Source organism: Hesperophylax consimilis, chromosome 6, assembly GCF_061612785.1.
Source record: "Hesperophylax consimilis isolate HC1 chromosome 6, BYU_Hcon_1.0, whole genome shotgun sequence".
In the NCBI taxonomy this organism is placed as follows: Eukaryota; Metazoa; Arthropoda; class Insecta; order Trichoptera; family Limnephilidae; genus Hesperophylax; species Hesperophylax consimilis.
In genome coordinates, this window is record NC_142841.1 from 10736475 (window position 1) to 10808563 (window position 72089).

Genomic DNA, 72089 nt, shown 5'->3' on the forward strand with positions numbered 1-72089 from the left:
TGAACCCGAGCAGTCCGGGCACCCCTGCGTAGGGAACGACATGGGGTGACCAATGGCAGAGGTGTTGGTTATCCAATAAATAGTTCCAGGGCAGCTGTACCCGAAGCCCGCCTCACAAATTATGACAAAACAAAAATGTTTAAATAATCATGATAAATACTGTCAATGTCAGAAAATGAACAGAAGATGGTGATAATGAATATAATAGGTACTCGATTTAGTCTACAAAGTTGCAAATGAAATATCATCAATCTCACGACAAATCGGTGATGATTGATTCAATTGATTAGCTTATTTTTTTTATTACACATGTTTCATAGACAGCGCATGACTTCACAGTATTCAAGTAATTTCTCACCAAAATCCCTTAGACTTTCACCCTTCCATTGAAACATATTTTCAAAAAAATATGTTGAAGGCTTCAAGTGGAATAAATACATAAAGATAATATTAAAGTCCAATGTTTTCGTTTGCGTAAGCATGGTTATGATAGAAAAATCTGTATTTTTAGCCAGCAGATTTGTCACCGTCTAAGTAAAGTAATTTCTGTTCGCAAGATTTTTGTGTGATGTGGCAATTTGTTAAGTGTGTGGTATTATCTGATATGTATCTGAATTATTATTATTATTGGTATATCTGATCAACTTAAGTCAAAACCTTAACTTTTTTGGGATAAGTCTGAATGATTTTTGCCAGTCGCTAAACAAGTGACGGAATATTATAAGTGTCCTGTGGTCCTGACCCACGGCGTATTCTTGACTTTATTCGACTTGTCACTTTATTTTCTTATATTATATCTACCATATGTCTTTGCTTTCATGTACCTTTGTCTACTCCTGTATTTTTCATTTTACTTTATTCGTGTTATTATTTTGTAATTTGGACGATGTCCGTTAATAAATAAATAAATAAATTACTAAATTTGGATTCGGGTATTTTATCATCTAGGGTTTTGTCATCGTATACGTTTTTGAAGAAGTCTGAAAAAAGGTTTACAATTTCCTGTGTGTTGTTTGCACTAACTCCATTAATTTGCATTATTGGTGGGTAATCTTTTCCATTTCAGCGATTGTAAAAATATTATAATATTTTTTTGTTGTATAAATAATTGAACGTTCTTTTAGAACCACTGGTTTAACTTCACTGACGCAAGTTTCGGATAGGTAGTTTGTATAGGTACTTTGCTTGTCAGACACGTGTATTTAAAGATTCTGTTTTCGATCTGCGGTAAGAACTGCGGTTTTAACACTTTATTTTACTAAAGTTACCACTTTTGTTAATATTGTGTGTCGTTTTATTATTCAGATTTACTGTAAGACCGTTTATTTTTATTATTTAGACTGGAGAAGAACTATCAACCTTTGCACATTCAGTAGTGTTTTTCAGAAGAAATTATAAATATATTACATGGTGTTTTTATCTTCAGTTGAGTGGTGTCAGTTTCAACTAATTAATCTAATGAAAAAATTGTAAAAGAGAATAAATTATCATCCCTAAGTTATAATACACTAAATATTGTCGCATGGTGATCACAAAACTGGTCGTGTTGTTGAACTATTAAAAGTACCTACCTACCTACGGAACCTTCTAGAATACACTAGAACTTTAAATGAAATAAACATCATTCACAAGGTGAGGGCCTCCTTTTCCCTAACACCTAATTTTCCTTGTGATAAACAAACACGATCACTTGGTCATTTCTACCTTGTTAAAATTATAGTTCATTCAAGTACCAAACGTCGGTTCACAAGAATAGTTAACAAATTTAATAAGTGTTACCTTGTGATTGTAGTATTGACCGGTTAGTAGACGAATTGAGGAATGTGTCGGATTACTACTCAAGAATCGTGGGTTCAATTCTTCGGCTAGTTAAGACCACCATTATGACAAAGTAGTAGTTTTTTAAAAAATACTATGGAATTATTTATAATCCTGAAATAATGGTTTTTCTTTTTTAAGAAAATAACAAAATATTATTTAATATTCTAACAATCACGATGAATAACACTGTGTGTTTGTAGATTACCGTAGTTGTTACATCAGTCGCCAAGATAACAGAAAACCCAGACATATAATATGTTCCAAATATATCTCACGGTTTTTTTTTTATTCTGGCGGGGTCAATTCTACGAAATAATAAATACATTTTTTGGATTGTATTGATACAAGCTTACCTACAATGTTTTAATATCACAATTTTAATCTTTTGATGCGAATGATTTCATTCGTTTTTTCATTTCATTTTTTATTTCTAAAATCTCTATTCTTAACAATGTATTTTTCCTTTTTTATTTATTTTTCTTTTCCTTTTCAATATGTTGTATTTGATTAAAAAGTGTAATATCCTTGTAAAATGTATTTTATGTGTCTGTACTTCCCGTAATGAGTTTTATCTCAACTCATTGGGAATAATGTGTTACTTACCATGTTTTTTGTAATACATTATAAATAAATAAATAAATAAAAAAAATAAAAATAAAAATTGTCACATTCTTAATTCTGAGACAGCGCATGATAATTTGCAGGTAGCACATTGACGTATTCGTACTTTCTACTTGAAAATTTCCAAGCTAAAATTTACCTACGTACATATTGCCACGTACATACTTTCGCGTAGAAGGCACTTATGGAGACAATCAAATATACGTTGCAGTGAGTATGATTGCACTGAAATATTGTGTGCCTTATTTGCGGAACACTTTTTTCAATTATTTTTACAAATCACATTATCATGTTCAGAATACATTGCCGATATATTTTTTAATAATAACTTTTCCCACTAGCTTACTACTTAACCATTCCCGAGAGTTAGATTGAATTAATAACTTTACTTACTAGCTTGCTACTTAACCATTCCCGAGATTTAGATTGAAATAATAACTTTACTTACTAGCTTGCTACTTAACCATTCCCGAGATTTAGATTGAAATAATAACTTTACTTACTAGCTTGCTACTTAACCATTCCCGAGATTTAGATTGAAATAATAACTTTACTTACTAGCTTGCTACTTAACCATTCCCGAGATTTAGATTGAAATAATAACTTTACTTACTAGCTTGCTACTTAACCATTCCCGAGAGTTAGATTGAATTAATAACTTTACTTACTAGCTTGCTACTTAACCATTCCCGAGAGTTAGATTGAAATAATAACTTTTCCTACTAGCTTGCTACTTAACCATTCCCGAGAGTTAGATTGAAATAATAACTTTTCCTACTAGCTTACTACTTAACCATTCCCAGAATTTAGATTGAAAAGAAAAGTGATATTTAATGAAATGATTCAGATAAGCTATAAATAAATATTATAAATACAGATAGGTTATAAATCAAATTCGTATACCTACTTAAGAATATGTATGAGAGGATATATGAAAGTTAGTAAAGCTAAAGCGTTCGCCAAGACAAATTGGCGGTCCATCCTCTTTGCTTACCTCTGTGGAGAATTGGCGCTATGGTTAGTTTCTTAGTTAGGATAAGTATGGCATCTTAACACATTTTTACACACAGTATGATGGAAATATCATGTTTGAAATTACGTTGCTAGATAAACATAGATAAGGCTCTCAACTAGTGAGCCGGATATCGTGGGTCAAAATCCCGGCGTGCGCATTTTTTTTGATTAATTTGTGTTCTTCAACTTATTACTCATTTAAAATAATAATATATTTGCGACATGTTCCAGAGTGGATGATAATCTTATATCGCCTTGATGTGAGACCACCATTCAGAATTGAAACGTCGCTTAAAATGGCTTTGGCCATGTTTGATGATCAGATCTGAAAAGTCAAAATTCCCACTTTTCTCGTACTCAATTTCTTCCCCTCACATTTTACCTTCAGCCTCATAATATACCCCAATTGAGGATGCCATAGTCTTACAGGGGCCAGTTGGGATTTTCGTGTGGTTTCACATAAAAAATGGATTCTCCGACCAGCTAAAATAGTTAAAATTTCATGAGTCTAGAGCTTTACAAACGAACACATTTGTACATCTCCGTACACTTTGTAAGGGTGGAAATAAATGAGGGAAGATAAGGCAAAATGGTACTAAAGGGAGGTGTAACCCGGCCTTTCAGATTTGATCATAAGAGATAAATAGAGCTAGTGGCGCAGCGACAAACTCCTGCAAGAGCCCATTGGATGCACGTTTTCCTTAATATTTGTGACTCTTTGTTCGCGTGCATTCAATCGAGTCTTAATCTAGGCAAGAAGAGAAAGGATCTATGATATTTTAAGACAATATCCCACCAGGGAAGCCCGTCTTCAGCATTACAATTTTGCTGGCTTAGGATATTGGCATCATCCACTATCTCATTAAATTTATTATTCTAATTCATCTTATTAATTAACATCCATATTATAAATGGTGATGATCAATGGTGAAATTGCGCAACCCTCTACACACAACGGAATAACAATTTAGTCTAGCTGGGTAATTATTGTTATATTAGCGCAATAATTATGATGAAGAGATCATGTGTTTCAATGACTTGGGGAAAATGAATATCTTTGCACGGCCCCTTTAAGATCTAGGTCCCGAGCTGCTGCGGAGATTTCCCATATCCTTGCCCACTGGCATATATTTTAACCCTTCATGTATTAAAATAATTTTACCAACAAGTCCAACCAACATGATGAAATTTCACGGAATTTAGGAATGCTCTCGAGGTATCTAAAATATGCTATATATTTTTTTTGTTACTTGTTTTTGGGGTGTTATGCCGTGTTGCGCTAACTCATTCTTTAGCCAACGTTTCGGACAGTATTGCAGTGTCCATCATCAGAGCAGATGTGTTATTTAGATCTGCCCTGATGATGGACACTGCAATACTGTCCGAAACGTTGGCTAAAGAAGGAGTTGGCGCAACACGGCATAACACCCCAAAAACAAGGAACAAAAATACTTTTGGCCGTGAAAATCTTAAGTCATATGCTATATATAGCTTATTTTTGAAGTTGTCGTTAAAATAATACCATGTTAGAAACTGGATAACTTTTTTTTTGTAATTTTTGTATATAAAATAAAAATTGAGAGTAAAAAAATTTTTTTATTTAATATCATAACGCCTATAATTTTGTAAGAATACAATATTTTCAGAACCCATTCCTTTTGTGTGGGTTATTAGTAAGAAAACTGTCACTTCACTTTTTATGCCGTTTTTACAGCAAAACAATAAAAAGTATATTTTTACTTTCAACTATCAATGAAAAAATTCGTAATCATGCACTTTGACATTTTTTATTTATTTTATCCATGCAATTCGGAATAAATATTTGAGACAAACTGAAAAGAATAATTATTTATCTTTCCAATGACGAACAAATCACATATCTACGCATTGTAGAAAAAAATATTAAAATACTTTTATAATGTACTGACGCCCCGGTCAGATCTGTCCTTCAGAGACTCTAATGGAATATGATGTTATAGCTCGAAATGTCCTCACGAGGCTTGATGGGCAAAGAAAATTTCTAATTGTAAGTACCTATATATTGACCACTTGAGTAGTTTACTGAAAATTTTGTAAAAATGACTGTTCTGTTCGAGAATATATGCGATAAAAATTTATACATGGGTAGGTATGTATTATTGATACTTATCAAAGGTCACCTGGAGACATTCTCTTAGTGTAATAATAATAATCGATTTCTGTAATAACTACTTCAGACTTCTTGCATATTGACTCAATCACATCTGTCATATATATCAGCAAATATTTTAATCACTACGAAAGAATAATTACTTGCGTGTGTATTGATAAGTACCCAATCACAGGCGAATAATTAGACAGATTATAACAATGACCTATCTAACCAATTAAACATATTTTTGGATTAAGCTATTCATACCTCACAGTACAGTTTTTTATTTTGCAAAGAAAGGTAGTGTAGCTTGACTCTTACTAAAACTCTCGTGCTAATTTTAAAATTTTTTAAGTAAGACGTTTACATTGCTTGAACTTATGATATCGTACTTCGACCTTATCTTATGACCCGTGTCAACGTTTTATAATTATAATTAGTTTGTTATTTTTTATTCGATTGTTTCTCTCCAAATAAAAAAAATAATCATTTCGGATAAGTGGTGTTTTCAAAATAATTATTTATGATTATACTTGTCTTAGGTAGCCAATGTTAGTAGTCGGCGGCAAACTAACAACATATTACTAATTAATTTCTGTAATGTAAGTTTGGTGTAATCTTTTTATGTACATTGGATAGAGGGAATTTTGTGGAAAAACAATATTATCTTAGGAACCAATCAAGTGCAAATTAAATCAAATAAAAAACCTTTGAAAAGGGCGATTCGACAAATTGTTAAATCGGCGCAATCTCGGATTTAAATCTAAATCACTGTCAAATTTAACAGCTTTTGTTATAGTCTAACAATTCATTTGTTTTGTTCCATTTGACATTTTGCAATTCAGCGCTATTCAGTCAGGATATTGTGAGTGAAATGTGAAACAGGAAATTTCAGAACAATTCCCGGCATGATCAATTTCATTCCGAATGCAATATTGTATGTTGCCTCCCTTTGAGGTGAAACAACGTCATGCCAATTATTGTTCTGTTTGCGATACATACCTATATAAATCCACATTATTATATATTTGAGGTGATTTCTCACGAAAACGGCACTATATAAATTAGCCAAATATTATTATTAACGTCATATAATGGATAAAATAAAGTTGAAGAAATTAAGACACCTGTACAATTTGCCTCTCGTTTCGTCGTTTTCTACCCTTATTTAAAATACCAAGTTTAAAAAAATATCATTCTTATATTCCAGAATTACGTAAATGCGAGCACTAAGTTTATTTATAGAAATAATACGTTAGAATTTTCAAGGCCGGTAGGGAAAACTCCTATGAATGAAGATTTATAATCATCCCGATATAGCAGAATAGAATGCAAAAGAAATAATGAATTGAAAAAACATGTAGGTATACTTGACTGAAAAAAATACCTCCTAATAAAGATTTTTTTTTGGAACACACAAAATTATTCTTTCCTCGTACTTCCTAATGATGCTAGATTCGGCATAGTAAATAACTGGAAGAGATTGATTTTCAATAGAACAATTTTCTCGCATGAAATTGCCATTTGGCGTGTTCTTTTTTTAAGGGAAAACATTGTGGAAAATACATTAATGGGAATGGGAACACGTCATGTAATCAACAATATCCAGTAAATTGTTTTTTTGTGATCAGAATTTCAAAGAAAAGAAAGGAATAAAAGAAGCTTTCTTGTTTAATTTTAAAAAATCAGGTTAAAAATGACGATGTTCCAAAATATTCAACTTAAGAAAGTATTTTTTATTAAAATACGATCATGTATATAAAAAAAGTATAAAAAACTAGTTCATTACATACGATAGGCAATCGTTTATTAAATTCTATCTACACTCGATTAGTAAACACATAAAATTCTTCAAAAGTCATTTTTAAGTGAAGCTTAGCAACTGTTTTCACAGTCGTTGTTTTTGAGTAAATTGAAGAATGAGATTTGATAAATAAGTATTTAATTGATTTATTGTTTTTTACAGGTTCGGTCACTACTGTTGAAGAATGGGGAAGAATTCTTCAGCAGGAGGTGGGCAAAAAAAGCAGCCTGAACCCGCCCACAAGCAAAATGGTCATATTGCAGGAAGTGATGTTAAAAAGATGAAATTATTTGATCCCATGACGGAGGGAGTGAAATGGTCCGAGAGACACTCAGTTAAAATTGAGAGATTCTGGAACACTCTGCCAGATTATATTAGTAAATTTATTGCTACATTAGCGATATTCACTTTCGGAGCAACTCTCAAAGGTCAGTTTTTTTTATTATAGTTATCTATTATTATTATTATTGCAATGCATAAATATATTACCCGATTTTCTAACTTTTTGACGCAAATGTCATGTATACCTATCCTGCTGTTAAGTGGAATTCATTCTTAGCATCTTCGTGGTGAAACGTTGCTTGAATTCGCTTTGCCGCGTTTTTTTTAGCCGCGTTTGTTGACCAGAGTTTCTTAGTCAGGTATTTCTCGACTTTTCACTTCCACACATCCTTCTCCTCCTCACTGCTTTCAGCTTCAAAACATAAGTATAGACGCATATTTATATATATTTTTATATTCCTCCGCAGCTCATCTCAATGGGGAATTCCATTGTCGAAATGAGCAGCTTTACAATTATATTCAATCAAATAACTAACTCACATAACACATACACAGATGGATCACATGAAATATGGGGCTCCTAAGGGAATTCATGACAGAAGCCATGGCATAAGCAATGCAAAATTATTAACGATATTACAAGAAAATTGTCAAACTCAACTATTATAAACAATATCGGGATAGAATTCTTTTACAAAAAAACTGACAATTTATGTAATGTGCCGAATATTATTTATTTAATTTTTGAAGTGAAAGTTCGATTAGTCATCGAACTACGGTAGTGGATAGTCGTGCTCTGTGTTTGACGAATTGCCTACCTGCTGTCGCGGACTTCGTACAGATAAGAAATTATTGTTACATTTTTGTTTTCTATTATTTGTTTGTTATATTTAGGTTTTGATAAATTAGTGTGTACAGTCAATCAAATAGACTGTATTATTTTTTTTTTGTTAATTAATTAATTATAAATATGGAGGAAGATGAAAATCGCCCTCCTGACCCCGAGTCCATATTTAATATTGGAGATGAGTATGAATCGGATGTTTCTATAATACTCCCTTCCAGAAAACGAAGACCATCGCTCTGTCTTAATGTACCACCCAAAATTAAACCTTCGCAATCCGATGAAACCTCAAACCCTAAGGAAAGTCGTAAGGATACCATATTATCAGAATCTAAAAATACTGATCTAAGTTATTCCCCATCTTCCTCGGCTCCATTCATTGTCAATGTCCAAAGTACTGAACAAGGAAAAATCATTCATCCTCTGGATTTCGGGAAATTCATTTTTAGTTCAAAAAACAGTAACCTTGGCATAGTTAACGGATCTATTAAGCCGGAAGGCCGCTATAAGTTATCCCTAGAATTTAAATCCGCAAACTTTGCAAATGAATTTGTCCAAAAAATAGATACGCTTTCACACCACAAATTTAAATCTTATATTCCAACTTACAACCTTACTAGAATGGGCCGAGTGAGAGGTATACCAACCGATCTCTCAGAATCTGAAATTGTTGATGCACTTAATGATTCTCAAGTGACCCCCAAGGTTTTAAAAGCACGTAGATTAAATTACAAAGATACATCTAATGGAACCACTACATGGAAACCCTCACAATCGGTTGTTATTACTTTTGAAGGCCAAACTTTGCCATCTCGGGTATTTATTTATTACAACGCACTCCCTGTGGAAGTATATAAATTCCCGACGATCCAGTGTTTTAACTGCTGCCGTTTCGGACACTCAAAACCTATATGTCGTTCCCCTCCACGTTGTTTTCATTGCGGAGAAGACCACCCCTTTGATCTTTGCCAAAAATCATCGAATGATCCACGTTGCATTGCAAGGGAAATCATACAGCGGTTAGTGTGGCCTGTCCAGAATTGACCAGACAAAGGAATATTAAACAATCAATGGCTTCAGATAACATTTCATATTTCCAGGCATCAAAATTATTCCCACCTGCAATAAAATCGTTTGCAGAGGTAACATCTACCTCAATTCCTAGCAATCTATCTTACTCTAAATCTCCTCCATCATCTTCTCACAGGGAAACAATTTTTATACCACAAAAACCAAAACCAAAATTTATTGCTTCTATTGATAAAAATCAACATAATGATATTTTGTTTAACCCAAATGGGAATTATAAATCTCAGACACTCAATGGGAGTGCTTTAAATAGTTCCCAATCTTCCACTAATTTAGGGAAAGTGGTGAATGAAAATTCTGCTTTCATTCAGACTTTAATTACCCTCTTAATTTCTATTCTTTCAAACAACAATAATATACCGTCCAACGCTGCCGATTGCATTAAATCATTATTATCCTGTCTTCCTAATGTCTCAGAAACTGAACAGAATTCTTCAGTGGAATATCAGAAGTCTAATCTGTAATAAATTTGAACTTGTAAAATTACTCGATGAACATGAAATTTCAGTTGCCGCTATTTCTGAAACGTGGTTTAAACCCTCGTATCTATTTAAGATTTCTGGATATAATTGTCTTAGACATGATAGACTGGATGGTAAAGGTGGCGCTGCCTTAATCATCCATGACTCTATCCCTTTCAAACCAATCATGTTTCATACTCTCTCCAACAATTTTCAGATAGTAGCAGCTGTTGTATGTGATATTACAATACTATCAATATATGTCCCTCCCTCCACTATTTTTGATGAAAACGAATGGTCATCATTTATGTCTCAGATCCGTCCCCCGTATATGTTACTGGGCGACTTTAACGCTCATTCTACCTCTTGGGGTAGTGAATTAACGAATCGTTCTGGCCGTAATCTTTTAGATTTTATTGATTCCCATAATTTATGTATTTTAAACGACGGATCTCCAACCCGATTCACCCCCCCTCAACAAAGGAAAAGTGTTGTTGATTTATCTCTCTGTTCATCTTCGGTGATACGTAAATGTTCTTGGAACATACTTAAAGACCCCCTTTCCAGTGATCATTTCCCTATTATAATCCTCTTTCACTATCTAACCACCTCGCATTCCTTTACAATTAACAATAATTTTAAATTTAAAACGAAAGATGCGAACTGGAGATTTTTTTCTTCTGTATTAGACTCTCTTGTTCACTCTGTAAAATCTTCTCTTGGGAACATCAGAACACAATGTGAATTATTTCCTAGTATAGTTATAAAAGCAGCAGAAAAATCCATTCCAAAGCGTAAAGTTAACATTAAAACTAAACATTCGACTCCGTGGTGGGACGAAGAATGCACTCGTGCTGTTAACTCTAGAAAAGAAGCAGTTTCCATTTACCGCAAATGCATGTCTTTTGAAAATTTCTTATCAGTGAAACGCGTCCAATCAGAAACTAAACGTATTTTGAAAAATAAAAAGCGGTCTGGATGGCGAAAATTTTGTGAAAACTTGTCTCCTGAAACTCCCCAGTCATCTGTTTGGACTAATTTAAAAAAATTCGGTTCGTCATATGCTCCGGAGCGTACCAAACATATTCCGGAGGAAATTATTATGGGTTTTGCTGATAAGATTGCCCCTCCTTCAGTTGCCAGATGTGAAGAAATGCCCTCTTTTATTTCATATCCATCTCACTCTAACTGGCTAGACTCTCCTTTCTTAGTTAGTGAACTAAAACGAGTAATCAAATCTCTTTCTGACTCTTCTCCGGGTCCTGATGGAATATTATATAGCTTCTTTAAAGTATTCTCCGACATGTCGGTTGAATATTTCTTATCCTTAATTAATAACATGTTTGAAACAGGATTTATTCCGGATGTCTGGAAAGTTCAAAAAATCCTCCCGGTTTTAAAACCAGGGAAAAATCCGTCCGAAGTTTCATCCTATCGTCCTATTGCTCTTTCGTCGTGTTTAATTAAAGTAGTGGAACATTTGATAAAGAACAGATTAGAATGGTTTGTTGAAAATCACAGTATTATCCCTCCTAATCAATACGGCTTTCGTAAAAAGAAATCTACTATGGATAATTTAAGTTTGTTAACAACAGATATCCGTATTTCTCAATCCCTTAACTCTTGTACATTGGCCACATTTCTAGATCTTTCTTCAGCTTACGACGATGTATTAATTGATGTTTTGAAGGAAAAATTAATTAAAATAAAAATCCCCATAAAATTAGTTCAATTTATTATCAACTTGCTAACAGACAGAACCATTATTATCCACTCTTCCTCAAACATATTGAAGCGCAAACTTTGGAAAGGGCTACCCCAGGGGTCTGTAATCAGTCCATTATTATTTAATATTTATATGAGTGATTTAGACATTGTAATCCCTTCGTCTATTAAGCGACTTTATTTTGCGGACGATTTTCTCATATATTTATTTCACAAAAATTTATCGCATGCTGCGAAGGAATTAAATTTGGCTTTACATAATATTAAAGTTTGGATGTTGACAAATGGAATGAATTTAGCTACCTCTAAAACCAAGGTAGTGGCTTTTACTCGCAAAAGAAAACTGCCTAACTTTACAGTCTCTTTTGATAATTTCCCCCTTCAAATCGTTAAGCAAATAAAATTTCTTGGCCTGCTTTTGGACCATAAGCTTTCCTGGCTCCCGCATATTCAGAACGTTTCTGCTAAGTGTGAAAAGGGGCTTAATATGATGCGAGCTGTTTCCAGAGTATGGTGGGGATCCCATCCTACTACTCTTAAACTAATGTATAATTCCCTCGTTCGAAGTCACTTGGATTATGGCACATTTCTTTTCGACCCACTTCCTAAATATCTGGATAAAAAACTTGAAAGAATCCAATCAAAAGGGCTTAGAATGATTATTGGGGCAATGAAATCTTCTCCAATTAATGCTCTTCAGATAGAATGTGTAGATCCTCCCTTGTTTTTGAGAAGACAATACCTCGCGGATAGATATATCTTCAAAGCGTTATCTTTATCGCGTCACCCATTGGAACAGAGTCTCGATCGTTTGTTAAGTAATTTAAATAGCAGAAGGAGGGTAATAGATAGAGATCGATTCCCTCTCTTATTAAAAAGTTTTCTATCATTTAAATATCTGTCTTCTTACCTTCAAAATCTACAAGATGATCCAATCCTTCCTATTTACAGTACCCCGTTTAATGCTATTAATTTTATCCCAAACGTAATAATTTCTGACTTCCGGACGAACATTTTATCATCAGCTAATAACTTTCAAAATGTTGAAGAACATTTTAAAAACTTTATATTTTCAAAGTTTCCTGGATTTTCCCTCATATACACAGATGGTTCCAAATCCGACCACAAAGAATGTGGCGCATCGGTATATATTCCTGAATTCAATGTTAATCTGTCTTATAAATTGCCTAAAGAAATTTCCATATTTACTGCAGAATGCTTCGCAATTGAACAAGCTTTAATTCAAATCCAACTCCTCAATATTCGTCGAGCCTTAGTGTGTACTGACTCTCTAAGTGCAGTATTAAAAATTTCCTCTAATATCGTTCGATGTCCAGAAGACTATGTTATTTGTAATATTAAAAAAATCCTCGATTCTTTAAACGAATCTATGTTTGAGACAATACTGGTTTGGGTGCCTGGCCATCTAGGAATTGAGGGTAACGAGAAAGCTGATTCTCTCGCTAAACTTGGAACTGTATCTGGTTCTATTCCTTTAGATTTTAAAATTCCTGTCTCTGACGTCTTCTCTATTCTTAAATCCAACATGTCTCGTTCCTGGGAAGAAAATTGGACAATCACGAAAACTCAAACTGGATCTTTCTATGCTGGAATACAAAATCATATTCCAAGTAAACCCTGGTTCCACGGCAAAAAAAAGTCCAAAAGATTTATTTCCTGTATCTCGAGAATGAGAATTGGCCACTGCTCTATTGCAACTCATTTGTTTAAAATTCGGGTGCTCGAAAGTTCATTATGCCAGTGTGGTGTGGAGGATGAGACTCTTGACCATGTCTTCTTCAATTGTAAAAACCATTCTTCTTTCAAAGGCATGTATCGATTGCTTATTAAAATCACCCACCAGTCTCCCCTTAGTATTCCATATTTGCTGTCTCTCAACAACTCTCACGTATATTCTATTCTTTATAAGTTTATAGATTTGAATGACTTTAATATATGATATGTCCAGTCCCCTTATAGATAATTCACATCAGTTTAACCATATATCTTAACCCAATCGGCACAAAGCACTCTCTTTAGGGTGAATTGCCTAATACAAAAAAAAAAAAAAAAAAAAAGTGAAAGTTCTTTACGCGCGTTATGCATTTTCGAGGACCGGAGTAAAACCGACTCATGACCGTCACGAAAAACGGGGATCATTTCGCTATAGGAGCCTAGCTAATATTATATACCTAGTTTAGGTCCCTCTCCAAACTCAGCTTCGCGGTGTAGAGGCAGAGCGCCCGATTGTCGTCGTGAAGAACCGAGGTTCGATCCACGCTTGAAGTATTTTTTTTTTCTTTTTGCGATTTTTTTAATACGAGAAAAAGTGATAAAATGCTCTCGTGCTGCGACTTTGTCAGGCATACATATAAGAAAATATCTACATTTTTTTAAATAATTTAAAAAAAAATTACATAAATTTGTTAATTTTAACCGATAGTCTCCCGAAATGTCTAAATCCATTTACTGAGACTCTAGACCGGCAGGTGTTCACTCGAGTAATTGGCTAGAATTAACGGTCGGTACCTATATGATATTTTTTTCGAAATATAGCTTACAAATCGAGCCGGTAGAGTCGCTCGGTATTTTGATTAATTATTTTTTATTTTGAATCATTAAAATTACTAATCAAGGCCGATAACGATACTAATTATTCTCGCAGACGTGCGTGACAAGTTTTTTTAGTAAAAAACACACCCATTATTAATTAATATATCTACGGACAAATATACGGACATATTTTTAAAAACGACAGATATGACTTCACACTGCCGATATATCTTCTATTCGACCCTATATAAAGCGTTAACGAGACGTTATGTGATATTATTCATTTGCCGTGTTTGAAAACGAAAATTTACACGTTAAAAGTCAATTGAAGAGTACACGTTATACGCGGTTCTCGTCGCGCGAGATACCTCTCCTTGTGGTTTAGAGGCAGAGCGTTCGACACTCGTTATGCAGGACCCGGGTTCGAATCCCATATTTTTATAACTTTTAATTTTTTTTATCACATGCTACTTATAAATATGTCAATATTAGGAATCTAGTTAAACGTTCATTTGTTAACAACACGCCTATAAATAAATTTTTGCTTTTTAAAACTATAATGTATAGGTAAGTTTTTAGATTTTCACGGCCAAAAGCATTTTTGTTGTTTGTTTTTGTGGTGTTATGCCGTGTTGCGCTAACTCTTTCTTTAGCCGACGTTTCGGACAGCGTTACAGTGTCCATCATCCGGTATCTACCGGATCTGCCCTGATGATGGACACTGCAACGCTGTCCGAAACGTCGGCTAAAGAAGGAGTTAGCGCAACACGGCATAACACCCCAAAAACAAACAACAAAAATATAATGTACAGCATTCTGAATAATAATAATATGAAATGAAAAGAGAGAGAGAAGAATACTAAAAGTTTCACTTCCGTCGTGCGTAGGCTTGCCACACACTGTATTTTTTTTTAATATGACTGATAATTGTTCCAAATGAAAAACAACAGAATTCCTGAGTTGAAATGAGCAGATTTACAATTATATTCAATCACATAAGAACATCACATAACACATACACAGATAGATCACATGGAATATGGGGATCCTAAGGGAATTCATGACAGATGCCACGACATGGGCAATCCAAAATTATTATTACAAGAAAATCATCAAACTCAACTATTATAAACAATATCGGGATAGTATTCTTTAACAAAAACACTGATAATGTGCCTATTGTCAATACCTAATGTGAATATTTTTTGCTCAATTTTTTTTAATTTTAAATTCATTAGATCAACTCGATCAAATGCCTTGGCAAAATCCGTATACTTATTTTTATTAATATATTTAAGTTTTAATCCAGCAAGACTGGGAGGATAGTGCAATCCCAGTCTGCCATATTACACGAAATGCAGTAAAACAGGGAAACAATAAAATAAAGTAAACAAATTATAAAAAAGGGAAATAAGATAAAACAAAGAGAAAAAAAAATATATTAGGCAGGTACCTAAACATAAAATTAAAATATAAATCAAAAATAAAATAGTATATATACACTACATCCTGTTTGGTGTCTTGACTTCAGTCCGAAGGAAACTGTGGATTTTTTTGGCACAATACCGTGTGGGTTTTCTAAGAAAAAGGCATAATTTGGTAATGTTATTTCTTTTAAATAATCATTTCAAATATTTTTTTATAGTTGACAGTATGGCTACAGGTATGTAATTCTTTGTATCAACCTTGTCTCCGGCTTTGAAGATTGGGCTTACAAGCGTGAGTTTCCAAGAATGGGGAAATAACCAATCGATGTGCTAAGATTAAATATACAGCTCAGTGGATAACTGATGATCTTAGACATGTAAGTAATTATATTAGGGGGTATTTCGTCTGGGCCTGAAGCTTTTTCAGGCTTTAGAGTCTGAATACAGGAATCTACTTCCTCTGAGAAGGAGAGCCAAATAACGATTTTTCGGATGTTCCAGGGCTTCTAGATTCAATTGAGGGACTGTCTGGATGTATACTGATTCGAAGTAGTCTGCAATTTTTTGCATTACTATTTCGGGGTCAGAAATAATTTCCGGTCCGTCGCTCAAGTTGATTTGGGAATGTGAATGTACTTTTTGGGATTTAATAAAATTATAAAAGCATTTGACATCGTCTTTGATCCAAAACTGAATTCTTTCTAAACGTTCATCAAATTTAAAAAGAGTTTTGAAACTGAAACTGTTTCGAAATGATTCAAATATCATCGGCTGATAACAATTGAAGTATTTTGATAAAAATATAAATGGAAGGTTTAAAGGCATACATGTTCTGTTACAGTTAGGTTTAGCGGTATACAAGTACGATAGGCATTTGATAACAATAACCTTGAATCGTCATTATTTTGTTACTTACATCTTTGTATACTGTATACTTTGTATATCCTTAAAATATGTTCAACCTACTAATTTTAGACTATTTTAGAGGGAATTGAACTATTAACACTTTGTTTGTCAAATTAAAAATTGTGCGAAAATCCAATACCTAATAATAAATTCTTTAGATAATAACTACAAAAAATATTAAGATTAAATCTAACATTTTTCTTTGTTGCTTATCACATTAAATTTGCTTTACCTACATGTAAAAGCGTGTACCTGATAATATTCCTTCTTCAGTAATGATTATTAAATACTCTATATTAATCTGAGATAAGACAAGAGTACCTATGCACCTATAAGCATAGATACATTCATTAGTAGGAGCATTGTACTATACATTTTCGCCATTGGATTGGAAAGCAATCATTGTGACTTAAGATAGAGTGATTGAATTATGTTTAAAATCAATAAATCTTTTGATATACAATTAATTATATGGTAGATTTGACCCGATAAAAGACAGTTGACAGAAGACATTCTGGTAAGATTTGCCAAGTATCCGTATCGGTGTTTTGATCACTACACTGAAGTCACCAATTTAATTCTATTTTTGAGAAATTACAAGACTATAACGAATTATTATTATATTACAATATTATTACGCAACTGCACAGATCTAAAGCAAAAAGCAAATTGATAAAATTCATCGGTAGGCATTGTTTAATGTATTGAATCGTGAAATTGGCATTTCTGAGATAGAATAAAAAATATTATTATTAAAATCGTCTATTTAAATTTCACTTTTGTTTTCGTGAATGAATGCAAATGTTTGAAGTAGAAATCAACAAACTTCCGATCGAGCTGAAACTCAGCACATAGACTTGTTGTTGATGACAATGCATTTTTAAACTTTTGATGGTAATCACGCATACACACGCGGACATTTACGCATCAAAAATGGATGACTTTACAGCAGTTAATATACGAAATTTATTAGGCTTAGTTTTAAGCGCGGTTGACACCAGTCCCTATGAAGGAATGTTCAATACTCTGTCAAACAAAAAAAAACATATTTTTAAATACATCATTAAAAATACATGTAATGCAGAAAAAAATGTTTTTTTTTGTTCGTACTCATTCACAGATTTTAAGCAGGTAAAATGCTTAAAAATATCAATTATAATAATGATTTATTTGAAGTACCTACGCAGGTGCAAAGAAGTATAAATGATAAAAAATTATCATAGCCTTAAACCCCGCCAGCAGGTGGGAAAATCTTATCGAATAAAAGTATTCAATCTTTAATAGTAGTGTTTGTCCCCTTTGTGTGTGATATTGTAGATTTTTATCAAGGAAGTCACCAAATTAATTATTTATTATTTAATATTTCGCAGAAGACTGCAAAGTTCTCAAATAAGAAATAATAAATGTAATCTATTTAATATTTAAAAATGTTTGTTTGTTTGTTCACTATAGACTCAAACATTACTGGACCGATTTTGCTGTCAACTTCAAAATTTGTTCTTATTAGAGCCGGGAGTGTTTACAGAGTATTTTTAATTTTAAACAGGAAGAATTACCACATTATCTCTGCACGGGAATGACATGCGGGGTAGAATATCAATGTCGATGTAATGTAGATTTTTGTAGTGGCGATATTATTAACGGTAGTGAAAGGTAAAAAAAGTCGGGAATGCCTGACGAAGATTTAACTCTTATTTCTGCACTAAAATGAACTCAAATTATATTCGTTAAAATGTAGAATTTTGACAGTAAGGTTTTAAATATGATACATCAACGAGATCATTAAATCAGTTCTAATTTGTTTTGAAAATATTACCCTTTGACCCTTGTTTGAAATCTCCAAACAAACACTTCCAATTTCGAAAATGACACATAAAAATAGAGTTCATTGAACCGGAGTCACAAAAAAATAGACGGAGTAACAACTAAAATAAGTGTTTTTAATAATTCATGACTTTTTCAGGAGAATGGGTGATCATCCTTGTAACGGCCATGAAGCAGTGGGGCGGAAAATACAACTCAACCGGAATTGAGACTGAAGAGGAACTGACCATGTCCGATGTCTTTTCTCTGGAGAAACTCAAAATGAACGATTGGATGTACTTCTGGGTAGGCGCCAATATCGTCTCCTATGGAATGTACTTCATCATCGGTGGATTCTTGCATGTAAGTCTGGTCAAATTCAATATAGAGGTTTTCCAATAAGAGGTGTTATTTTGAATAGCCCGCTATTTCGGTAGACGTTACTTTTGAAGCTGTCATTTTTTAACATTTGATAAGTAGAAACTATGTTTTTAATAAAAATGGAACGGTACACGCTTCAACAACGCATTGAAATTATTAAAATTCACTTGAGTGAATCAAATGCAAATCATCTTGAGTGATGAGGCCCATTTCCACCTCGGTGGCTTCGTCAACAAGCAAAATTGTCGCATCTGGGGCTTGGAAAACCCAAGAGTTATTGTTAAAAAAGCCTCTTTATCCTCAAAATGTGACTGTTTGGTGCGGTTTATGGTCCAGCGGAGTCATTGAACATTACTTTTTCGAAAATGAGGCTGGAACAAGAGTTGCGATGAATGGATTGCGCTATCGAGAGATGATTGATGATTTTTTATGGCCAAAATTGGATGGTATTGATTTGAACAACGTTTACTTTCAAAAAGACGGCGCTACGTGCCACACAAGCAACGAAATTATTGATCTTTTACGATTGAATGTAAAAATAACATCTCTTATTGGAAAATTTTGTACTATAGATACAGCGTATCAAAAATATACGTTGTTATCAGATTGGATGAATTCAACCCCTACATAGGGATAAAAACAAATACTTTATTTATATTCATGCACATTGAAGATTATAGCTTTAAAGACCGTGATCTCAGTTTGATGTATTTTTAGATTTGGCAATGTAGGTAGTTTTAGAATGCAATATTCGTGAGAAAAATACACGAAACACTTAGCAGGTAGGTCTAGAGGTGGGCAAATCAGTTTTTTTAATCAAAATAACCGAAACCGTTTCGGGCACCAACTCAAAATAAACGATTACTCGAAACTGTTTTAAAAAAAACGTAATGACTTATATTTATTATATATATTTTAATGTAGGCTTTCGTTGGTTGCAAACATTAAATTTATATAAGTAGTAATGTACCATCATTAAATTAAATTAAATTGTACTTGAGGACTGGAAAAGCAGGTTTCTTACAGTCTGCCGTTATCCAATTTGCCTACCAACATCGAGACACTCAAATTCCTCAACCACCAATAAATGGACAGCTGCCCAAATAATGGAACGGAAAATGGTCGAATAATAATAATTATTTTAAAAATTTAAATTTAAAAAAAAAATAAATTTAAATATATTATAAAACTATGTATATTGTTGTATGGTACTATTCTTATTTGTATTATGTTACCACCGTAATAGGGCATTTGCGTAACTTAGGGTATTGTAATAAATAAATATTAATTTTGTACATATTATTTAACTCCAACTTTTCTCATTCAATCTAAAATAGTTAAAATTAAACAAAAAACGGTTACAGTAAACAGTATCAGGCTTAGGAGTTTCATCATTACAGGTTTCACGTACAGCATGGGCGTTGATTTGTTTCAAAAGTATTTCATCGCAAAGGTCAGCGATGCAGCTTCGTTATTAGCAATGTTCTACGATGAGTACATCAGTTTTGTCGGGGAAAAAGTTTTATAATTAGGCGTGTAATTTTCAAACCAATGGTACTCTATTAAAATCATTTTGTGTGGATATATGGCGGGTAAATTTGCACGTTTTTTTTAACGATTACCTCTAAATTTGCGAAACTGTTGCAACCGTTTCGGAACATAAACAGTTACGAAAAATCTATTTCACTTTATTTTACCCACCTCTAGCAGGAACTGTAAAACATGACAGTAGAAAATACTCCTGTACGAGTAAGTTAAGAGGTCACATTCTCATGTATGTTTTTGGAAAACATGATAACGGTATTGAAAGAGGGTTGAATTCAGGATTTTCAATAAACAGAGTTTCAGAGTTGAGTGACGGATAGCAGTGATCGCTTAATACGAAGTAGTCAAAGAAAGCAAGTTTGGCCATCCAAATGGAATTCTTTTACAAACCCCGTTGCATGGAATTGCATGGAACTAGTACAAAGGATGAAAGTAGACTCATTAAAAAATTATACCTCCGAATATTGATATTTAAAAAGATAAATTATTAACTCTCGTTTAAAGCCAATATATTTACCTATATTTCGTATTTTTTTTAAAGTTTGCAGGTTTTATAAAAAAAAATTCATTGATTTCAAATCAACATGTTTTAACAGTTCAATAGAACTGAAAACAAGGTTAAAAAATGTGTTTATAATATCATTACGCATTACTCTTTTAATGAAAAAAATAGAAAATACTCAGAAAAAACCGCTGAAATTGCTTGTTTTTTTTCACTTGACAAATATTTTTTCTATCGTTCAGACTAAAAATCATCCTGGAATGATATAAATTGTTTTAATTTCTTTTTTATGAACTACTCTAACTGAATTACTATTAAAAATCACATAAGTTACGATTTTACACATTTAATTTAACGTTAATTTAGGAATAAAATCGAAAAATAACATTTTTTGACAGGCGCAAATTAAGCTTCACTTCAGAATCTTGTTTTTCATTTTATGACATTAAATTAACTTCAAATATGCAAAACATATGATTTACAAATACATTGGTCTACAATACATAAAATAAGCATTCACGGGAATTTTTATTGCAACGACAAGACGGCATTTCAAAAATATCTCGAAACTGAAAAATCTTGTTTTTATTAGGGTATTGTAGGGTATGGCAGAGACGTTAGACATCTGTTCAAAAATGGGAAATTCATTTGCTTTGTAAATTTGTTAGTTTATAATAAAAAAAATATAAATCTCTTTAAATTGGCTACATTTTGGCCAGCCTAAGCTCGGGGGTTTCGCAAATTGGCCAAAATGTGTCTAAATAAGCCAAAATGTGGCTAAATAAGCTACAGTGAATAAAACCTACAAATATGCGATAAACGAAAAATTAGAGGTGGATCATGTTTTCGTATCAATATTCGGAGGTATGATTTTTAGAGTGAGCGCCGAGGATCCGAAACCTACATCGCTAGAGGCATTTTTTTGGTAAATAAGCCATCACTCAAATGGTAATACATATGTGAGATTGATTGGGAATTCATTAATCAGGGAAATATTGATCAATCTGTCGATCAGTTTTACAGCATACTCTACCAGATTATCTCTTCTCATGTTCCCCTCAAAACGAACAAAAATCACTTTCCTAAGTGGTACTCAAAAGATCTCATTCGTTTGATAAAGGAAAAAAACAAATTTCATAAAAAATATAAGAAATATGGTAATGAACTAGATCATTTATCATTCAGCTTGATTAGAACCAGAACAAAAAATCTGATTAGAGTTTGTTATCATAAGCATTTAGACTTAATCAAACAAAATTTAAAAGCTAACCCGAATGATTTCTGGAAATTTGCAAAAAGCAAATATAAAAACACAACCGATATTCCAAAAGAGATGCACCTAAATGATATAAAAACTACCCAAGGTCAAGTTATCTGCGGGCTTTTTTCTAAGCACTTTCAATCTGTTTATAAACCTCACAATGCAAACTATTCACCACAAATATCTGAAGATTTCTGTAACGAAAGCCTTGGTATGATCACTGTTTCGCCCTTAATGATATTAGTCAAGTGTAAGAAATTGAGAACCAATAAGGGATCAGGTCCTGATGGTATCCCGCCAATATTTTTGAAAATGTGCAGAGATGTTCTTGCCAGACCACTTAGCCTTCTTTATAACAAATCATTACAAGAAGGTGTTTTCCCAGTCAAATGGAAAACGGCTTTCTTAACACCTATATTTAAGAAAGGTTGTAAGAGCGATATAAAAAATTATAGACCTATCTCTAAACTTGACTGCATAGGAAAGTTGTTTGAGTCAATAATATATGACTGTCTATTAGCTCATGTAGGTAAATATATTATCATTAAGCAACACGGGTTTTTCCCTCGGCGTTCCACAACAACTAACCTTCTCGAATACTCCCAGTACATCCGCGATAGCATCGATAAACGTTTACAAGTAGATGCCATCTACACGGATTTTTGTAAAGCATTTGACCAGTTAAATCAATCATTACTCATCAAGAAGCTGGAAAAGTTTGGCATAAATGGAAATACTTTGAAATGGTTCGAAAGTTACATTACAGAAAGAAAACTGCAAGTGGTTGTAGGAGGCTACTCCGCTGATATTTTTACTGTAACGTCGGGAATTCCGCAGGGCTCGCATCTTGGACCTTTGTTGTTTTTAATCTTTATCAACGACATAATTTTAAGAATAAAAACATCAAAATATCTCCTGTTTGCCGATGACCTTAAGTTGTACAAAAAAATTACATCATTAGAAGATTGCACCGATTTGCAAAAAGACTTATCATCACTTCATGAATGGTGCACACTAAATGATTTATATTTTAATGAAAACAAATGTGCCGTAATTTCATTCACAAAGAACATTAATAAATTCTTAAACACATATCACATTAACAATATCCCTTTACAAAACACAACTTCAATCAAAGACTTAGGCGTGACATTTGACTCGTCACTTAGCTTCAATAAACATGTAGATAAAATTTCAAAAAGTGCATCACAAGTATTAGGATTAACGCTAAGAATCACGAATTGTTTTAAAAGTACAGAATTAACTTTAACATTATATAAATCAATTGTGCGAAGTATTCTCGAATACGCATCAACAATTTGGTCTCCCAATTATGAGATTCATAATTATAGGATTGAATCCATACAAAGGAAACTAACCCGTGTAATTGCTTATCGTGAAGGTTTATCTGGTCAATTTGGAACATATAATGACCGAATTTTGCACTATAAACTACACTCACTGACGGTCAGACGTAAACTTTCTGACGTACTGCTCCTACACAAAATTATACATGCATCAGTTGATACACCAAACATTTTATCCCAAATTAACATCAATATACCATCAAGAAAATCAACAAGGAGGATGAAAGACATTTTCTATATTAAAGCCTACCACACAAATACAGGATATTTTTCCCCTGTACCGCGAACATTAAGAAATTATAACATTATACATGGCTCTAATAATGAAATAGACATTTTTAATGACCAATTTAAACACTTCAAAAAAAATGTATTACCTTTAATCATATTAAGCTGATATTGTGATGAAGCCCTTTATTTAAAGAGAAGCAACATTGTACCTACCTAATCAGTGTCTCACCAGTACAGGTGTGACAATAACAAATAGTTTATGAACATATTTGTATTTACCTTTTACCCATTCTTATTTGTTATTTACTTGCATATTTAGCTTACATATTATTATAATAGATTAATATTAATATTACTTACATTTTCCTTTTGTTACTATTTTTGTTATTATCATTTTGTTATTATTATGTATTTAAACATCCATGTATATAAATTTTTGGGCACCATGCCTGTTTTATGTACTTAAATAAAAATAAATAAATAAAAAATAAAAATAAATAAATATTGCCTAATAATTGGACCTGTATTAAACTGCAAATAAGTACCAAACTGAAGACCAATAAAATAATGGCATCTAACTTCATTTTTAAAGGACATTTCTTTTAATTTCGCTTATTGCTTTCCTTATTTTTAATTTTTGATGAAACTTTTCAGATGCATGTAAATTAAGATTCACACTAAGTAATTTTACATCAATATTATTTTTACTACTCTTCTTTTAGAAGCATTTGCTTGTGTGTGGAAGAGGAATGTACATTGCGTTCAGTTTAATAATGGTACAGGCATAGTTTATGCGAAGGATTAAGGACATTGCATCTTTATCAAGGAAACAAATTTGTGTAAGCTTAATGTGGTGTAAAGAGGCATTCATATTTAGTGTAGATAGTAAGTATATTTTAAATAAGAAAAAAATATTTACATTTTTTCTTCAACAATCTTAATCACGTGAATAATAATAATTATTTTGAATTTGCCAAACACATTTTAAAAACAGATCATTCTTTGATGTATGTGCAATTTATTTATAATATTTTATATATGGATGCAATAAGTTTACATAAGATAACTTTCAATTTTTTAAAATTGGAAATAGTTTTACGAGTCAATTAAATTTCTTAAATTTATTTTTACATTAATACCTATATTGATAATTAATTATTTTATTATTATGTGGACGGCTTAGTTACTCTTTGATTATGTTGTTTTAATTTATAAAAGATTTTAAATACATACATAAATGCAACAATTACCTATTTTATTTTTAATTTATTACTTTATTGTTTTTTTTGTAATAATAAAAACTAATTAATCATCGCTCCTAGAGTATAAGTCCATAAGTACTTTTTTTTAACTCGTTTGTCTGTGATTGTATTTGTTAATTTTCACTATACGTTTATCGTGACGAAGAATCTATTGGCTTGAAATATGTCGATTATTTTGATGTGATAGTGGTGTATACAATGTTATATTTTTCAATTAAATATTTAAAAAGAAAAAATATAGAAATAATTCGTACATTCCTATTAAAACTAAAAAAACGTGTAGGTCGTGGAGAGAAAAATTCGGCGTTTTACTTAGTCATGAAAAATCTCTTTTGATTATAAAAAAATAAAGAAACGTATTTGTAAATGAGAAATCGGTATCTGGTTTTTCAGTTCTTTTTGTCTGTGGGAATGGCGGAGAATAAAAGTTGGCATAAGCTTCCAGTGGGCGGATAAACTATTGACTTTGCAACTGTAGGCGTATTTGCACCCACTCTGTCATCAAGTTTGGGTGCTTTTAGAATACATAATGATTACCTACTTAATAGAAACCTTTTTACGTGATGTTTAACGTAAGCCCTATGAATAAGATATGTATGAAGTACGTGATTCAGTTGGAACTGGGTGTTTATTGTATCGAGTACGCTAACTAAAAAAGAAAATACCACAACAAACATTTAACAAATCTGTTACATTTCTAGAATGTTTAAAATAATAATCGTTTTACGAGTAAGTTAAATAAAAATGCGATATTTCATGGGTCGAATGAAATACTATTTTTAAGTGTACCATTTAATTTTTTACCAAAAGCAAGCCGGTTTCGAACAAACATGCTTCGTCAGACATGTTTTTGCTCGCTTGCATAGATAAATTGTTGCATCTGATAGTATTATTGTCCCAGCGTCTGGATGATGTAGGCCCTCTGATTGGTCTAATTCATATTATGTGATTCGGATAAATTCTGCATTGGGGGTCTGCAGGCAAAAATACCAATCTGCCCCTCAATTTTAAGCAACCGTAAGGTTCATTTCGGTTTGCAGGCGACTGGATACAAAAAAATAAGACATTAAAAATTAAGACACGATTTCATACTGAAAAAGAATCGCCACATGTAATACGATATTTTTTCAAAAATATCGTTTCTCCTCATATAATTTTTGGATAATATCGAAGAAAATATGTTTTAAAAAGTTTATAATCCATTGGATTAATTAAATTACAGTGAAAATTATCCACAATTACGTGATTACGTTTGACGTTTGACGAAAAAAGCACGCGTTCATTTAATATGGCCGGCAATAGCTGGCCGACACAGAGCGCACCTCTGGCGGTGTAAAAACTAACCAAATAACTGGCGCGAATATTTAAATATGCAAAATTACTTCACCATTAAGCGTTTCATAAAAAGATTTCTTCTGGGAGTTTATTTAAACTTTGCAATGGCATTTTTCATTATTATTTATAATTTTTTTTGCTTATTAATTATATCTGATTTTATATTGACATGTTTTACAATTTCAAAAATTTAAAAATTATTTATTTGCGATGCTTTAATCCTGATTGTTTATTTATATCTTAAGAAATAGGGTAAAAATACCGTTTGAAGAGAATATGTTTAATTTTTTTATTTAGTATTTCAACTTTCAATTTATTAGAATAACCGTTATTAAATGTTATTTGTCTTATGAATATATTGTTTTATGGTTTTATGCAATTTTTTTTTCAGGTCTTAAAATACTTCACACAGGATATAAAGCATCACAAATAAATAATTTCGAAATTTTAGAAATAAGAGAACATGTTTATAAAAGTAGATATAATTAACAAGATTTTTTTTTAATAAACTCTCTTTTAAATATTTTCCCACTTAACTGGTCTTTCATATTGTAATTCCTAATTCTTATAAACCCAGCCTACTCTTACCCCTCCCCCCTCCTTCCACTTCTTTTTTCCAATTGTAATCTATATTTAATTTTTGACTTCGGTGTATACTTCGTTCATGAAACATGTATTGGTTGTATATAATAAAGTGATGTTATAAAAGTTATTTGTTTTTTAATAAAATAAAGTTTAATAGGATAACATTATTTTATCTATTTCCATTGAATATCAATGCATACGTACCTACATAATAAAATGTAAACATTATATTTATTTATTAATTGGACAATTTGCATAGCGCCGCTTTTGTGAGATATCACCTCAGGGGCGCTATATTGTAATAATCTACCTTTATATATAGATTTTTACTCTCCTGATGAAAGTGTATATATATTCTAACTTTAAACTTTATTAGATACAGTAACAGTTTTAGGTAAAGAATTACCACCAGTTGGAGTAAAATTTACACCTTTTAATTAAACCGACTGTTAATCTCATCGCACAATTACCCTCCTTTTATCCATAAACACGGGTACAATTAATCAATATGTAATAATCTATTATTTCAGTCAACTTTGTTATAACTATCTTCAATTGTTGTGATAAACTATAACGATATTGATTCAACTTCACTACAGCGTTTTGTCCACTACAGCGACTTACTTTATAATTTCATAATAAATCGGTAGCATGTTGTATTAAAACTATTTTGATTCATCAAACACAGGACACGTCAAATCTTTTCTTGTGTAGGTCATTTTTTAGTAAATATGTGTGCCATTAAGAAATCGTTGAATGGGAGTGATTTTGAGTTTTATACTGTTTGATCTTAGACCCGATAGGGTCTAAGATAATTTTTCACTGTTTGTTTTAACGGAAGTTACTAGAAAGAGTTTAAAAAGTTAGAAAAAATAATCTTTGGTTCACATGCCACCATAAATAATAATATATAAATATTTTAATATAAATGTGGATATCCGCAAAGAGTGCAAGGCTGATGTAAGCGTAATGAGTAAGATCAAGAAAGGGACGCTTAGATGGTTTGGGCATGTAGAGCGAATGAGCGAAGAAAGGAGTGTAAGGAGAATATACGATGCAAATGTGAATGGTAGCAGAAGTCGGGGACGCCCGAGGAAGACATGGCACGACCAAGTGAATCAGATACTTGAGTCGGGCCATGTCAAGAGTCAGAACAATAGAAGAGTATGTATGAGACGATGTATGAATGTGAATGAGGCAAGGAGTGTGTGCCAAGACCGAGTTGTTTGGCGGTCCGTTCTCTCTGCCTACCCCTGCGGGGAAACGGCGTGATGGTTAGTTAGTGAGTTAGTTAGTTATAAATATTTTTTTTGTAGAGTCCACTTGAAGATATTAAGGCAGGTCAATAAAATGTTGAGATTATATCATATTTATACTATAGAGTCCAATGATTAAACATATAGGGATTTTGAAATTCGTAGAAAAAAAAATCTCTCCGGCCTACCACACATTGAACCGTGTTTTCGCGCAAATTTTTTGAACTGATAGCGCATGCAAGCCGCTGCGTGTAGACGAACCTTCAGTTTTTGAAAATTTAATTCCATTCTAGCCTTTGCGCGGTATACCATTTTCATTAATTGTGCAAATTAAAGTTTGTGTAAGAAAAATTGAACGTATAGACGGACCATTGAAGAATAACCATATCAAGCACTATTGATGTGATTCAATCAATAAATGATGTGCACTATTGATGTGATTCAATCAGTGAATGTGAACATTTAAAGATAAATAAATTAAATGACACCTCACAAGAGTGCCCTTGTCGGTACAGTTTAAAGGCAAGGGAGCTATGTCGCTATTCAGTTGGGTAGCGTTGCAAGACGGGTTAAAACAGGGGCAGTAAGAAAGGATTTGTTAATCCGGGTCTTAATGTGGCTCAGAAAAAATGGGGGAGGAAAAACAGATGTTCCACATTGCGTTTTACACAAAAACGAGAATGATGAATAAGTGGCTCGTTTTCATGAAGCCAATGTCAACTGTGAACGGGTGTTTTGCTCGTATAATCTGGGGTCCATGCTGTTAGCTCAGGCTCCTTAGAGCAGGCTCCATTAAAATACCCGTAGAACGGACTCAGCGTGCCCGCATTGAGTCTGTGTATTAGAGATAGCAATCGGTCTCACCGCCCTCCTTTGCACAGAATAAAGTAGGTTTATTAAGTATTGCGGGGCTCCAGCCCAGATGTGGCATCCTTTTTCAATTGTTGGGCGTTCTTAATTGTTAATTATTAGTAAGACAATTAAAATATTTTCAAATGATTTCAGTGGTATTTCTACGTACAACGTCGAGAAAAGGCGTCAGAATGGAAGCTCCAACCCACGAAATGGCTTTCTCCAGAGCTTGAACTCCACGAGATCATGGTGGGAACCTTTGCTCTATTCGTAACCGGAACTTATTCTGCCACCCTGGCCTGCTACATCTACAATGGAAACCCATGCACTATCTACTACGAGATGGATCAGTATGGATGGGCTTGGTTCTTCCTGCAGTTTGCTGTCATATTTGTATATCAGGTGGGTAATTAACAGGTTCCAAGAAATCATCAACATAAACAGTAATCCCAAATACAAACTATGAAAAATAACAAACCTAATCTACATTAAACTAACCTTACCAAACCTCACCTAACATTATATTATTTTATCATGTTTTCTATATTATCCGGCTACCAACTTAACTAATTAAATGGAAGATAGAATAAAGCTTTCACAACACTAAACATTTGAAGGGAAACGACTGCGCAGCACTTTTTATTCTAAAATTAAATTTGATTGAACTTGGATTTGATACCAAAATACCCCACAAAACCTAAAAATTACTTTTTTACTAAAAAATTATAGCAAATATTTTGGACAGATGTGCATTATACTTTTTATGTTCTTAATTATGAAATATAGGCCATTAAAGAACTCGTTTTTCATTATTTTAGAAGCTAACTTTGGTAATTATTTGTGAATTAATGATAATTTACTTAAAATAATTTTGCTGAATTTATGATACAAATATGATCAAATATAAAGTTGATGAAAAAAGGATTTTGGTGGGCGTAAATTTAAATTACAAACGACTTATTTTTGCGCGAACACAAATTTGTCTTATATAAATTCTTCCTAAATACTTCCTACTTTTGTTTTTTTCGATGTTTTATTTTCAAATTTTTTAAAAATTATATTTAAACTTGCGTTAGGTAAGACTTTTTTTTAATGAATAAGATTAAGTCACAAAAAATGCTAAATTGCCCATAAAATAATTCGAAATTGTTTCTTTGATAATCTTTGTATCGTAATTAAAAAAAATAGTAATATATACTTAACTCTAGCAAATATATTTGAAATAAAAGAAAATTATTCAATTTGGTTAGGTATTTTGTTATTCTGTTACTATTATTTATTTCGTTATTTATAGTTATTCAAACCATTTTCTTATTATTTTTGAACGTTTACTACAGAGCCTTAAATCTTTTGGTAAGTAAATAACGAATAAGTGATAAGGTGAATATTTTCCTTCATTAAAACAATTTAAGTCACAGAAAAATATTTGGTTTTATCGCTAAGATATTTCTTTTATTCCCTATTTACTTTTTTCAGAATGTAATTATCTGCCGTGAATCATAACATTATGTGAATGGCAATCGTTTTCCAAAAAATAAATTAAATTATCTTAACTATATTATTAAGTAGAAATACTCTAAAGTCAACTCTACTATTTCGCACTCGCTCAGTCATAGATATTTAAGACGTTTTTTTTAGAAAACATTCAACTTTTTTAAATTTAATTTGGCCATTAGTACCACTTGAGTTATATTTGAAATTTTGAACAATTATTAAAAAGCTAAAAAAATCAAATATCATTTACATTTTATAAAAATGGAGAATTTTTTCAATTTTATGAGAAAAAAATTCAACAACAAATTAATATTGTATAATTTTACTGAAAGAAAATATGATGAAGAATATATTATGTTGATAGAAAAAACAGTGTTAATTTTTTTTTTGATGGGAAGCATATTTTGCGTGCCCAGGGTGTAAACGCGAGGAACTAGCGTCATTGATCCCTTCGGCACCGGTGCGTAGTCGGGATACACGCCAAACGCGCGCTCAACATTTGTACACGGTTGACATTTGTCACATGAGAACGGGTGTAAACGCGAGGAACTAGCGTCATTGATCCCTTCGGCACCGGTGCGTAGTCGGGATACACGCCAAACGCGCGCTCAACATTTGTACACGGTTGACATTTGTCACATGAGAACGGGTCGCTTCTACGATTCGTTATAAGTTCAACAGCTCGGCTGTGGAACGAACTGCCAGCCTCTGTGTTTCCTCCTTCCTACAACATAGGACTCTTCAAGACCCATGTTCACTCCTTCCTCTCCACAAAAAGACCCTCCACACAGCATCCCCAAGGATGACATAGGCCCTGAGGGAAATTATTTTCTTCAGGGCCTCCTGTGTGGAGTTAATATAAAAAAACGCACTCTGCCGTATTAAGATGGGATGGCTCTCTTCCACGGAACGACGTTTCATTAGGCCAGCCTTGTGACTCTTCAGGTCGTCTCATTCCGCCCGGCCCCCAAAACTCTGTGCATTGTATTTTCTTCTATTCCAACTAAAATTGGGAATGGATCCATTCTAAATAAAAAATAATATATAACTTGTTTATATTTTAATAATGATAAAATAGTTGTAAAACTATCAAAAATATAAAGACATGTTTACTTTTATTTTTACTTCCTTAAAAAAAAAACAATTTCGATGTTGCGTATTTGCCAGGCGTCCCGTGACGTCTATTGTTTTTTTAATTTTTATTATCTATAAAGGATTAAACTTCTTTTGCAGGATTACACAACCTACATAATGCACCGTATGTACCACACCCCCTTCCTGTACAAACACTTCCACAAGCTGCACCACAAGTACAAGCAGCCCACTGCCTTCTCAGTAACAGCCATTCACCCCGTGGAAATCATGCACATCCAGCTGACCATGTGCCTGCCCCTCTTCACTGTTCCTGTCCATTGGTGTAAGTATACCTGATCAAAAATATTTTATATTAGTACAAAACCACGATAAAGCACGGGAAACGAGGTAATTCACATATTTGTACAATTAAAAGTAAATATAAAAAGTAAAAAAAAACTAAAAATTTCCACGGCCTAGAATCAAACGCCAATATCAATTTGGAAGGCAAATTTATTGACCATTACACCATCGACTATTTCAAGAACGGCGATATAAATTCACTGTATTTACGGAATATAAGAATCATGTTTTTTTTTAAATTTTAGACCTTAGATTTTTTTTAATAATGGTACTTATTGTTTTTCCCCTGATTTACAATCTCAGTGTAAATGTTACGCGGAGCATAAGGTCGGAATAGTAAAATACTTGGCTTATTACCACGGCCTGGGTAAGGTTAAAACGGCCGCTATCCGGACTTAAGGCCAGCTTGACTACACGAAGATGTGTGGCAGTCTACCCTCTTTGACTACCCCTGCTGGGAAATGACGTGATGGTTAGTTAGATAACCATTTTAGTAAATCAGTAACATTATACGCCTTTTGAAAATAAAACCAGCGTGTGATTTTCTGCGAATTTCTAATTAAAACATCAATGATTTATGAAGAATTCTAAGAAAAGGTATTTATTTGCCTTACGAGATGAAAGGTTACTAAAATCAGAGGTGGCATGTGACGTTTTTATTTTAAAGAGCAGAAATCGGTAAAATGAAAAATGGATTTTTTTTCGATGCTATGTGTGTGTGAAAATATTCGATGTGTGAAAATTTTCTGATATTTAATCAAATACCTAAATATCTTCTCGATTAGCAAAATAAAGACATTTTTAAAAATACATATAACAATAAATTTTCACACATAAAAAGTTTTATTTTATTGAAAGCCTTCTAACACGAAACGCCGATGCTAACTTTTGGCAATATGATGTGACATTTGTCACCGAACTTTAAATTTTCTTGTTACGTTTCTTTTTTGAACTATTTTCATTTTAAATAGAGAAACTTTTTTTTTCGATTTCAATATAAATCTGCTTCACAAACGCAAGAAAATTCTCAAAATTCACTTTCCTTCAAAAAAATTAAGGAAATGCCCAAATCATTGTGTTTCGTGAACATTTTTTTTTCGTTTTCAATATAAATCTGCTTTACAAACGCAAACAAATTCTCAAAATTCACTTTCCTGGAAAAAATGAAGGAAATGCCTAAATCATTGTGCTTTTCTTCCTTGATCGATCGTTCTTATATAGGTGTCATCTTTGTATCACTTTGTTTGAAACATCAACAAAGTAAAGTATCCAATGCCAAAGTTAGCTTTATTTGTATTGACTTATTTTTCGTTTTATGTCCGATAGTAAGGACAAAGTTAGTTTGTGTCATAAGACTTGTAAGGCATTCCGATAAAACTTTGATTGAACCAATGATTACAGCCATTATGAAGTGTGCCGTTTCAATATAAAAAGCAATAAATAATGTTTACATTTCATTAATTTTGCAATGGTATTTCTTTTCTGCGATTTAATCGATATTTTCTACAATTCTATTATTTCAATATATTTTCAGCAAAAGTGTACTTTGTATGTCGAAGAAAATAAGTATCCTTTTGTTCAGCGGAACACGCAAAGAATTATGTTCGATGAATGGTTCTCAGAACATCTGAACAATGCTTACGCTAGTCCTTGAGAGAAAGGAATCCGGAGCCGAAAAATATACAAAAATAAATAATTGGTTTCAAGTAAACACGGCTTAATATCCATAATATAATTTTGACATATTTTTCATATGATTGAACATACGCGTTATATAGCCTTCTGACGATCTTAATAGCATAGAGGTGAGTTCTTTAAATGTGTATCTAGAGGTCGTGGGTTCAAAATCGAGAAAAAGGAAAAATTATAACTGCTCTTAAATCCGCTATCAAAATTGTTCAGTTGCTTGAAAGATTTTTAGCTATTTTTTAAATCTCAAAAAATATCTGAAACTCACCAAAAATTAAAAAAAGAACTGTTCACATATTAGTCCGTTTCAGTTTCTGAACCAAATGCATACATTATAAATGTCTTAGTTGCTAAAATAACATCGACCAATCCTGCTCCACGTTCAAGTACTAAGTGTGGAAACTTCATGTTTTATTAAATTATTTTTATAATTTGCAGTCCCCTTCTACGTGGTGGCCATCTATACCTATTACCACGGCATCATTGACCACTCCGGTATCAACTTCAAGGCCCAGTGGTGGCAGCCCTGGCAGCCCGATGCGGACTTCCATGACAAACACCACGAGTTCTTCCACGTCAACTTTGGATTCAACATCCAAATATGGGATAAGGTTAGTGTTTCATGAACAGAACCTTTTATTCACCGAGAAAGATACGTTTTCTAAACCAAACAATAACAACAATAAAATTAATGTCTTAATGTAACGGCTTTGTGGCATTTTTTATGGAAAATTTAATATTGGATTTCAGGCCAAAATACCCCACAAAACCAACAATTTGTTAATCAAAAGGTATATCAAATATCCATTACAGATTTGCGCTATTTTATTTATTTATATTATGAATTTTAAAACATAGGCAATTGAAGAATCATTTTTGTATGATTTTAAGGTCAATAATTTGTGAATTAATGATAATTATTAATAATAAATTTTCAGGAATTAACTTTGCAAAAATGACGGAAAATACATTTAGATTGGTGTACATATAAATTGCGAACGACCGACATAACGTTGAAACCCAAAATGTTCGTATGTACATTAAGATTTCTACACAAAAAAACGATAGTTTTTTAAAGATTTTAATTTTTTTAAATATTTTATTATATTAAAACAGTAGGTAGACGAATATTATATTTTTGTAATTGCAATTATCTCATTGAAAATGCCAAAGCTGCGTCTAAAATCATGAAAAATCGAATTATTTCTTTGCATCATCATAATTCAAAACACAAATAAATAAAATAGCATAAAGTATTAGATATTTTTTATATCTTTTGGATAAAAAATAATTATTTAGTTTGGTTGAGTATTTTGGCCTCAATTCGACATTTAAGTTTTGCATGAAAACGGCCGTGCAGCCGTTCCTCCAGCAAAAAGCTGCAATCTTATATGTATCTAAAACGAAGCAGCGAAAACACTCGGACCGTGTGTTCTCTCGTAATGAAATTTGCACAATTTTTCCATCTAGATCCTGGTAGCAAAACTATTTTCGTCTCTAATCCTTATTTTCATAATTAAGTTGAAATCAATAACAAAACTTTAAATGTAGAGCCCCATTTTTTGCAATTTTACTCGTAAAGAGATTTGTAAAAAATAATTATTTTTTAATCGAAATATCAATAATTTAAGTCCTAAAAATAAAAAATATCGATGAAAATTCAAATCCAGTAAAGAAAGAGGCAGGTGGTAATTGTTTTCAGAACACGTCATTACTAGTAACTTAGATTAATCGATGGCTCTTATCTTCATATTTATGATAAGGCGTTTTGTACACCTGAAGCTAATAATATAGTTCGATTACCTATGTATAGGTATTATTAGATCTGTATTATTATTTTTTTTAATATTTTAAAATTGGTATCTAGGTTAGGATGTAGTTGATATAATTGAGTAGGTATGTAAAACAATAAGTTTTTTAATGTTTTTTTACTAGGTATTTAAAAATCTAATTAATTTTATGAAGTACTTTGTTTGAATAATATTAGACTGAGTAATTAAACAAGTAATTACTGTACAATTTGAAATATTCTAAACCACAAAGTGAATATCTAATATCTACCTGCTTACTGAAAACAATTTGATATATTTATTGAATTCATACTTACCGTTGATTCTTTCATTTTGGGGTACGTATCTATAAGTACCTACTTTTAATAACTGATATTTATAAATAGTTCGAAGGTCTAAGAGAAAGATGTTAAATTATTGAGTAATATATTCAAGTACAAAACTTAAGCTTCTGAGAATTCCAATCATTTTTCATTTAAATACTTTAGTTTCTTTGTTGAGAAAAAAAATAGAAAGATCCCGCTTTCTTTCGTGAAGGGTAAATGAGAAATGCCTTTTTTCTTTCTTTTTTCAGATTCATGGAACCACACTGAAGAAAAACCGTGTTTATACTGAGGAAACCTTCCACGAGATTCCTTCAATTGCAAATGAAGAAGCAACTCTCTTACAAGGGAAATCTAAATCGAAGTCAAAGACCAAAAAATCTGAACAGAAATCACAATAAATTTATTACAAAAAGAGGTATCAAGAATATGAAAATGTTTATTTAAAGTTATAATAATAAGTAAAAACAGGCACATTAAACTTGAAGTAAAATTAATTTAACTTTCTTCTTTAGAAATACGTAGAAAAAAACTATATAATCTCATTTGCATTTTCGAAATTATTAACCATATGATTTACTCACCTACTGTATTGTAACTCATCCCTTTCAATATTCCTTCCCATAGACTCAACACCCCACAAATTATGGATACCATTCACCAATGTCCAGAATGGCCAGATTTGTCAACTCATTTCAGGACTTTGAATTTTTTGGAATCTGGTCATGATGATTTTTGTCAGTAATTACGTCAGTTATATTTTGTATTGACGTGGCAGAAGTTATGAACTCCATCAAAATCGTTTCCTGTCTTGACTTAACATTATCGTTATTGTTTTTCGTACCCTATTTTTGTCAAAGTTGTAATTTTTTTAATTTTATATTGATCATTTCTCCTTGTTATAACTTCGTGTTGTCTGTAATGTGTTGTAATTGGACACAGTCCTTTAATAAATAATTAAAAATCTAAAAAACAATTGAAACAAATATATAAAGTATATTTTTTTATTTATTCATTCGTTATCTAATCTGCACATTTTTTTTATCTGATTATATTCTGTAATCATTCTCGCGATCCTTATGGGAACAGATTTTTAGATTTCAAATATGTATAGTTAATTATTAATCCATCACGAGGAATAATAGAAGACGCACGTGTTCTTAAACACACGATACACCGTTCGATAAGATAAGCAAATATTGTCGAACAAATAATGATTTGAATTTTAATAGCGTATAATTTACTTGCTGAGTTTATTAATTTAGTCAATATCTAACCACTTTTTAATGTTAAAATCACATCATTAATTTATTTCCATATTAGTTTTCACACCAAATAAATAAATAATTTTTGAAATAAAAAATATATAATGATCAAAAATACTTATTTTGGATGTGCATGTGTCCTGCTTACTCTGTTTCAAGGAACACTTGCTTTGAATTTAAGTGTAAGTATTATCAGAATTGAAACTGATTGTGTGAATAATTTAGGAACGAGATAAAGTAACTACGTATATTTTAATATTTTAGCAGAATAATTTTATTAATTGTCATGAACTAATTTGTCAATAATAATTACTTAAATTGTAGTGAAAGAGACCATCATTCAGAAAAGAAAGATTGCTTGAAATGGCTGTTGCTATATTTAGTGACATCGCTGAAAATCAAGGAACTTTAAACCATCTTTGTCATCATTTCCTTTACTTCCTGCTTCTCAGAGCCTCAAAACACACTTCTAAACTGAAACGTCGCTGGCTCACCGGTTCTGGTAGGTTTAGACTCTTGAGCGTTTATCGTATTAAAAAATCTTTACTAGCAGAATTTTGGCAAAATCACATAATTGGCGCTGTTACTTTTGACAATTCGTCATATTACTAGTAGTTCAGTAAACAGTAGACATTTCATCCAAAAATATAATGTAATTTTCTTAGATTTAATAAATCAAAACCCAAAATTTCCTTGGAAATCATAAAATATGTAAGTAGGTACTTAAATACCTACCTACTTTATTTTAATCAAAATATTTAATGGAATTCAAATAAGGAATTATAGAATGTATCCAAAGAAACTATCTCAATGATTATTCTTTATTCAAACTTTCTTAATGCCGGTAGGTACTGTAATATTAATTATTCATATTTGACAGTTTGCTCTCTTTAACTCCGGCGGGATATAAATGTAGTATTCAACACAGCAGACTGCCACTTTCTTAAAACAATCAAATTTACAGATGAAATGCATAACGGTCGAGTTATGCCACGCTCAGTCAATTATCACTTCCTAGTTAACAATGTTTATGAATCAGAAAATGTTATTTCAAAAATAAACCAAGTTCAGAAAGCAAATGAATATTGAAAAGTCAATAAATCCAGGGTGAACGGGAAATTTACCGAGTCCGGGTGCATAAATTTTTACCTTGGGAAGTTATGCACATCTGGGGAATATAATGATTGCAGCCAGCGGAAAGCTGGAAGTACCGCGGCAGCACCGTTAGCCAGATGCTTGCTCAGCATCTTTCATGGACCTTTGGAGATTGTAACTAACTCTCCTGCGCCGCGGAGCCACTCGGTGCACAAAACCAACTTCATTGTTGTTGATACATTACAAGTTATACGTTCGCTAAATTCAATGTGAAAGTTATTTCAGTTAAGGCGATGCCATACATAGTAATGCAAAATCATGTGTTTTTGGTTTGAAAATTTGGTCGCCTAGAAATGTTTCAGATGCTTGAATTAAATACTGCGAGTAGAATACATTTTGGCCTTTAAAATAATCGAGTATTTTTTAGATAAGTATTTTTATAAGCCCAGAAAAAAATTATGTATAAGGCCTATGAAAACTGCTTTAAAGTTCAAAATCTCCTACTTACGAACCCATTTTCGGTTATAATTTCATTGTATAATGTGGAAAATTAAGTTATATATAAAATGATCTAAAAAAATTTAATTTTTATGCCTGAACATCCACAAATTAAAATAAAAGGCACTTTTTGGCCATGTTTTTTTGCATAAATCAAAACAGGCGGATGGTGTTAAGTGGAAATTTAAACCTTATCGCCATCTACGTAAGGGTTGTTATTGCTAGCGGCTCAATTTAAAATATTACACGACGTATTGCATCGCCTTAAACATATGTATTCTGTGTACATAAGTTTGTCTAACTAAGGTGCATTTGTTTCGCAGAAATTAACGTTTAACATCAAATGGGTATTCAGCGTCATTTTTATATTTTTGACATTTGAAAGGTCCCCGTTAAGGCTCCTAGCATTCAAAAAAAGACGAAGATGGTTTGAAAGGGAGATATTGTGAATACGAATGTTAGAGGGAGCGCGCTACTATTTAAAAACGATTATAATTGATGGGCGTAAGCAAAAACATTTAATAATAATAATAAAGTGTTTATTCCGGTATGTGGGGAGGTTAGTGTAATCCCACACATTCCATATAGATATACAACAAAATATATAATCAAAAACAAAAAGATAGAACAGAAAAACAAAGAAAAGAAAACAGAATAAATTAAAAATAAAATAGAATAAAATGATAAAATAATAGAATAATATAAAGTTGAAGCCTTTAGGGAGCCGTGATTATATTAGGCGCTAGTATTTTTCTCCAGTGTGCGTCAATGCTGGAGAAAATAAATTAAAATAAAGAAAATTAATAAAACACGGCTAATTTAAATAACAGAATCAGACGTGTTTTTTTTTAAATTTTCGAAGCACACTTTTAAGCGAGGTAATTTCATGCAATTACTTTTTAGCTAGGCAAATTTATAGAGATTAACGTTTAAAGTTCAAAAACTTTTTTAACGGAACTGTGTTACAATTTGGTGGAATTTCAAAATGCGGAGTCGTTAACGCTGATTCTAGGTATAGATATCAGCTTTCTATCAAATTCTAATAAATTAACAAGCTTAAAAATTGTAGTCGTCCTCTTCTGCTATTACAATTTGTCCAAAAGCTGAGACGGACTTAAAATATGTTGATTGGGTTGCATAGATGCGGTTAAGGAGGAAACCTTTTCTATGTAGCTTAAATATCATCAATAATATATTATTACATTTTTGATGCTTTCAATATATATTTTTAATTGATTCTACTTACGGCCGACATTGAAATTGCATTGAGGTCAAACAAATAGATGAGAACCCATCTATCATAGGTATCATCGATTATCTTATAAATGTGGAGAAAAGAGAAAACCCTAAAAAATATTGGATAAAACCTGTAGAAAAATGTATTATATTTTGGTTATTTTCAATACTTTCTTTTTACATTTTTTTATTGATTCAGCTACAGAATAACTTTTTCGGCAGACTTTCAATCCAATGGTTACTTTCTTTAAAATATGTACTTTTCCAAATCGATAACCTTCAATAAATTTTACCCGGTGAATATGAAATTTCATTTGAAAAACAGTGTCAAATAGTGCCCTCTGAGAGGAAAAACAAAGGACGAATATACGGCTAGGTTGAAGACTTAAAAAAGAGGTCACTCATTGTTTTCCATCGATAGATAACGAAGAGATTTATGTATAAAATAAGTATTTTAGACCTGTTGATGTTTAATTTCAAATTCCTCTTTTGTGAGAGAATTAAGGATTCAGAAAGTAATATCTACTTTCAATTTTCACCAAGTTGTTTTTGTACATTTATTTTTTAATCATTTATTATGATCCCATATTTTTCTCAATCATTAAAAACATAAAAGGGTAATTATTTTAGTAATTTGAAAGGTTATATAACAGTTTTGTTGTGTATAATGTCAGTTTTATTGTGCACGTATCATGCTCGTTTCCTTTTTTGAGAGTATTTTTTTTATTTCTCCGTGGTTGAGTTGTAAGTCTTTCGACTAGCAAGATGGGGTCGCTGGTTCGATACCGGCGTGCGCAACAAAAATGATATGTTATATATTTGCGGCACGTTCCTGAGTGGAAAATGCTCTCAGTATCACCCTTGTGTAAGACCATCATTCAGAATTTGAACGTTGCTTGAAATGGCTTTGGCCGTGCTGGTGATTTATTTATTTTACTCCTATTAAGGCTTTTATATACATATATAACAATATTGACGAAATTTTACTCGTAAATAGTGCAGGAAATGACTGTTTAAAACACATATATAAATACAGATATTGTTGAATTTGATCCGCACAGTATGTAGGTACAAAGTATAAATATTAAAAATCCAAAATATTTTTTTCTTTCAACCGACAAAATACTGTTAACGTGCAAAATACTGTAATACTGTCTATTTAAATAGATTTATCAAAATATTCCCCAACTTGATGAAAAAAACTTCAATAAGGTATGCTTATATATTGAAATTAATGTACTAAATACATCAACATCGGAGTATTTGATTCCTAGCTGTTGAATCCGTCGCGTACGAGTGTTATATTGGGACGTTGATATAGAATTGCTACAATAATATCGTAGGTACTGTCTTGTATCTGACCTGCTTGGAGTATGAAAAGAGATTAGATATAATAAATCAGGGGTATCAAACATTGAATTAATAAATGATTTTATACAAACAGGAATCGGTAATGATTCTACGATCAGATAATTTTATTAAATTTAATGAACAAAGTAAGATCAGATCTGAATAGCTAGGTATATCCATACCTTCCTCTGATTTCTTTCCCCTCCCTACTACCTTCAACCTTACAACATACTCCAATTAGGGATGCCATAGTCTCCCTGGCTCCAGTGAGGTTTCTAATTAAAAATGAAATAATTTCTCATGGTGGTTTTCAAAATGTTATTATGTTAGAAACTTATGATTAAATAATATTATAATAATATTGAATAATAGATTCTGAAGTCAGGATAATCATTGTTATAACTCCTGGCATGCCTGGTAGGGTCTGACAGACTCAAGCATTTTAAAACAGCTGTAACTATTTAAACTTTTGCGCGAGAATTTATATAGCTGCCGCTAATGAGTCACGCTAGCATTAGGTACGTGCAGTCGTGCAGTGAAGTTATTTCTACCCACGCTGCCCTCCGAAGCATAGGTACCTCCTCAAAGCCCACGCGGGTCCAACATACCCTACCGCTACCGGGCTTACAAGAAGTTGTATGTATGTAAATATAATTTTTTTATTTAGTTTTTTGCAATGTTTATTGTTGAGCAGAAGGTATGAGAGGACTGTTTTGAATAAAACCATGATTCCGAATGAACTGTTTAGTTGATTCGCTTCAGTCGTTCCGGCCGTCCGGTCGCTATCGCCGTAGCACGACCTCGAGATGCAGGCGTAACTCTGATGGTCCGGACGCTATCGTTGTAGCGCCTAGAACTCGAGGTGCATGCGTAACTCAATGTCAAATTGAACTTGTATGGGGTTGTTCAGACCTCTAATAAAATAGATCTCCGTCAATTATTTTTTTGTTACAAATTCAATTTTTTTTTTTTTTTTTAAATAAAAATAATTCACATTTTTAATGATTCATTCAATTGTTTATGAAAAAATTATTTCTCTTTCGAATAGTGGCGGGCACATACGAATCGTTCCAATTAACAAAAGATTCTATCTTATCGAACAGAATGTTATTCCTGGCAATTATTATTTTATTTTTTATTTTTATTTTTTTATTATTATTTTAATATACATCATATGGGTTACATTAAAACATACATATTTTGCAAAATATAATATTAAGGTTCATATATGGTCATGTATACCTTATCAGAAATGAGGAGCTCTTGTGCCTGATAAGGGAGCCACAATTTATATATTAATACTTTAGCACGTTAGATTGATTAATGGTAGAATTAGTCATTTCGACTGGATGCATTTTATGCTGGTATCTCTAGACCAATATAAATATATGTACACATTTTATTCACCTTGGTCCTACTGCTCAAAACAGTTTGATTACTTATTTAAAATAAGTTTTAGAAACACTGAAAATATTAATATCCAATAGGTATTTTATTTCTTTGATGATTTTTCCGTAAGTCTCATTTCACTAAATTTCAACAGTCTTTATTTCGGGTAAATATTAATTTTCAAGCAATAAATACGAATACCATTGAATTATTGTCTTAATTTGAAAGCAGCTTGCCGAGGTTTATATAAACATGACAACGTTTCTTTAAGGGAAAACCAGAAATTTATTGTGCCGTAATTTGTAAGAGGAAGAAATTGCTGTGCTGAACTTTTGCTTTATTACAATTGCGATTCGTAAAGCAAACAAATAATATTCATGACATGGCTCCTTTAAAACCAACAGAAATTTAGCGAATAAGGAATTGAGAGAAAAATATTATGGCTTAAAAAATATCTATTCAGATAAGTAAGTAGATCAACAAAGTCTGAATTTTTTTATTTATTTATTTTTTTTGTATAAAAATTACATACAATGTTATTTATACCCGCTAAGCCACTGCACGTAGCTTGTCAGCAGGAGATTAGTTGCACATATAATAATAGTACAATACATAAATGAAATAATCATCAACGCTTTAGCGTAGTAATACATACATAATATCTACAAAAACCAAAAAAAAAATTGTGTTTTACTTTAAAGTTGAAAATACAGAAACAATATTATGGGGAAAAACAGTGTATCACAGTCTTAATACATGAGGTTACTCCTAAGTAGCCATGATTTTAATATTAAAGAGAATTTAATAATGGAGCAATTTTCTTTTAATTCATATGGCAATTTGTTAAAAATGAAATGTATTATGTATTCAAGAGTTCTTTGACCATATTTGTTTTGGAACACAGGTACTTTCATTCCTTTATTTTGTATGAAACGTGTATTGTGTCCATAATCCACCATTGTTTTATACGGACTGTCAGATATATGCTGTAATAAAATTTTTTGCCACATAAGGGCACAAATCGGTAATAAATTTATTGATTTATACATGATATTAATGTCTCGCCTCTGGTTAAAAACGGTTTTTCAAATCGTAATAAAAGTTTTGTTATGCATAATTTGATTTATTTAATTATATATAAATACATCATATTCGACATAAACATTTACAGATAATATGTAAAATAACTCACCATACTAGGCGGCTGTCTTTTTTATGGTGACCTAATAGGTGTTGATTTTTGTGAAATATACAAACACATTACAATAATTTACAAATATAGATATTTCGAAGCTAATTGTGAAAAGAACCATAAAAGATTTAAATAGCTACGTGGTTAGAAATGTCGATTGTTTTCACAGGATGAATTTCAAAATTAACCTCTGAACCTTTTCTACAGACGAAAGGTTATTTTTTAAAGTCTCTCCCCAACCCATTATATGTAGCATATTATCATATAGATTGCGCATGAGAAAAATATATTATTTTAATCATACGGGATGAAAGGATGGTTCTTAATCTAATAAAAATGTTAATTAGTTTTCTTAGTCACTTTTCATATTTTTTACTTTCTCGTTCCATTTTAATTGTCTGTCAACTGTAACACCCAGATAGTCAATGCTATTTTTGCCCGTTATGGGTAAACATTCGACATGTTTATATTCTTTTTTTTTTATTTTCACCCTCGGAAGTGTGGATTTTAACAATATTTTCGACGTTTTTTTTTCTTTCAATGAGAATGGTAAAAAATAAGTTTTTTCAGTATTAAGTTACAGGCAATTTAGGTCAAACCAAGTTTTAAGTAAGTTTATGTTGGAATTTGCTATCTTCGTTGTTTCTTTCCATATTTTTCCTTTTTTATCAGTACAGTGTCGTCCATATACGATGTGATTCAACTATTGGGAGTGTGAAATTTTTTTTACACAGATAGTAAAAAGGATTGGACCAATGAGTTCCTTGCGGTGTGCCAAAATATGCGGTTTCTGGTTCGCGTAAGGTATAATTTATTTTGACATATTGAAGTCTCTCTTTTAAATAACCTTGGAACCATAGCGCTATTCTATCTATTCCAATTTGCTTTAGTTTTTCTATGAGTTTGGATGCGATATGCTATCGAATACCTCGCGAAGGTCAGTACTATATCAATGATATGTTTAAACAGTTTATAACTATTTTCCACTTATTTTTAGACCATTTCCAGTTTCAGCTTATTATAGCTATCTTCAGACTGGACACCAATCAGAACATTAATTTTAAAAATGTTTTCTTACCAATCAGTAAAAAATTCTTAATCAACGAGCTCTGCAAATTGCCCAGCTTCATTTCAATGAATTTTTTTGTTCTGCGTTATTTTCGACATGAGCTTTAAATTTTTAAAACCTCATACTGCTTGGGGTGAAATATGCCATAATCGTTAAACATTGTTAAATTCTTCAATAAAAAAAAAAACTTGTAATTTTTACCCCTAGTACTATTAATTACAATCATTTCTAGATTTGTAGAAAAAGCTTATTTTAAAAAATTTCATCAGTTGATGATGTTAGAATATCCCTCTAATCATTATCAGTTATTATGAAAGTACCTACTTTGTAGTTGTTAATATAAAAAATGTGTTTGCACTTTCTCGAAAAACTCTGGTCCGCCATCTATAGGATAAAGTGCTCCCACAGCCGCTGTGCCCACATGATGCACATGTGGGGCCTTAAGAGGAAGCTACTAGCCAAAAATGTGTATATTCTTGGTATACCTTATATTGTAGGTAATAGGCGTTAAAAGTGCTTGACAAACGGAGTCTAGAAACGTTGGATTTCAAGCAAAAAAATGGTTTTTATTTATTTTGTAAATAATTTTATAAGATAAAAAGTTAATCAAGTGAAACTGTCACAGATAATCTTTGTTATAATACTGTATTTTTTAAAAGTTGTTTCCTTTATGTTTTCATAAATTTCTATTGAAAAAAATTTTTTTTTAGTAGCTTACATTTACATTTTTTATTGAGTAATTTATTATTTTATTTGTATTCTACCCAAACTAAACGATAGGAAAACCTTTAATTTATCTAAAGCAATTTTTTTGGTATTCATAATGTACACCAATTCCTAATAAAGATTATCAAAATAGTTATTTGGCACTAAGCTTCGCCTTAAAAAGTCGGCAATGTATGAATGCGGTGCAATGCAGACCACCGAACATGCTAGCTACAGCTCGGTCATTTGGTTATTTGGTTATGACGGTTGTGATGGTTATCGGTGGTTATGGATATTTGATAATCGAACTATACAGCTACTACTTGCAATTGACGTCATGTGAGCCTTCTAAACCGTTCGGACCATGACAAACAGAACGGCGCTATACGGGCTGCATGTAAATCTTCATTTTTCTTTAGTGAGGTGATATTAGATGCATGTAGTTCTTATAGCGCTAACCCTTTTTGCGGGCTAAAAAATAATTGGATACCCAATCCGCTCCCACTAACAAAACCATAAACTGCAATAACTGCTTTACCATGAAAACAACTGATAACTAATAACTAATAAACTAGCCAGTGGCTGGCAGTCACTAAAACACGCGCAATGTTAATTTATAGTGAAATAACTAAAAGAACGATTGTATAACCAGTTAGTTAGATTCTAATAACCAGTAGGTTATGTAATTGAAATTCAGGCCAGTTACTCGAGACCACTAGACTGGCACGTAAACCTGTCCCCGACACCTCCACCATACCCATTACAATAAATTCCCAGAAAAACCCTCGTAGAACAATAACGATAGGATTTAAGTATTTAAATAATCATGACAAATCGGAACGGGCATTTCCTCCCAAGTTTCGTAAGGTTGTACATAAAATTATATTTTGAAAGCCTCAACCGCTATGGCGCTTGCTTAGCAATGGAACTTCAGACCATATGATTCATTTTAATGGTACTCAATGTAACTGATAATAACTAATAACTAATCAACTAGCCAGTGGCTGGCAGTCACTAAAACACGCGCAATGTTAATTTATAGCGAAATAACTAAAAGAACGATTTTATAACCAGTTATTTAGATTCTAACAACCAGTAGGTTATGTAATTGAAATTCAGGCCAGTTACTCGAGACCACTAGACTGGCACGTAAACCTGTCCCCGACACCTCCACCATACCCATTACAATAAATTCCCAGAAAAACCCTCGTAGAACAATAACGATAGGATTTAAGTATTTAAATAATCATGACAAATCGGAACGGGCATTTCCTCCCAAGTTTCGTAAGGTTGTACATAAAATTATATTTTGAAAGCCTCAACCGTTATGGCGCTTGCTTAGCAATGGAACTTCAGACCATATGATTCATTTTAATGGTACTCAATGTAAACCTTAAAGACTTCATAATAGTAGAAAGAGGACATAAAAGGATGAGAGAGGATTGGTGTAGTAAGAGAAAGGATAATTATAAACTTACAATTGTCTTTGGAAAAAAATATTTTTCCAAAATGCTCCTTTACGCGAAATATTTTACTAACCTCATTTTTCACAAAATTCTCAAAGGAAATTAAATATGTATGTTCAAGAGAATTTTAACGGTTAATTTTTGCATTGATCTTCAAATAGTGATCGTAATTTTTGCGGAAGGAAAGATGTTTGAATGATTTAGCTTAAAAAAATAATACTGAAAGAATATTTTTTATTCCACTGAGTAAAATAAAAAGCTTTTTTCTAATGTAATATTATAAAAACGCACATGTATTCGAATCCAACATGATGTCAAACTTTCAAAGCAACCGGTCAAGAGTTTTCGTATATAAGGATTTTGAACAAACTAAAATTATCATTTACTATTCATATAGATTGATTTTCACGCTATGAAGGCTGTAACATATATACAATGTTTAAGGTAAGCTGATCAGGAACACAATAATGTGTTTATATTACATAGCGTAATTGGCCGAGTACGGTCAATAGAAGCAGGTACAATACAAGTTATCGTTGAGAGTTGTTGCACATTCAAATAATAGTTGTGCAAATAATATATCCGAATAATAGTACAATAAAGGTATATAAGGTACTATGAAAGTAGTAGCGGAACAACATTTAGTAACATTAATGATGTTAGTAAAATAAATATGTAATGTTTATTGTTAAGCATGTTAGTATTTAACAAACCTTTATAATGCCAGATTGGGTATTATACAGAACATAGCTTAGCATTAGTATAAGAATGAACAAGAAAGGTTTGTTGTAAAGCAAATTTGTAATCAACAAACATTATTAAGCCCGTTTGGGTGTTTTATGGAACATTGACAAATGTATATAAAGATAAAGTGTGCACGTAAGAAAAAATAAATTTTCTCGATCAGTTACAAATATATTCTAATTGATAAGTTTGGTTTGGTGGTGAAGGTAAACGTCGATTTAACTATAATTATTATCTTGTCTATGTCTGTGTTTCGAAATAATTGTTAGCAGACTTTGAAACATTGCAGAGAGTAGTAGTCTGTCTTGTCTTATGAGTGAATATGCAAAGTAATAAGGTTTCTTAAATCCATGGCGTCTAATCTGCCATTCGCTATATTTAAAAGACAAACTCAGTCATTGTGCGCCTTGATGATAAGTCAGTAAACTTTAGTTAGTACATTAAAAACGTGTAATTAAGATCTTCGACTGGGATTCGTAACTTATAATTAATAAAACTCAGAAATTTTTACTGCACTCGATTTTTAGTTGGTGAACCTTGTACAATGGAGTTCAAACTGTCAAATTAAACTATGGATTGCTTCTCACTAACCTAGTGAATAGTAATAAAAATGAATTAATTAATTTAAAAATTTTCACCGTACTCAAAATAAACCCCAAACAATTCAAGGTCTTGTTTGTTAATTCATTTATATGACGAGCAAAAGTTAATTTATCATCGAAAATAATTCCATGATGCTTAATTTGTTCGATTCTTTTTAGAATAATGTTATTGATGGCATATTGAGGCATGATAGGATTTTTTATTCAGGCGAAAGTAAATGTTTGAAAATTATCAATCTTTAGGAATAGTTCATTACTGGTGCACCACTCTTGTAACCTCACAAGATTTAATTGTAATACATAAAAATCATTGATATTAGTAATGCTTTTGTAAATTTTAAGGCCATTAGCAAATAGGAGTATTATTACTCCATAAAAAACGGTAGTTATGTCATTGACAAACAAGTAAAAACAAAATTGGTCCCAAATAAGACCCCTGTGGAACGCCGGTGAATACTTAAAACTTGCGTGAAAAGTGTGAATTGAGTGTAACTGATATTTTTTTATTTTGTGCAGATTACTTTCAAACGATTTTGAACTATTCCTGCTATTCCAAGGGTTCTAAATTTTATAAATATAATTTTATGCGAAACTATCAAAAGCCTTAATTAAGTCGATTTACATATACTACGTCGGTTTGAAGACGTTTATTCATAGTATTAAATAAATATTCATGATAAATCATTAAGTTTGTTAGAGTAGATCTATTTGCCATAAAACCATGTTGACGATGCGAATTTATTATCATCTCAGGCGAAAGTTGAGAGAGTAGAGCAGCTTTAAATAATTTCTTGATTGACGACTGCATACATAGTCTATAGTTAGAGATATCGGATTTTATTAAAAAGCTGGTAAGAATAGGATTGTTTTTAATATATTTTCGGTTTCACATAAATATGTTTGCTAATAGTACCTAGTAGAATGTGCAGTGAACAGGTTTTTAGAAATAATTTAATTATAAACACATTACGTTTGATTAAAAAACAACTTCTGAAACAATTAATATTTAAAGGGTGATCCATCGAATACTCTGGATTTAATTTTGAAATAACACCGTAAATTATTATTCGATTGGGAAAGCACAGCTGAGGCGGAATTTGGCCGACATTGAATTCATATTTAATTTCCATAATTAATGTGAACATTTTCACTTTATAATCAATAAAAAATACTGATTAAATAATAATTTACCGTGTTTCATTTCAAATTTAAATCCGGCGTACCCGATAAAACACCTTTATAAACATAGATGGTTCATTTTTTGACAACAATTAATAATACGAGCTAAGGGAAAAATGTGTTCCAAGAATTCAAGAATATAATAAAAACGCGTGTATGTTTTACAATCTCTATATGAAGTATTAAAGCTTTCCTTCTGCGAGGGGCGCATTTTCAGTAAGTAGGTGCCGTTTTGATAAAGAAAGCACGAGGCAATACTTTATTGAAATTTTTTTTTTAAAATTAAAGTTGCGTAGTGTTTTCAATATGAAAATGGTACTTTCTTTAAAAACACTCTTCGTACTTGACAGACATAAATATAATATTTTAATTAGGGTAAGAATTTTTTTTAGGAACCCTTGTGCTACCAATAGAGAGAAATTACTTAAAATAATATTTTAAAATTTTACATCGGTTCTTCACACGATACCATTTTTTTATATTGCAGTGGTTGTATTAGCAGAATCAAAATATAAATCTAAATCATTTTATGAAACTATTAAAGGTCACAACCACCGACTCCATGAAAAAAATCGGGGAAGAATATGTAAACGGATAGGAAAGCCAGAAATCTGAAGAAGAATGTAAAGTAAACTAGTTGGAAAGCTGTTGTTGTAGCGTCTTCATGTGCACAACTAAAGCAACCGCGTTGGAATGTTGAACTGTCCGACCATCCTTTCCCAGGAACACCTGCGCTGGCTTTTTCATACAAAACTTCAATTTGGATTTGAGGTCAAAATGCTAAACTAAACTGCATAATGTATTTTTAATCAAAATTTTGTATTTTTAATCAAAGAATATGTGGTGGTTTGTTTTTTTTTTTTTAAATTATAAACTATAGGTCACATAAGAATTCAATTTTTCATGATTTTTGCGGAAAAGTCCGGAGGCAGTTAAAGCACTCGTAGCAGAAGTGAAATAATTAACAAGAAGTAGAATTTAACTGATCTTTGACATGATGGATAAACAAAATAAGGAATTCATGTTATTTAAAAAAAATGAAAAGTCCCAATAAGGCGTCGATTTCGTAGTTATTGATAATAATTTTGTTAATTGGTATTTTTAAAAACCCGCCAAAACGATCGAAAGATCTGAAGGGGTACGCGTGACGTAACATGTATTCGATTTGGTGCTAACAGTCAATTCCACTCGGGTCAAAATAAAACAAAGTAAAAAAAATGTATTTAGCAAGTTTTCTTAAACACCTAAATTCTTTTGAAATGATTTGTATATCGCAGTGGTGTACCGTGCACGAGTACGCATTGCAGCTTGGCACAAAATTGTCCGCATTTTTAATGCACGCAGGAGGCCAGTGACGTGGGGGTAGCAGTGTAAGTTCTGTCAGAACCTGCCGATCCGTCACAGGGCTTTTAAGCCTCTTAAGATTTCAATAGTTTTTAAATTACATTTATTAATTTTAGTTATTTTAATATCGAATTATAGAAACAGTAATATTTGTTGTTTTTTGTGAATATTTTTTTTTAAGCCAGCATAATATCTTAACTTAAGTTCCTCACTATATACATTATATCTTGTAGGCACATATATTATACTCACGATTAGTAGTTTACTAAATAAAGAAAAAAATAAGATTATTTCCTGAAAATAGAAAAGGTGGTTATTTGCTGTGTACAATAAAAAGGACTTTCCAAGAACGCTACGTGTTCTGCAGTGGCATATCTGAAAAGTGCAAAGTTAAATTATGATTTGTTAGGTCAGATTTTATTCTTAAAGGGAAACTTAGGGTTCCCTGGTGAGCTGTATGTTCTATTGCGGTTCAGAATTTGGCCGCAACCTCTCCTAAAACTTTTACAACGCAACAATAATTTAACGGTTGGGTACATCAGGGATAAACATCAAACATATGTGCATATTTATAAGACACGTCATATTTTTTAATTGTTCAATAAGAAAAAAAGTGGTCTTACAATCTTGGGAGGAGAAAGGTAATAAAACTAATTGCAATAAACGCGAGAAATTAAACAAATAAAACAGTTATTATTTTAATCAATAAAGATAGTTTATTCAAGAAAATATAAATGTGTAATAACCTCCGTTAAAAAATATACGATCGATGTAATATAGTAAAGGCCGTAATGAATATATTCTATTTAGTGCGCATTTATAAGTTATGTTCAATAAAACATCTTTCCATACATGGAATAGAACTTCTTGACAACTTTTGGCAAAAGAATAGGTCCTTAGCCTGTAAAATGTTATAGTTATATCTTTAAGGCGCAATATAAAAATCTCGAATTGGGGTGAATGTGGAATATGATTATATACACCATAATATCTCGTGTAGGTATATTGTACAGTGTTTGATTGCTTTCTTATACAGACGAACATAAGGTTTTGTATGAATCGTTGAAGTTTCTCCATAAAATTTAATATAATGTTAGTAAGTTAACGACATGTATGCTGGTAATTATAAACTAAGGCATTTAGGAACATTGCAATATTTGCTATTTGTGAATAACATATTACCACATTGTATTCTGCGTAAATTTATTTATTTGTTTCTATTCTTGTACATACATTATACATTTTACAGATGATTACAGCTTACATAAATAATAAGTTCCAATTATACATAAAAGTTAATAATCAGTAACTTTATGTAAATGGGTAAGTAGAAGTGTTATGTTTACACCTCTCTAAGAGAACTTGTGTTGAGGTGTTCCTATATTTTAGATAGTGTTATTCGGCCGTCACAATGAAAAACACAGTTCAAAGTCTCAAAGAGGACAATGTGGTACAACAATAGTGTATTAGGTTAGTGGCAGTTAAAATACATTATAATAGACACAATGTAGAAAAAAGGAGAAGAAATGATACTAAGTGAAGTGAACTAAATTAAGCAGTTAAGACGAAAATATAATAAAACCAAACAAGTAGAAATGCCAGTACTTTAAATCATTACCAAATATTTATGCAATAATAAATCGTGTTTGCCTATTTTTTTATATATTGAGATAGTACATATAACACTTTAGATCTATAAACTAATATGTACACGGTTACATTTTATATTTTTGCAGTAAGCATAACATTTTTTAAAAACATTACATTCTTCCGATTTTCAGGCATTTCATCATATATCTTTAATACTTTATACATTGAGCAATTCTGTGATTTTGTTTTTTTGGGTTAATTGATAAAATTACTTCAGTAACTTCACCTTTAATAATTAAAAAAAATACTAAAACACAGTGACAATTCATGCTGAAACTTAGCTAAAATTATTATCCGGTGTGAAATTATCTCAATGAAAATTTAAAAATGTGAGAAAAACAGTAGCATGTTATACAAAATTGGTATGAAATGTAAGAGTAGTCTTACCCAATGATGAATGCTGTAATAAAAAAACTACAATAAAATAATTAATAAACATGTTATAACACAGTGAATAACTTAAATAATTTTTATATTGGTGTTTATTGATAATCAACCTATTATATAGACCAGGGTGAATATGTGGCAGCCATATTTATAGATCTCAAAAAAGCCTTTGATACGGTCGATCATGAAATACTCTTAAAGAAATTGGAATATTTGGGAATTGTTGGGAAGCCCCTAAATCTCCTCCGAAGCTACTTAGATGATAGATTTTGTCTTGTTGAAGTCAAAGGTGTCTCGAGTGGCTTAGGTAAAATCACATGTGGAGTGCCACAGGGATCAATTCTTGGGCCTCTGCTTTTCTTGCTATATGTCAATGACATAACTAAATGTGGTATCTCTGGAAACCTCCAATTTTATGCGGATGACACTGTAATCTATTATCACAGTACAAGCCTGAGTGACCTGGAGTCTCAAATGAATGTAGATGTCTCAATTCTAGCTAATTGGCTGCGTATTAATAAATTGAGCCTCAATATAAAAAAAACGCACTACCTAACTTTCGGTAATAAGGATTATGTGCCAATGAATATCACACTTGGAACTGAGAAGCTCCAAAATATAGAAGTCACGAAATATTTAGGGCTATTAATAGACTCTAAACTTTCGTGGAATTCCCATGTTGAGCATGTGAAATCTAAAATATCCCCAATAACCGGCGTACTGTACCGACTTCAAGGTCTACATCTCTACTAAGGGCCACATACTATGCGATGATTCACTCCCATCTGAGTTATTTAGTTAGTATCTGGGGCACTATTACTAAAAAACAAATATCAGAAATACAAGTGATTCAAAATCGAGCAATAAGGAATATCTACCGTCTACCGTGGGATATACATATCAAAGATATATATTTAAAGACAAACATACTTCCTTTTACGGTTTAACCTAAATACAATATCACTTGTACAATATTACAAATCATACATAGATCCTCACACACTAACATCAAACCAGCATTTAATTCAGACATACACCAGCACAAAACACGGTCCCAAAATCTAATACACCTAGCATCGTCTACCCACACAACAAAATTTGGTATTAACTCATTACAATATATTGCATATAGACAATACAATGCATTACCTAATGAAATAAAGCAATCGGTAACTAACAAAAAAATATTAGTTAAAACGCTTAAAGATTATTTCCTGAAAATGTTTTTAAACCAGTGAATTTTCGCTCGCTTTCATATGTTGGTTTACTATGTTTCATGTGTATAGATGTCTCTCAGTATTTCTAAAATCTCTATTCTTAACAATGTATTTTTCCTTTTTTATTTATTTTTCTTTTCCTTTTCAATATGTTGTATTTTTTTAAAAGTGTAATATCCTTGTAAAATGTATTTTATGTGTCTGTACTTCCCGTAATGAGTTTTATCTCAACTCATTGGGAATAATGTGTTACTTACCATGTTTTTTGTAATACATTATAAATAAATAAAAAATAAAAAAATAAAAAAAAACCTAGGCGGCGGTTGGCTTCGTTGTTGGCGCAACATTTTGACCGTTTCTAATTATGCCCATAGCGGTGAATTTCGAAAAACGAAATTCACAAAAAAACGAAAAATTTCCCTGCACGGTCACTGTGGGCCGGAATAACGCGAAAATTTAATACCGTTTTCGTAAAATATTTTTATAAACGGTCCCTCACGATCGTATTAGATGGTTCTGAAAGGGGTATATATATATATAGTATACCCCTTTATACATTGATGACGAAGATTGTTATTAAGTAACATAATTTATAGTAATGTAACATAATTTCGAAATCTACCATCGCTGGTATATCTGTGGAGTAGACCTACTGGGGATACCACAATAAAAAAAATGCGCCATATTCTCTACCTCATGGCGGTGTGGAAATTAGTTAACAAAATTATAGTAATTATGTAATGAATAACCCGAAAAAATTACAAAGTTGGGAATTTCATCATTTTTTAGAAAAATATTCACCTTTCCGCCACTGTAACTCGTTACCTATTAGACTTACAAAAAAAAACTTCTACAAAAAATGTAGGTAATTTAGTTGTCTTTCAGTTTGCCTTCTACAATTTGTTTGTAAAAACGACCACTTCACAATTATTTTGAAAAAAACAAATTTTGGCACCTTCAATCCGAGATGGCGGGTCGAGCTCGACCCTCCCAAGGTCGAAAACTTTTTTTTTTTGAATATATTTTTTGTTAATTTGAATCGATTTCTCAGGATGCAACCATTAATAATTCAATAGGGCAGATAAGTTACCCGTCACCGTGTCTCCGCCGGGGAAGGCAAATGGATGGAGTGACACACTTTTACGGTCCGAAATTTATAATTCCGGTCTTTAATATTTGCTTTTAAATGTCTTCCGGTTTAACGATCTACGCCAGAACATTAATAATTTCAACAAAGCGATTTGGCTGTAAAGACATTACAGTTTATTGCCTCAATACGTTTGCAATGCTGAAATAAATGCTAACATAGCCTCAATTTCTAGTATATTTCATAACTTGAAGATAAATGAATATTTTATAATTATACTAAATCAGTTAAAAATAAGAGCTGTACAAATATTAACATTTTCGTATTTTTATTTTATGGAATTCAAATATGAATATATGTTTAAAAATTTAGTTCGTTTAACCATTTCCCAAAACAAAAAAAAACTAAAATGATTGCCCATGAACGAGATGTACTGTATTATATCGTATTGGTACTACTGCAATAAGGTCAATGTTATTTTGAAAGGGTGTTAGTAGAACAAACGATGCTACGAAAAGGGGGCATTTCCGCGAGACGGCGAGAATACCCGACGTACGTGAACAAAATTAATAGAAGAACCTGATACAGTAAAATTTCGAAAACGTGACACGCCATTGCATCGTGTAGATATTGTCTGATTACATATTATTAATAAATCAACGAGTCTCTCTGCCAAGTTTCAGCTCGATCGAATATCGCGAAGTGTGTCATCTAATTGTAATATTATCCTAAAGGCCGCATTTACCATACACGTGGAAAAATGGAGATGGTAATTTTGTATAAATTTGGTATAATTTCCTAAAATATTATCGTAGCAGATAAAAATATTCAAAACGTTAATCAAAACTAAATTCATGCCCAAATGAACAAAACATTTTTCCAAATGAAAAATATAATCGTATATGTTAAAAAATGCAAAAATATGTAGAAATATTTGAGATTTGTAAATATTTGTAGATATTTGTGAATACCTGTGAATAATAATGTGTAGATGTATTTGTTAATTCGGTTTAACGTTTGTCGATAAATGTTTATATTTTGTAATTTTTTTATACTATATTACTCTTTTTGTATTTCACCATCTTGCATGTTATCTACAATTAAGGAAGCAGGTAAATTCTTCTTGCAAAAAGGAAGAGGCGAGCTAGGTTGGTATTTTTTCAGAAATGTAAGGCCTTTCATCCCTTTTGGCTTCCTTGAGCCACGGTAAGCTGTGAAAATGTAATTAAAAAACCTAACGATCAGGTAAAATAATTGGAGGATTTTAGGATTAGTTGGACTTTGGGAAACGGTCGATTCTGGAAATTTGGAATCTGCGCCCCCCGGGGGGATGGATTGCGAATATTAATGCTTAATAATAATTAACCGGTGATGGTGGATTTCTGTTTTTATCTTTTAATGTATTTATGATATATTTTCCATTTAACTGTGTTAGGTCTGTCTAGTCTGTTTTAAAATCTATGCACACTGTTCATTGAACACTCTTTTAAATTCGTTTTCTTGTGTAAAAATAGGTATCTTTTATATTATTAATAATAAATAGTTTTTGTCTTTCCCGAAATGATTTTTTTCTAAACTCACTAAAAATTATATATTTTAAATTTTATTGTTATTTTTTGTAATGTATTATCGATAAATAATAATATTTTTAAATGTTTTATAAATTAATGGTACTTTCCTAAAGGAAATCTTTTGTTTTTTTGTGACATGAGTGGCAGGTGTAAAAATATTAAAATAACAACTGAAAGGTGGCTTGTTGAGTAATTTATTCATTCAAATATAAAATAAATTATGGTACATGTATTTGTCGGCCTCCTTATTTGAGAGGTAAGGCTGTGGATTAGCGAACCGAAGGTCGCGGGTCTCGAATCCCGATTCGTGGTATTTCACTATTTATTCATTTAAAATAATATTTAGTATACTTGCGGCACGTTCCAGAGTGAAATATACTCTCAGTATTGCCCTGGTATAAGACAACCGTTAAGAATTGAAACCTTGCTTAAAATGGCTTGAACAGATCTGAATAGTCAGGTACTCTCCTACCTTCATCTTCTCTCTATCCGTCCCTTCTCCATCCTCACATCATTCTCCAGTTGGAGATGTCATAGTCTCAATGGCTCCAGACAGTTGGGAACAGTATTTTTGTATGTATCATATTAAAAAATACGATTTTGTTTAAAATAGCTTACCTCATAAAACAAAGAATTTGAAATAGATAAAAACACAGGAATGACGGACATATTTCAGGAGTCGATAGAATCATGTTGGGAAAGTCAAAGGAATCCCTTAACCAATGTCTCCCGATCCTGCAGTAGGTTACATCTGACGCCAGCATCTAGACCAGTGTTTCCCACGGTGCCTCACGTTCCCATAACGCCTCAGAGTTGGGGCACCACGCTTCAGAGAAGAGACACGTAGGCATTCCACATATAAAGGGGAATACTCATCGGCCATACAAAAAAAATTCAGCACCATAAGCCATTTACTCATTAAAAAACGAAATCGATTGGATATAACTAATAGAGGGGACCTAAGACTGAAATTAAATAAGTTAGATTCGGACATAAAATTTCTTTGTAGCAAGCCTAACTGAATTTAATAATGAATTAGGCATCAATATATGTGTATGTTTGTACTAAATTTCAATTGTAACTTGTGTTTTATTATTTTTTTAATTTTAATTTTATTCTATTTAATTACATTTTCAATTTGTGTTTTGTAATAATTTCAGTTATAATATATGTATTAGAATAGGTTTAATTTAATTTCATTAGGGGTTCATATTTTTATAAACAAATTACAATATGATTTGAAAATTAACCTGCTGTTTAATTAAAAAAGATGCCGATGGGGCATCTCACTTTTGAAAAGACTACAGTGGGGCATGGCATGAAGAAGGCTGGGAAACACTGACCTAGACGAACCTCACCACATGCACCGGGGAACCACTGCAAAGTCACCAAACGTAGCGAACCTCCTGAGATTACCTACGGCAGAAGAGTTATTCAATAAATGATTTCCGGGGCGGCGGTGCCGCTACCTGCCTCCCAAATTGAGATATTTACGTTCTTGCAAAAGATTGAAATTGCCTTGACGATATTATATTTGTTTTAATTACATCTACTTGTCTTCCTGACGTGTTTCCCCCTTCTCGAATCACTTTGTCGTCAGTAAATATCCAAATACTCCACACATTTGCTCTACATTTTACATTGTTCAGCAAAATCCTTTTTTAATATTTAGATTTAGAAAAAATCAACTTGAACAGTTTGATTAAAATAAGCTCTTTTTTGCGTTGCTTAAATTAGATTTCTAGACACCGCTACGGATATTAATGTACGTAATATATAAGATCCGTCGATACATTATCGCTTAAGGCGACATGAGACTCTAAGAACGGGGGTTTGTTCGACGCTAACATTTTAATTATTTCTGATGATCGTATTTCCAACATCTCAAATGTTTCTAAACGGATTCCTACGGATGTAAGTTATTTATATATTAGATAATAAAAACAGGACCGTACCATTAAAATATTTAATGTCAACGGTTTAAAAATGTTATAAAACATTTTGCATATTTGCAACTACAAAATTAGTGATAAACACCTGATTTTATTTTTCTAGACGATGAATTAGTAACTTTCTGAGAGATCCCTCTAGAAAAACTTGAGATTTTAGTAATACAATCATCAGAAATAATTAAAATAAACCCAACGCCGAGATCGATTTTCTAGGCCTTCTAGAGGAAAGCCTACCGTAGGTCAATCCGTTACGCCGGGCCGTGCGCCGAATATTAATTTTATAAGACTTCATCACTTATGTCTTTAAGATTCTCACTTTATTTTAGAGATTTGACAGAGCAAATTCAACTACAGGTCTGTCCGATGCACCAGGACCGCGCGTCGCATATTTTTGTGCACGGCTGCTTCACTTACGTCGTTAAGATTTTGGATTTATTTTAGACCTTTGTCTCATCTTAAGGTATAGCTATTAGAATTTAGCGTATTTGTGGTGAAATACGACAGTGTGGGTATACTATCTAACCCGTAATATGCTTTATGTACTTGTAAATACCACATTTTTTTTTTTTTTTTAATCCTAATTCAATATTAAAACTTATTTACAAGGCTGCACGTAAAATTAGAAAGCAAGATTAATAAAGTTTGTTAGATGTATATAAAACGTTTGGAATTAGATGGCCTGTACAGTCTACATTAAAAGATTTACTAGAATTTGGCAACTCACCCAGTCACATAAATAAATGTTCTGTGATTTAAAGTGTATATATTTATTTATTTTTCGGAATAACTTTATTGAGTAAAACCTCAAATTGTAATATTTAAATATTGAAGACAATATTAGCGATTTCTAAATGAAAATCTGAAACAGAAAAATCAGAAAAGGAAACGGTCACATCTGGGACTCGAACCCAGGACCCTTGTCTTTCCGAGACAGTGCTCTACCAACTGAGCTAATGGGACCCTATTCCCCTCGGTCACTTTTAACTGTATCATACTTCGAATAAGAACTATTAACACTTGAAGTGAAATGACACTAAACTGCGCTATATAAATTCCATGTTATTATTATTATATGGAGTCGAGTTAGTGGTTGAAATAATGTACTTTTTTAAAATTAACAATGTGGATTTCAAGATACTACGAGTATATGAAATTAAAAGAATAAAAAGTCTCAGACAGAGGAGGAAATCGTGAATAACATAATTATTTGTCGTAAAATGAGACGTTAGTGATTGATGAAGAAAAGGGTATAAAGACAAAGTATAAGTTAGAATATATGAATTCATAACCTCTTAACATTGCCCCAAAACATTTAAAAGTTCCCAATCTTGGTTTTTGCGATATCTAAAAACATTATTTCTGTGGTTCTTATTACATTAAACCTCTCAAGATGGTCTGAAAAACAGTTATTATTATGCAAATAATATCGATAGGATGTCTATATAATACATTACTTCATAATGCCCGAATTAAATCAAACGAAAAAAATGAACTAACCGAAGTTAATGGAATTTTTTCACCGCAAAAGTTTCCGCATTCTCTTACGGGAGAATTTTCATTTCTCTTATAAATAAGTTCAGGGAAAAAGTCTGAATCTCACATTGCATTATAAGATGCAATTTCAGTAAGACGCGGCGAATGTTTCCAGGAGTGAACCTTAGTTAGAGGAACTTTAGTCGGTGGTAAAGTGAATGGGTAAAGTTCCACCACACCTGACCCGCCTGATAACCCTATTTGCGTACAAGATTGCACTTATGGAGATTTGTCCAGGTCAAATATTATAATTTTGCATAATCTGGTCGTGCTGCTTTGCGATGTTAAATCGTGTGATGTGAAGTAGAATGGATCGCTGGCTGTAAAGACATATTGCAACTGAATGGTTCTAGTAATTACAATTAATTGTGTAACCAAAAGCTTTCATCATACATATGAAAATATAAACAAAAAATAATGTTTCTTTGTTTGTTCCCTATAAACTCTATAACTACTGGACCGATTTCGCAATTTTTCGAAAATTTCAAAGTTAAGAGCAGGAATGGGGATCCTGCGGCCCGAGAGGCTTTTTGATGAAAAAAAACTTTCAAAACACGAGAACGGTTTTCTTTCAGGGTGTTTCAGATACATTTTTATGACATTATTACAAAACACAGAGAAAGGTATAACATAGTTTACAGGAACTTACGTATGCACCTATGTTATTAGAAAGCAGTTTACACACAAATAAATAGGCGTACCAGCATCCATTTTTAATTTAATTTTTATTTTTTATTTTGTTATCATTTCTTATTATTTTAATTATGTGAAATTAATTGTGTAATAACAAATTACACATTTATTACTAAACTGGGGACTCGCTTAGAGATAAACTTACGATTGTGAATTCATTTGCAGACGCATTTATGACGCAAAACCATTCTCGTGTTTGAAGTTAAGTTTTAAAATTCAAGTTGCAAAATTTGTGTTGCAAAGACTGGAGGAAACCATTTTCGTGTTCTGGGTGTAGTTTTAATTAAAGTTTAGTGTAGGGTAGTCTGTAGGGTAGGGTAGGGTTTAGTCTGGGTGTAGGGTAGTTGCACAAGGATTAAACCCAGTTTTGTGTTTATAATGTAAAGATAAAATTACAATTGTGGATCCATCTACAGACGCATTTTGAAGGAAACCACTATTGTTTGAAGTGCAGTTATAAATTTCTAGTTGCAGACCATGTGTCCCCAAAAAAGAAGAAATCATTTTTGTTGGGTGTAGTTTTAATTAAACTCGGGAACTCGCACATTCAGTAACTCTTTAGTTAAAACCACTTTTGTGTTCAGGTTGAAACAATAAAATTCCAGTTGTAGATTTATCAGCTGACGCGTTTTGAAAGAAAACCTTATCACTTTCAAAGTGTTGTTATAAAATTCAAGAAGACTGTGTGCTGAAAAAATTGGAGAACCATATTCATATGCTGGGTGTAGTTTTAATCAAAGCTGGGTACTTGCACCGAGATTCTATCTTATGTTAAAAGCAGTTTCGTCTTCAGTGTTAAAATTTCAGTTGTGGATTCATCTTCTGACGAAATAAGTCCGAGTGGAGTTTAAATTCTAGTTTCACAGCTTAGTTTAAACTAGTTTGAGGGCAACTTAAAATTCAATTTGCATGCTCATCTCAAGGGAAACCATTCTCGCGTTCCGAGTGCAGTTATAAATTTCTAGTAGTAGACTCATTTGTGAACATGACGTATGGTCACGTATTTTCCATTTTCTTATTCGAAGTATTCTCTTCAGGTGTGAAAAAAGAATAAAATAAAATAATTGAATATAATACTTGATAAAATGAGGTTATAATAATATATTGAAGATTCTGACGCCATCCATCAAAATCGAACATCCAAATGACCCCCGACGGCAAAAAGGTTCCCCATCCCTGGTTTAAAACGTAATTTGAATGGAGAAAAAGTTGGGGACAATATATGTGCATTGAAATGAGATACGTAGTCGAATAAAAGTTGATATAATGTATTTTTTTTAATAGTAAGATATGGCACCACCAAGTGAAACAATAACCTAAAAAAAGTAAACTTTTACAATTTACAAGAATATTATTATTTCCACTTTAAAAATACATCCTGTATTAAAGTACACTAGAATTCACAACCTCAAAACTTTACTTCAAACATTATTATCCCGAGTAACGCCGATACACGTCATCTAGTTTTATTATAAATACAATATGACCCAGGTAATTAGTTAAGTTTATAGTTTATGTAATACCTCAGAAGAGCGCCCATGTCTGTCACTGTGAATACAGTGGAATTACGTCGCTACCTGGTTGGGCATCGTTGTAAGGCGCGTTAAGGTAGTGGCTGTATATAGTGTAAGGGATTTATTAATGCGGGTCTTGGAAAGGCCCAGATTACATGAAGGATAAAAAACAGATGCTGATCTCATTATCATATCATCTCACTCGACTTCACTAATAAAATCATGAAAATCAACAAGGAGGATGAAAGACATTTTCTATATTAAAGCCTACCACACAAATACAGGATATTTTTACCCTGTACCGCAAACATTAAGAAATTATAACATTATACATGGCTCTAATAATGAAAAAAAAACATTTTTAATGACCAATTTAAATACTTCAACCAAAACGTATTACCTTTAATCATATGAAGCTGATATTGTGATGAAGCCCTTTATTTAAAGATAAGCAACATTGTACCTACCTAATTAATGTCTCACCAGTACAGGTGTGACAATAACAAATCGTTCATGAACATATTTGTATTTACCTTTTAACCATTCTTATTTGTTATTTACTTCTGCATATTTAGCTTATTCATTTTTGTTATTATCATTTTGTTATTATTATGTATTTAAACATCCATGTATGTAAATTTTTGGGCACCATGCCTGTTTTATGTACTTAAATAAAAATGAGTCAAAAAAACGACCGTCCTCATGAAGCCAACATCAACTGTGAATGGGTAATACGTTCATGTCGGTCGAGTTTGCCTAAAATCTAAAATATTTAAAATGTAGACCAGAAGAGCCGACGTGTTATCTATTTATTTATTTTATTTTTTAATTTTCGGGAAATCGACACCTTACATTTATTTCAGTTGGTACATAACTATTATACAGCCAAAATAAAACCAATTATGAATTTCCTTCTTGTGACTTTACCTCTACCGAAACAGCATAATATGAAATAAGTAAATTCAATTTGTAAGAAAGCAACATGAATTCAAAAATTTATACAAAACAAAAAGATTATATAAAATAGGGAAGGAAAAGGCATGATGGGTGGATAGGAATCCGGGGTCAGTGCGTCCAGGAGTGACTGATATATGAATCCATCCCTTCCACTGCAGTGCAAGGCCATGGGTCGAGAGATTCCTGCTGGAGAGGTGAAATGGTCTCCTTCAACCAGTCTCTTCCTATCCGACCCATCCGCAATAAGTGGGCAGACGCATCTTCCGACAAGACATAGAAAAAACATCACCCAATTAACCCGGGCACACCTAATAAGTCACAAACGAAGCGAACCACTTGAGGCGACATATGGTAGCGATTTTATTCATCCAATAAATGGTTTCCGGGGCGGCGGTATCCATACCCGCCTCCTAAATTAAAATAATTTTCCGTTAAAATACTATATTGTATGTAGAATGTAGATACATACTGTACCGCTTGTCTGAATTATTCTTCACGCAGCAATTACAATTTCCAAAATAACGCTTAAATTCAAAGCAAATTTGAATTCATTGAACGTGAATAATTTCACTCGCGAATAACGCACATCGCAAACAAGCGAAATTAGTATATTTGATGATGCCGTTCTCAAATTCAGTTGATTTCCCAACCTTTCGTGAAAGCGGTATGAGAAAATAACTGCAAAACTGACAAAAAACTCTTGGTTTCTAGCAAGATGTTACATTTCATTTCAGGTTACTTGGGTTGAAGTTTTTCACTGGAAAAACGCTAAGGAAAACATATGGAAAATTTCTCAGGATCGGAAAGACTTTATCAACATTTTTGTACCTAGGTTCTGAAATACGAGTACGTGGAGCTTTACGTGGAAGTATTACCTACCTACTGATATTCTTATGAAAACACATGTGAAAATACGTTTCAGGTTTGAAGTACATTTGTGAAGTACAATCACTTATATTGTGTTTCCCAGCTGTGCACCGGTGACGAAGGGATCTACGACGCTAGTTCCTCGGAGCATTTACCATTGAAATATCGGCAGAACCTGGATAGCATTCCCACCTAGGTCTGTGCTCTGAACATTTAAATTAGAATCAATCAATCGGACCGCCGCACAGTGGCGGATTTTGAAGATTTGGCACGACACCCCTCTCGGCGTTCAACCATTTTGTGATTCATTGTTGTTTTCAAGTGTATATTTATTTTTTATTTTTTTATTTATTTATTATATAACTACATTTTTGTTTATTTGTTACAATATATGATCACTATTTCAGGACCCCTCTTCCATAGAAGCATTAGCTTGTGGCTGGAAGAGGAGTGTACATTGTTTTATTACAATAAGTAAGTAATTAAAAATTAAATGATTTTAAACATATTTGAAGTGAGTTATTCTTAAGATTAATTCAATTAGAAACATTTTTATTTTTTGTAAGTTTGTCTTTAAAATATTTTTTCACAGTGTTTATTATTTGGATGTTATCATTAATGTTTCTAATTTTTTCAGGTAGTCGATTGAAAAAAATTGAAAAAAGTGCATATTAATACATTCTCTTTATTTTTTAATTGAAATGTTTTGCCATACTTAAAAAAATAACGTGTTTGCTAGGCATTGCATATTGTTCATTAAAATACTTCAAACACCGTAACAAATTAAAATATTTATTATTATCTTATTATTTAGTGAAATTATTTGCAAAAACTCACTGAGCTTCTCATTTCTGAGCTCAGCCTTGGCCAAGTGCCAAAAAATAAGAAACATCTTAATGGATGGCACGAACAAACTGAACAAGACTGTTAAAAGTTCACTTAACTCCACCCTTGATGACCTGATGTCGGACATCACAAGGCTTATGCTGGAATTAAATACACTTTCTACTAGGAGCACTACTATAGACGAAATGCTGAGTGCACAGTCAGCGCTTTCGTCCAAGCTGGATCAGGCGATAAAAACTCGCCCTGTCATGCCTAGTATCCCTCTTGCCAAGGAAACTATGTCATACGCAAATGCTGCGGCAAATTTGCCAGCTTCAAAAAAGATTTTAATAAATGGCTTTGAGCGACCGATCCCCCAGAAGCCACTTACAGTTCTATTCTACCCAGATGCTCCAGAGGGTAAAACCTCGGAGGAAACTCTTAAAACGCTGGAAAAAATCCTTAATCCCAAGAAGGATGACTTCCAAATTGTACGATCTAGGAAGATCAAAGGCGCCGGTATGGCTTTTCAAGCCAAAGATAAAAAGGGCCTGGAGAACATTAAGAAAGCCGAAGCAAAACTCGCGGCAAGTGGTCTGAAGATGATCAACCCTCTGGGCCGACTTCCAAAAATTGTAATTTATAATGTGCCTAAAGGAGAACAATCCGCAGATCAGGAGCTCTTTTCCGAGATTTATGCGAACAATTTATCTGGCCAGACTTCACTGTCTTTGGAGGATCACCTTCGGACCATGCGACGAGTTTCGCTTTTCGGTAAACGAGATACTCCCACCATGAATATGGTGGTGACTTGTCATCCAGCCGCTCGCAAGGTCTTACTAGATAGCGGAATGTGCTTCCTTGGGTGGAATGCCTGTCGCACTCGCGATTATACAGGAGCCACAAGATGCTTCAAGTGTCAACAGTACGGCCATATCAGTAAGTTCTGCTCTCAGGATAAAGAAACCTGCCGCCACTGCGCCGCTGTGGGACACAGTCATGAGGATTGCCCCAAGAAGGCACTTCCCGCTGTCTGTGCTACCTGTACTCGTTTCAGGAAGGTAGCTGACCACCCTACTGGGGATAGGGACTGTCCGGCACAGCTGGCTGCAATCAACGCACAAGTCAGAATGACTGACTATGGCTCCTGCTAATCTCCTCTCCCTAGGTCAGATTAACTTACAGCGTTCCCGGATGGCCACACTGGAGGTGCTGCGGGTCATGTCTGACCTAAACATCGACATCATGCTTATACAGGAACAGTACACTTGGGAAGGTAAGACTCCTATTGACTTTCCGGGAGCGGTATTCGAGGTCGGCTCTTTACCGGGGGCGGGTGTTCTGGTCAACTCCTCGTTGATTAGCCCCCTCCTTCTGGCCGGGCTATCCAATGAGTACCAAACCTGTGTATGTATTAAATTTGCTGATACTGAGATCTATTTGATCTCAGTTTATTTTAAATGGGGGAACCCGGTAGGACCACATATCCTGAGTCTGACACGCGCCCTAAACGCGCTTAAAGGTCGTAACATAGTTATCGGAGGTGACTTTAATGCTCGCTCTCCCCTATGGTTTGACAATAATAAAATTCATTCAGTACGATCACGGACTGATGCCGTCGAAGACCTGATTGCTGCGCAAGGCCTTTGTATCGTCAACAAACGGAGTTCGTTTTTCACTTTTTCAAACCATATGGGAGAGAGCAACATTGATTTAACTCTTTGCTCTGAATCAGTTGCGGTCAGGATATCAAAATGGATGGTCCACGAATGCGCAATAAATTCGGATCACAGACTTATCACATTTACGATTGGTGTCAAGAAAACCGAAGCTCCAAGATCCTCCTGGAATTTCAACACCACTAGGGCGAACTGGGATAACTTTGGGGAAGCTCTACGAGATACATTAAGGGATTTTCACCACGTAGCAGCTACCGATCCGGACAATTTGGGGAATTTTTTCAACTCGGCTGTAGTATCAGCGGCCAACTCATCTCTGGGCAGAACAAACCCAAAGACAATTATCCGGACGACATGGTGGTCACCTGAGCTGACTTCGCTTAAAGGGGTTTATAAGAGAGCTTATAGGGCACTGGGTTTGTCCAAGAGGGGTGGCTGCACGGAGGAGGAGACAGCCCCTCTCTGGGCCGAACTCAGAAAGTCCAGGGCGACCTTTAAACACGCTGTACTTTCTGCGAAACGAGCTGCCTGGCATAATTGGGTTAATAATGTGGGCAACGCCAACCCGTGGAAAATCCACAGCGCAATTGAAAAATCCGGAAAAGGATCGGATCGGTATTTGTCTAGTCTCATTGGGATCACAGAAGGTAGGAACGCTGAGACGATAGACGTGGCCTCTACTCTCAACACACTTTTGGGCAAGTTAGTTCCTGTAGAATCAGTAATTGGGGAAAGTGACCACCATAAACAGGTAAGACACCTGGCACGGCTTCCACCTAGAGACCTCGCCCAAGAGGATAGAGTCATTCCAGTCACTAGAGCAGAAATTGATTCAATAATTAAGGGTTTGGGTCCTAGGAAGGCACCAGGGCATGACAGACTCAACGGTGTGATAGCGAAGCAAGTCTGGATCCACGCTAGGGAGGAACTCTTCCAAGTGATGGAAACGTGTTTGAGAAGAGGAGTTTTCCCTTCTGAATGGAAGAGAGGCGTGCTCAGGGTCATACCTAAGGGGAACGGCAAGCCACTAACTGATGTCAAGGCCTATCGGCCCATTACCTTACTTCCAGTGCTTGGCAAGATCCTGGAAAAACTTATCCGGCATAGACTACGACAATCACTCTCCCCGTCCAGCGATCTTCAATTTGGTTTCGTCCCCGGTAGATCCACCGTGCACGCCATGTCGTTTGCGCTTAATTGGGTGAAGGTTTGTACTAAGAGGTATGTAGTTGCAATCTTCCTCGATATCACTGGTGCCTTCGACTACACGTGGTGGGACATGATACGCATCAAGGTTAAAAATAGGAACTGCCCAAAACTTTTATTTAAATCGGTGGACAATTACTTATCGGGCCGCACCATCATTATATCTCATGGCGACACCGTTATTGAACGCGAAGTCGATATGGGGCGCCCTCAAGGCTCCAACCTAGGTCCTGAATTTTGGAATATAACCTTCGATGATTCCTCTAGGTTACCCTTGCCTGAAGGATGTATCATGATCGACTATGCGGACGATAAAATGTTTCTTGTCTCTGGGAACAGTAGAAGAGAAGTTGAACGTAAGGCTGGTGAAGGTTTGGACACCCTCCTTAAATGGGGGGAGAGGAATAAAATGACCTTCGCTCCCCAGAAGACAATGGGTCTCCTGATGAAGGGTTCTTTCAGTAAGGAAAGAAACCCTACCATCCGTATGGGAGACACTAATATCAAATTTGTGGATAACGTCAAATACTTAGGTGTCACTCTAGATCGATCGTCCTCCTTTCTGGCTCATGTCAAAGATGTATCCAGCAGGGCTCAGGCGCTTTTCCTGAAGCTAAGAAGAATCTCCACGGCTGAGTGGGGACTTCGCAGACCGGCTCTGCACGCTCTCTACAGGGGGGTATATGTTGCGCAAGTCTCATATGCTGCCTCTGTTTGGGATCACCGCCTGGATAACTGCTTAATACTTCTAGCTCTCAATAGGGGTCAACGCACTCCCCTGCTGGCACTATCTGGGGCATATCGAACCGTCGCCTCGGACGCTTTGCCAATTTTGGCTGTTGTACTACCAATTGATCTAGAGATTAGGGAAGTGTTAGCGAAGCAGCGATTAATCCGAGGATCCCCGGCAAACCACCTTGGTGTCGTTCTGACACCGGGTGGACCAGGAACTCTCCCAGGACTGCTCCGAACGATGAGGGACCTGTCGCTCAAAGAGTGGCAGGTCCGTTGGGATAGGTCGAGCAAGGGAAGATGGACCTTCTCCTTCTTCCCTTCAGTTAAACTCAGAATGGAAGGGGCCTTCCTCAAACTGGACCATCACGTTACGCAGCTCCTTTCAGGACATGGGGAATTCAGGGGAAGGCTTCACAGCCTTGCCCTGTCCACCCACCCCAATTGCGCTTGTGGCAATAATTACCAGTCGGCCGAGCACATTCTGTGGCACTGTGAGATTTTGAAGGATGCCAGAGACGAAATGATAGAAGGTCTGAATGTCCCCATTAGACCGGTGTGGAACACCGATCTTGTTTCTAACAGTGTGAATTTCGAATGTTTGAGGAAGTTTACTAGGATCTGGGTTGAGAGATGGCCTGTGCTTAGAGTCGTTGACTAGTGTAATAATTGGGAACCCCCGGTGTACTGCTCCTGCTCCATGACTTATTCTTTTACAACTCTTTCATTATTGTATATGCTATTCTGTTTTTCTTATTTTACTATTCTTATCTTATTTCTTTTTCTTACTGTACCAGCTGTTGCAGATGATTTCCATTCGTTTATATTTTGTTTTTTGTTTTTTTTTTTAATTGACTTGTCTTGTACTTTTAATTCTTATTTTCTGTTTTCTTTTCATATGTTTCTTTTTCCCTGTCTAAGGATAACACACTGTTTTTCTTTTTACAGACACTGTAAGCACTCTTATATATTTGTGTTTACTAATTATCTCTCTTACTTCTTATCCTTATTCAATACTTACTGTCCTCTCTACAGACCATGCAGATCTTATTTTTACACCTTTACTTTTGTTTTTACTTATTTACCGTTGCCCTTATGTGGCACTTTTTGGATTGATTATTGTTTTTCATTTTTCCCCTTATTTTCTCTTCTTTTTGCATGTATTTTTTCCGGTTTTCTTTTCTTTTTTTTTTAGTAACAGCAACGAGTTTACAGGCGAGAACTGAACTCCGTTGTCTGTTTTGTTTTGTTTATTTTCCCCATTAGGGGTTGGATAACGGGCCTCGTCCCCGCATGCACGACTGGAGCTTCTTATTATTCTTTCTTACCGGGGGACTCCGCCAATCACCTGCGCCACCCCTGATGAGCGTTGGTGGTCAGAGGGGTGACTGTGCGGGCTGGGGTAACCTCCACCCTGCCTCCGACCTCCTGACGCTTCTTTCCCCTAGGTTCTTTAGGGTTTTATCCCTCTTTTTCCAATACTTATCTTCAGGGCACCACCGGGTGGTCGGCTAAGGGGTGTGAAAGTCCTGACCTGCACCAGTCGCCCCAACCACCACCAATTTCTCAACAGGACTGCCAGTCGTGGTTCGGCAAAACTCCCCCGTCACTCTATTGTTTTCTTTACTTTTATGTGTTTACAGGTACTGGAGTGTGGGTCCCCTCCACCAACTATCTGCCTGACACTTGAACTTGATTGTTTTGTTGTTTATTTTTCTGTGTTGTCCTTAGTTTAGTACTTGTAAGCGCTTGCATACCGCTTCATAACACCGTATGCGGGGACATTGAAGGCCTAGCTTCATTTATATAAATTGTAGAGCCGTTTATTCAAAAAAATTAGATTCATGCGAGAGCTCCGAAGGGGTGACCATAAGTCACCTATACCGGGGTGGGACAGGGTGGGTGTACCTTCAATGTACATTTAGTGATATATTATTAGATCTGTATTGTGTAAGGCGTACGGGGTGAATAATTTAAAAAATATGACCACTAATACTAAATTACTATTTTTAAGTGTGTTTTACTTTAGTAAAGCGTATTTCAAGTGAAATGACACTAAATTGCGCTATGTAAATGTTATGTTATTATTATTTAGCAATTATTTGACAAAAAATTGGAAAAAAAGCGTGGAAAAAAATGTTTACTTTAACCGAGACAACACACGTTATAAAAAAAAGTTTTTAATACTATTTTAATAAAGCACGTACATTTGATAATATTTTGCATGAAAAAATAATTATAAAAAGTACCCACATAAACCGCTTGATTGCGCACATCTTCAATAACACTTAAATACCATAGCGTAAAAGAGCGCACCGTACATCTTTTTTATGCGACCTATTATAGAGTAATTCGATTCTGGGTGTAATTTTAGTGACATTTTTAGTGTCAGTGAAATAATCAGTGAAAAAAAATTGTAATCATCCCGATCGCGCTAGCGCTCAAACATCAACCACTGTGCGCCTGTTTCCGCACTTTCCAGGTGTTCGGCATATTAAATAACTACGCATTTAATTTATCACCAATAAAGCTATGGAGTAAAAGGGTAACGTTAAAACAAAATATATACACTTATCAAAGAAAAAGTGAAGTACCAACGAAATAGGGTGTTTTATAATTTATTCCGTTCCCACAAAATTAAGCTCACAAAGGATGAGAGAAGCGAGAAAATGGTACAAAACTAGAACTTTAGTACTACAAAATAAAATTGTCCATACAGCGAATGGCTGCCTAAGGGCCCGTTCCCACTTCCGTTTTCAAATCGGGGGCGGGTCCCGTTTTAAAATCGGATGCCCTAGTGGCTGTAGTGGATGTATGGAGCTGTTCACACTTGTCCGACACGATTTGAAAACGGATCCGACATTTTTTGTCGGATGGCTCGCCTACGCAGCGCGTCCGTTTTCAAATCGTGTCGGCACACGCTCGCTCATAGTGTTGTATGGAGCTGTTCACACTTGCCGTCCAGTCGTTCCGGCAGAGTCCCCGCCAAACCCCGACCCCTCCCCGCCCGCTCCCTGTCGCAAGGAAGCAGGCACACTGCGTGCTTGTATTTGGTTATTTTGTTAAGTAAATAAATCAAAACTACAATAATGGATAAGGAAATAAATCCCGAAAATTTAATACCACTGGTCGAAGAAAGAGTATGGTAATATTTTATCTTTAACTAAATAAAAACAAAACACTTGGTGTACACAACTTTTGTACATCAAAATTTTTATGTTATTTTATTTAAGTTTACTTTTTTTTAAATTTTAAAGCTTTAATGAGATGCACGGAAGAGCGTATTAGTTAAAT

At 33.2% G+C, this 72089-nt stretch overlaps 1 protein-coding gene across 2 annotated transcripts; it reads left to right on the top strand.

Annotated features, from left to right (window-relative positions):
- The first annotated feature begins 5865 nt into the window (after positions 1–5865).
- Positions 5866–37109, top strand: LOC149422940 (uncharacterized). Of its 2 annotated transcripts, none has more exons than XM_089632784.1 (7): positions 5866–5887; positions 7554–7819; positions 18642–18844; positions 29212–29460; positions 31786–31969; positions 34117–34289; positions 36043–37109. In XM_089632784.1, the coding sequence occupies exons 2-7, from the start codon at positions 7576–7578 to the stop codon at positions 36190–36192; spliced, it is 1203 nt and encodes a 400-aa protein (XP_089488910.1). In that variant the 5' UTR covers positions 5866–5887; positions 7554–7575; the 3' UTR covers positions 36193–37109. The 2 variants fall into 2 exon arrangements, with proteins under 2 accessions (XP_089488910.1, XP_089488909.1); XM_089632783.1 differs by lacking the exon at positions 5866–5887 and adding an exon at positions 6173–6189.
- The last annotated feature ends 34980 nt before the right edge of the window (positions 37110–72089 follow it).

Bases quoted from the DNA above. Each gene is read 5' to 3' on its own strand.
- LOC149422940 (XM_089632784.1), top strand. From the start codon at position 7,576: ATGGGGAAGAATTCTTCAGCAGGAGGTGGGCAAAAAAAGCAGCCTGAA. The intron at 31,970-34,116 runs GTAAGTATACCT...TATAATTTGCAG, and splicing joins CACTGTTCCTGTCCATTGGT to TCCCCTTCTACGTGGTGGCC. The intron at 34,290-36,042 runs GTTAGTGTTTCA...TTCTTTTTTCAG, and splicing joins ACATCCAAATATGGGATAAG to ATTCATGGAACCACACTGAA.